Source organism: Babylonia areolata, chromosome 13 (assembly GCF_041734735.1).
Source record: "Babylonia areolata isolate BAREFJ2019XMU chromosome 13, ASM4173473v1, whole genome shotgun sequence".
Taxonomy (NCBI): domain Eukaryota; kingdom Metazoa; phylum Mollusca; class Gastropoda; order Neogastropoda; family Buccinidae; genus Babylonia; species Babylonia areolata.
Genome location: NC_134888.1, coordinates 3,693,738 through 3,751,237, shown reverse-complemented (window position 1 = coordinate 3,751,237; position 57,500 = coordinate 3,693,738). Strand labels below are relative to the sequence as shown.

The window sequence follows — 57,500 nt, the reverse complement described above, 5'->3', positions numbered from 1 at the left end:
CACTCCCGGTAGTCGTTGTCTCCTGATATGCCCCAGGTGAAGAAGCCTCCTGCGTTGCTGTGGGGATCTCAGCTGAAACAGTGACAATAGCAGAGTCTTTCTTTCTCCCTCCCTCTCTCTCCTTCCCTCTCTGTCTGTATGTCTGTCTTTCTCCCTCCCTCTCCTTCCCTCTCTGTCTGTCTGTCTCTCTTTCTCCCTCCCTCTCTCTCCTTCCCTCTCTGTCTGTCTGTCTGTCTTTCTCCCTCCCTCTCTCTCCTTCCCTCTCTGTCTGTCTGTCTGTCTTTCTCCCTCCCTCTCTCTCCTTCCCTCTCTGTCTGTCTGTCTGTCTGTCTTTCTCCCTCCCTCTCTCTCCTTCCTTCTCTGTCTGTCTGTCTCCCTCCCTCTCTCTCCTTCCCTCTCTGTCTGTCTGTCTGTCTGTCTGTCTGTCTGTCTTTCTCCCTCCCTCCCTCTCCTTCCCTCTCTGTCTGTCTGTCTGTCTGTCTGTCTGTCTGTCTGTCTTTTCCCCTCCCTCTCTCTCCTTCCCTCTCTGTCTGTCTGTCTGTCTCTCTTTCTCCCTCTGTCTCTCCTTCCCTCTGTCTGTCTGTCTGTCTTTTTCCCTCCCTTTCTCTCCTTCCCTCTCTGTCTGTCTGTCTGTCTGTCTCTCTTTCTCTCTCCCTCTCTCTCCTTCCCTCTCTGTCTGTCTGTCTGTCTGTCTTTCTCTCTCCCTCTCTCTCCTTCCCTCTCTGTCTGTCTGTCTGTCTGTCTTTCTCCCTCCCTCTCTCTCCTTCCCTCTCTGTCTGTCTGTCTGTCTTTCTCCCTCCCTCTCTCTCCTTCCCTCTCTGTCTCTCTGTCTGTCTTTCTCCCTCCCTCTCTCTCCTTCCCTCTCTGTCTCTCTTTCTCTCTCCCTCTCTCTCCTTCCCTCTCTGTCTGTCTGTCTGTCTCTCTTTCTCCCTCCCTCTCTCTCCTTCCCTCTCTGTCTGTCTGTCTGTCTCTCTTTCTCCCTCCCTCTCTCTCCTTCCCTCTGTCTGTCTGTCTGTCTTTCTCTCTCCCTCTCTCTCCTTCCCTCTCTGTCTGTCTGTCTGTCTGTCTTTCTCCCTCCCTCTCTCTCCTTCCCTCTCTGTCTGTCTGTCTGTCTCTCTTTCTCTCTCCCTCTCTCTCCTTCCCTCTCTGTCTGTCTGTCTGTCTGTCTGTCTCTCTTTCTCTCTCCCTCTCTCTCCTTCCCTCTCTGTCTGTGTGTCTGTCTGTCTGTCTTCCCCCATGAAAGGAAGCCAACAGCCCATCCATTCTATCCTTATGAAAACACTATTCGTATTCACACACACACACACACAAACGCGCGCGCGCGCGTACGCACACACACACCGGCACGCACACACACACACACACACACACACACACACACACACACAAGCACACACACGTTGCACACTTGGAAGAAACTGTTAAGAATAAGAAGGGAAAAAGTCTTCAGATCAACAATATATTACACATGGATGCATTGCGTAGTTCGTTAACCCCGCATCCGCATTCCACTCAACACACACACACACACACACACACACACACACACACACACACACACACACACACACACACACACACACACACACACTCCACTCAACACACACACACACAATCGCACGCACGCACACACACAAACACACACACACACACACACACACACACACACACACACACACACGCTCCCCTTTTCAAAAGAGTTTTAATGCTTTGACAAGAAATCAATAATGAAAAGTGCACGTAGGTCCTACATGTACGTGCCCGCGCGTGCGCGCTTCGTGTGTGTGTGTGTGTGAGAGAGAGAGAGAGAGAGAGAGAGAGAGAGAGTTTGGTTTGATTAGTTAAAGATGGGAAAATTGACGAAAGAAGCAGAAGGATTTTTTTTTTAAGGAAAAAAAAAGGAAAAGAAAAAGAAAACAAAGAAAAGAATAAATAAAAATAAGAAACGAAAGAAAGTTTTCTTTCATAAGTCAATATATATATATTTTTTTTTCTTCACTCATAATAACAACGCAACACACTGGTGCCTCCAAGAGTGTACACTGAGATCGATACAGTCGTTGCCAATGAGGACGGAGAGAGAGAGAGAGAGAGAGAGAGAGAGAGAGAGAGAGAGAGAGAGAGAGAGAGAGAACAATAACAATAACGATAACGAATTTCTGTAATGAGGGAAGTGGAATAAGCATATATGCTTTTCTTTTTCTTTCTTTCTTTCTTTCTTTCTTTTTTTATTTTTTATTTTTTTAATTTTTTTTTACATCTAGCCGTCAGGAGTGGGGTGGGGGTGTGCGGGTATGGGGTGGGGGTGGGGGGAGGAAAATTAATTGACCAAGGTAATCACAAGAGTGATGGATAAGACGATAGAAAACAAGACAGACAGGCAGAGATAGAGAATGCAAATACGAATACGAGAGAGAGACAGAGACAGAGACAGAGAGAGTGGGGAGAGACAGACACACAGACGGACAGACAGACAGAGACCGAGAGAGTGAGGAGAGAGAGAGAGAAGGAGAGAAAGAGAGAGACAGAGAGACAGACAGACAGAATGCGCGAGAGACAGACAGACACACAGACAGAGACCGAGAGAGTGAGGAGAGAGAGAGAGAGAGGGGTGAGAAAGAGAGAGACAGAGACAGAGAGACAGACAGACAGACAGACAGACACAGAATGCGCGCGCGCGAGAGGGAGACAGACAGACAGAGACCGAGAGAGTGAGGAGAGAGAGAGAGGGGTGAGAAAGAGAGAGACAGAGAGAACAGATGACAACAAACAACAGAAACAAAAGGGGATATATATATGAGAGAGAGATGAACAATATGTGTACTCTAAAGAGAGACCAAGACAAATATAGAGGGAGAGTGAGAGACAGATAGACAGACAGACACACAGTAGATAGACTGGGGGTCAAAGCTGAGTCGTGCTTGTGTGGACGTACGTTTGAAAGGCAGACAGACGTAAACCAGACACAAAAGATAAATAAAACAAAACACACACACACACACACACACACACACACACACACCACTAACACCACACATATATGTGTGTGTGTGTGTGTGTGTGATGCGTGTGTATGTGTGTGTCTGTACAATATCATATTATATTATCATATTGTATATTATTACAATATTGTATTATATATAAACGCACGCACGCGCGCACACACACACACACACACACACACACATACATACATACATACATACACGCACGCACACACACACACACACACACACACACGTGCGCGCGCGCAACCTAGTACCTTCTGTGGAAAGAAGCAGAAGACAGAGCAGAAGCACCAGAGCACACAGCCACATCTTCTGCTCCATAGTATGACGCTGACCAGTGGTCATCAGAGGTGACACAAACGCTGACAGACTGCAACAAACCATGTCCTGAGAATCATCTGGCTCCAGCTGAAGACTATATATATATATATATATATATATCGGCAGGAATTTTACAAATACTTGTCACAAGCTATGTCTTGAGAATCATCTGGCTCAAACTGGTATAAGACTGTATATATATCGGCAAAAATTTTACAAATACTTGTCACAAGCTGTGTCTTGAGAATCATCTGGCTCAAACTGAAAACTATATATATATATATATATATATATATATATATATATATATATATATATATCGGCAAGAATTTTTACAAATACTTGTCACAAGCTATGTCTTGAGAATCATCTGGCTCAAACTGAAAACTATATATATATATATCGGCAAGAATTTTTACAAATACTTATCACAAGCTATGTCTTGAGAATCATCTGGCTCAAACTGAAAACTATATATATATATATCGGCAAGAATTTTTACAAATACTTATCACAAGCCATGTCTTGAAAATCATCTGGCTCAAACTGAAAACTATATATATATATATATATATATATATATATCGGCAAGAATTTTTACAAATACTTGTCACAAGCTGTGTCTTGAGAATCATCTGGCTCAAACTGAAGATTATATATCGGCAAAAATTTTACAAATACTTGTCACAAGCCATGTCTTGAGAATCATCTGGATAGGATGTCTTGGTCTTCAAGATGAGATTTGGCCACAAACGTCAAACGTCTCGTGACATATTTATCATAGACACACATGCACACAAACACGGACAGACACACACACACACACACACACACACACACACACACACACACACACACACACAATCACACACACACTTCTCCGCAACACGAACCGTATGAAGATATTTGTCAGAAATGGACAAACGCGCGTAGTCCCCTAAGATATTTGTCACAAGCTGACAATCAAAAAAAAAAATCTCACAAAAATCTGAATAGTGGACAGCGACCCAAAATATTCATCACAAGTGAATATATATATATATATATATATATATATATATATATACATGTATGTATGTATGTATGTATTTGTATTTCTTTTTATCACAACAGATTTCTCTGTGTGAAATTCGAGCTGCTCTCCCCAGGGAGAGCGCGTCGCTACACTACAGCGCCACCCATTTTTGTGTGTGTATTTTTTCCTGCGTGTAGTTTTATTTGTTTTTCCTATCGAAGTGGATTTTTCTACAGAATTTTGCCAGGAACAACCCTTTTGTTGCCGTGGATTCTTTTACGTGCGCTAAGTGCATGCAGCACACGGGACATCGGTTTATCGTCTCATCCGAATGACTAGCGCCCAGACCACCACTCAAGGTTTAGTGGAGGGGGAGAAAATATCGGCGGCTGAGCCGTGATTGGAACCAGCGCGCTCAGATTCTCTCGCTTCCTAGGCGGACGCGTTACCTCTAGGCCATCACTCCACTTGTATAACACGAAGTATCCCAAGATATTTGTCACAGGCTGGCAAGAGGTATCCATTATATTTGTCACACGTGGATAAATACACGAAGTCTCCCAATTTCTAATTTGTCACAAAAATTAACAGGCAAATACTCAAAGTCTCATAATGGACAAATACACAAAGTCTCCGAATACATTTGTCGCACGCAGCCAAACACATACTCTCACAAGATATTTTTTTCATAAATGGTTAAGTACACTAAGTCTCTCAAGATATTTGTCGCAAATGAACAAACACATACTCTCACAAGATTTTTTTTTCATGAATGGCTACATACACCAAGTATTTATACTTGTCGCAAGTGAACAAACACATACTCTCACAATATATTTGTCATGAAGGGATAATTAGACCTACACGAAGCCTGTAGAGGTATTTGTCACAAGCCTATGTCCATATGAAGCGATGGCCTAGAGGTAACGCGTCCGCCTAGGAAGCGAGAGAATCTGAGCGCGCTGGTTTGAATCACGGCTCAGCCGCCGATATTTTCTCCCCATCCACTAGACCTAGAGTGGTGGTCTGGACGATAGTCATTCGAATGAGACAATAAACCGAGGTCAAACCGAGGTCCCGTGTGCAGCACTTAGCGCACGTAAAAGAACCCACGGCAACAAAAGGGTTGTTCCTGGCAAAATTCTGTAGAAAAATCCACTTCGATAGGAAAAACAAATTATTTTAAAAAAATGCACGCAGGAAAAAAAAAAAAAAAAAAAATGGTGGTGTGTAGTGTAACGACGCGCTCTCCCTGTGGAGTGCAGCCCGAATTTCACACAGAGAAATCTGTTGTGATAAAAACAAATACAAATACAAATATATAACAGAGAATTCCCATTATTGCACTCTGATATATAAACTTTATAAACAGACCACGACCAATAGGTATGTCCAGCTGTGTCGTCGTCCGGGAAATCGACAAGTGCGGCCGTTTCGATTTTCTTTTATATAAGCTATCAGGTGTGCCCACGCGACTCCAGATACGTTCAGATCCACTCTTCCGTTCGCTACATTGTCAACAACCTACACACACACACACACACACACACACACACACACACACACACACACACACACACACACACACACACACACACACACTTTTCTGTTTTACTTACATGACAGAACGCAATCTTATGTGACTAACTAATCTGCGTATCGGACAGTTTCGAAGAAACTTAGGCCTATATTGTATTGTAGTTCGTCCGTCGGGATCGACGAGGACCATCTAGTCATCCTGGGGGTGGGTGGGTTGGGCTCTGTGGGTGCGCAGATGACTGGCCAGGCCAATTCGCGCCCGGAAGGTTCTGACGCAGTGTGGACAGGGGATGGTGGCGGCTGTCGGGGACTTGCTGGCCCTGCTTTTCCTGGCCTGTCTGCGTTGCTCTGCTGCAGCGATTCTGTTGGCCTCACAGGATTTGGCGCCTTTGTGGACAGCTGAACGCCACTTTGGTCTGTCCATTGCATTCAGCTCCCATGTGTCGTGGCTGATGTTGAAGGCCTTCAGAGAAGCTTTCAGGTACACTTGGAAGTTAAGACATATTGTAGTAGTGTAGTGTAGTGTAGTGTAGTGTAGTGTAGTGTGGCATCCTGATAACTTGTCTCTTTGTCCTGTTCCGCCTACTCGTCATTCCCGTTTTGCCTATTCAGACTCTCCCACTCACGCACACACACACACACACAGACACACACACACACACACACTAACACACACACATACATACGTACAAACGCACACATACACACACATATACACACGTACACACACACACATACTGACACACACAAACATACACACTGATGCACGCGCACACACACACACACACACACACACACACACACACACACACACACTGACACATACACACATACACACTGACGCACGCGCGGGTGGAGATTTTTCCGTTCTGCCAGGTCAACGTATGTGCAGACCTGCTTGTGCCTGAACCCCCTTCTTGTGTATACGCACGCATAAGATCAAATACGCACGTTAAAAATTCTGTAATCCATGTCAGCGTTCGGTGGGTTATGGAAACAAAAGAATACCCCGCATACACCCCCCGAAAACGGAGTATGGCTACCTACATGGCAGAGTAAATAAGCAATCTGATTGAATGACACAGGAAACAAATGATGAGCGCCTAATGGCAGCCGTCAGTCGGCTCTACCCAGGTAGGCAGCCTGTTGTGCAAAATTAAATGTCCCCGTGTTTGTAAAGCGCTTAGAGCTTGGTCTCCGACCGAGGATGGGCGCTATATAAGTACCGATATCATACCAAGATCATTGAACGACACATACTGCATCGTCTTAGGACTATGATGAACTACCAAGATTATTGACTGAAGAGAATCCTCTTCGCACCGTGTTTTCCGAGCCACACAAAGCCGAAAGGAATTCTCCTACCATTTGCGTCACACTGATATGAGGAGAATTCTCCAATCACATGATCTGTTCACCCAGTGATGGCAGGGAATTCTCCTATACCATCCGCATTACACACACTGAGGCCGGAATTCTCTCCAATCACACAACCCGTTCACAGTGATTGAAAGGAACCGTCTTATCATTTATTTCACACTAATTGATGAGAATTATCCTGCCGTCTGCATCCCACGGACTGAGGAGAATTCTCCTACCACTTGCGTCACACTGATATGAGGAGAATTCTCCAATCACATGATCTGTTCACCCAGTGATGGAAGGGAATTCTCCTATACCGTCTGCATTACACACACTGAGGAGAATTCTCCCACCACGTCTGCGTCGCATTGACTGAGGAGAATTCTCCTACCATCTGCATAAACACTGACAGGACAATTCTCCTATCACCTGTGTCACACTGAGGACAATTCTCCTACAATTTGCGTCACGCTGACTGAGGAGAATTCTCCTACCATCAGTGTCACACTGTTTGAGGAGAATTCTCCGATCATTCGCACCACGCTGGTTGACGAGAATTCTACGCTGACTGAGGACAATTCTCCTACCATTTGCGTCACGCTGACTGAGGAGAATTCTCCTACCATTTGGGTCACACTGGTTGACGATGAATTCTCCTACCTTCTGCGTCCCGTCGCTCGAGGAGAATGCTCCTACCACCGTGAGTCGGTTCCTACGAGTGTACCAAAGAGAACTGATTTCCCTCCCACCGTTATTTGCGAATCGTCTGCGTGACACTGATCGAAGAGAATTCTCCTACCATCCACGCTACACTGATTGAAGAGAATTCTCCCACTATCTGCATCACACCCTCACGCACAGCGCACAATCTGCGTCACATCCGTTGAAGCGAATTCTCCTACCATCTGCATTGATTGATTGGTTTTTGATATGGACACTTATGTAGCGCCAGTCCTCGGTCGGAGACCAAGCTCTAAGCGCTTTACGCTTTACACGGGGTCATTTTACACAGCAGGCTGCCAACCTGGGTAGAGCATCATATTCTGTGGAAGAGAATTCTCCAACCATTTGCGTCACATCCGGTGAAGAGAGATTTCCAACCATATGCGTCACATCCGGTGAAGAGAGTTTTCCTACCATATGCGTCACATCCGGTGAAGAGAGTTTTCCTACCATATGCGTCACATCCGGTGAAGAGAATTCTTCTGACCACCTGCATCATATTCGGTGCAGAGAATTCTCCAACCATTTGCGTCACATCCGGTGAGGAGAGTTTTCCTTATCATCTGCGTCACATCCGGTGAAGAGAGTTTTCCTACGATCTACGTCACATCCGGTGAAGAGAATTCTCCAACCATTTGCGTCACAGCATGCCTTCTTCATTAGCCAAAAAAAAAAAAAAAAAAAAAAAAAAACAAAAACAACCCCAAAACACTCATTTCTCTCCTTTTTTTTCTTTTTATATATCACTTTTGGTTTCTGGTTTGTTTTTCACATCTTTTTTTTTCCCATGAATCCTCATTTTCAGTAGTTTCAGCAGCAGTTAAGTATGCATTACCAGAAATATGTACTGAATCCACTGAGAGAGAAAAAAAGAAGAAGAAGAAGGAGAAAAAAAGAATCAAATCAGAGAATAATAAACTGAAACAATCCACGCATAAAATGTTGCAGACTGGAGAGAATCTGCCACCGAATGTGATGGCCCCTCTGCAGGACGAACTTTCGACAGCTTCCCCTCAGCTCGTCACTATCCTCATGAAAATAATTATAAAACAATATTCAGAGCTGTTCTCATTGCCAACGAGCAACATCACACTCAAACTTCCAGACCGTAAGATAGATATCCATATTTACGGTAAACAATTTTCTTTTTCAATCAATACCCAATGACGTGGAACAGACTCCCTGACAATCTCCGACACCGTGGCTCCTTCAAATCTGGCATCAAAACTCGCCTCTTCTCTCAGGAATAACTTTAGTCGCGGCATCCCCACCAAAACAGTTTATACTCCTCCTGCACTCCTATGGTATGCTCGACTATGCGTGTATTTGTATTTGTTTGTATTTGTTTATTTCTTTTTTTTATCACAACAGGTTTGTCTGCGTGAAATTCGGGCTGCTCTCCCCAGGGAGAGACCGTCGCTATACTACAGCGCCACCCATTTCTTTGTATTTTCCTGCGTGCAGTTTTATTTGTTTTTCCTATCGAAGTGGATTTTTCTTCAGAATTTTGCCAGGAACAACCCTTTTGTTGCCGTGGGTTGTTTTACGTGCGCTAAGTGTATGCTGCACACAGGACCTCGGTTTATCGTCTCATCCGAATGACTAGCGCCCAGACCACCACTCAAGGTCTAGTGGAGGGGGAGAAAATATTGGCGGCTGAGCCGTGATTCGAACCAGCGCGCTCAGATTCTCTCGCTTCCTAGGCGGACGCGTTACCTCTAGGCTATCACCACATCCACATATATATGTGTATACATGTGCACTGATGTATGTGCGAACGTGTGTGTGTGTGTGCGTGTGTGCGTGCGTGTGTGCGCGCATGTATATTGCTAGTGTCTTTTTGATGTGTTATGTAACACTGATGTGATAAGTTATGTATAAAACCACGTATTTTGTAAAGCACATAGAGCGAGCTTCTGAGTAGTGTGCTACATTGGTATCCACTAGCAGCAGCAGCAGCAGCAGTAGCAGTAGTAGCAGTAGTATAGTTGTCAGTGAGAATTCTCCTATCATCGCCATCTACTTGCCGTTTGCATTAAGCTGATGAGAAAAATATATATATATATTATGTCTTCTCCTAACATGGCCACGTTCTTGCCGCGTACATTGCGCTGCATCAAAGACACACACACACACACACAAAAGATGTCGTCCGGCCATGGCGTATCAACTGCAGTGATTGGAGAGATTCTCGTCCCATCGTGTTATTCTCCTTACCCGCACCACACTGACAGAAGAGAATTCTCCTATCACCGCGGCAAGCACGTGACAGCATTTGCGGCACACCGATTGGTCGGTGACCTTTCTCCTACCTCTGGTGATTTTGCCTACCATCTGTATCACAGCGACAGGCGAGAATTCTCCTGACCTCCGTGATCTGGCAACCCGTCTGAAAATCACTTCCGATGGAAGAATTCTCCTGTCGTTTGCATACCATCTGCATCGCGCTAGCTTAATAGGGTTCTTATGCCATCGTGATTTACATACCATTTGCATAACACAAGCTGGAGAGGGTTTTCATACCATCTGCATCGCATTAGCTGAATAGAGTTCCTATATCATCGTGATTTGCATACCATTTGCATCACACTAACTGAAGACGATTCTTGTACCATCGTGATTTGCATACCATTTGCATCACACAAGCTGAAGACGATTCTTGCACCATCGTGATTTGCATACCATTTGCATCACACTAGCTGAAGAGGATTCTTGCACCACGATAATATGCGTCAGTGCCATCTCCATTACATTAGCTGTTAGGATTCTCATACCATCGTGATTTGCATATAATCTGCATCATGCTGGTTGAAGAGAATTCTCCTGTCCTGGTAATCTATGCCTGCATTTAGATTATAGTTTAACGATTTTTTGTTCGTTTTACATATATAGATATATAGATACATTTCTTAAAGCATTGTTCGATGTTATCTTCCATTAAAGAGCGGTCTCCTGCCATGATGACAATTCGTATCATTCTGCACCGCATTGGTTCAAGTGAATTATCCTGCCATCGCGATTAAAATGCTATGGATCTGCTTCACACTGGAGGGCAGAATTCTAACAACTACCCCTCCACTTCTGTGCTTGGGGTGAGTCCTGTCAATGTCTTCAGTGTCGGCAGATTCATGAGGGGCTGTTGTTGGAGGGACGTGGTGGCGGTCTCCACTCTGGGAGGGACGCTCACTCAGTCTGGCTCCGCGACTAAGCCATTATTGTCGTTAGCAGGGGGCTTAGTAGGTGGTGTCCTAAGTACGTTGAATCAGAACAGGCACCACTGAACACCACCACAGTGACTCAGCAGCAGTGCAGGGTCTCCTCTGGTGTGTGGCCTCCTGGCGACCTAACATCGATGATTCCCTGCGGACTGCCGACGCTGGAACTGTGACGGACGAACCCGGGTGTGGTCAGTCGTGTAGGGGGGAATCTAAATGAGCGGCGTGGGAGTAATGCCACTGAAATGGTGCGGATGATGGGGCAGCAAAAAAAAAAAAAAAAAAAAAATCTAACAACTGATTTGTAAGCTATCTACATCTCATTTGACTGAAGTAAATTCTTCGAAACAAGTGATTTGCCAGCCATCTGATTCACACCGGGGCACCAACAGAGAAATACTCCATTCACTGTCCTTTTCCAATCATCCGCATCGCAGTTGAAGAGAATGGAAGATGATGATTGAGGAGAATTCTCCTGCGCTGGTACTTTATACCCATATCTGCATCACTGTCAAAGTTCTCTTGCCATCGTGTGTGTGCGCGCATGCGCGGTTGTGCGTGTGGTGTGTGTTTGTGTCTTTTTACCGAAAGGTGTTCACCTGACATGGAGAATGGCGAACCATTTGCATCACACGCATCGAAGAGGATTCTTCCACTGTTGTGAACTGCGAATCATCGTCTTCAACACACAGATCACATCATCTCCTGTCACTGTGATTTACCTTCCGGACTGTACTGTTTCAGGAGAATTGAATTATCCTTCCATTGTTCAGGTTAGTTCACGATGATATGTGATGAAGAGGTTTCAGTCTTCTTCCATTGCGATTTTCAGTTTGACCAACCACATCACACTGACTGGAGAGAAATCCCTACTTTCACAGCTTACGAACAGCCCGCATCACACTGGTTGAGGAGAATTCTCCTGCCATCTGCATCATCGCACTGTGTTAGGAGAATTCTTCAAAACTCCCTGCTTTGACAACAAGTGAAGAGAATTCTCATAATATCATCGTAATTTGTTTCGTTTGAACCACAGCGATGTAAATGGAACTGCCCCTAACAATCACCAACGATATATATATTTTCGGTGGACCTTACAATCGGGTGAAGAAAATTCTCCTGCTACCGAAGTTTCCGTGCCACAATTTGGGACTCACATGGTTTGAAAAGCAGTCTTCTGTCGGTATGGTTTTTCGACCTAGCCTGAAGCGCCATGCACAGAGTGAAGAGAATACTCCAACCATTGTGAACTGTATTCTTCACAAAGGTGGAAGAGGATCCTCCTCCCAACGTGACTGGCGTGCTGTCTGTATTGTATTGTATTGTATTGTATTGTGTTGTGTTGTGTTGTGTTGCATTGTATTGTGTTGTGTTGTATTGTATTGTGTTGTGTTGCATTGTGTTGTGTTGTGTTGTGTTGTACTGTGTTGGTTTGTATTGTATTGTATTGTATTTTACTGTAGGCATTTTGTACTGCACTTTATTGTATTGTACTGTATTGTGTTGTATGTATTGCATTGCATTGTATTCTATTGCATTCTATTGTGTTTGTATTGTACCGTATTGTACTGTAGGCATTCTGTATTGTATTGTATTGCATTGCATTGCATTGCATTGTATTGTATTGTACTACGCTGTGTTGTGTTGTGTTGTACCTATTGTATCGTGTTGTTTTGTATTGTATTGCATTCTATTGTGTTTGTACTGTACCGTATTGTACTGTAGGCATTCTGTGCTGTACTTTACTCTGTTGTATTGTATTGCATTGCATTGCATTGTATTGTATTGTATTGTGTTGTGTTGTATCGTATTGTATTGTGTAGCACTCTTTAGTATTGTATTGCATTGTATTGTGTTTGTTTTGTACCATATTGTACTGCAGGCATTCTGTACTGCACTTCACTCTATTGTATTGTATTGTGTTGCGTTGCGTTGCGTTGTGTTGTATCATTCGTTAGCTGCATCACATACCTTAGGGCGTAACGGGCAGAAAGTGATAAAGTGAGGGATTTCTCTGTGTGAAATTCGAGCTGCTGTCCCCTGGGAGAGCACGATGCTGCATTTATATCATCATTTTCTTCTTCTTCTTCTTCTTCTTCTTCTTTCTTCTTCTTCGTTTTCCTCCTCTTTCTACACGGAATCTCATTGTATTGTCCCATCCGTAGGACAAGCATCCAGACCACCAGTCAAGACCTACAGAAGAGCAAGGGAGGGGGAGGGGTGCAAGGGAGAAGGAGGGAAAGCTAGTTTAGTCGCGTAAAAAAAACCCGGTTCGTGTACTACGGAATTTGAACCAGTCACCATGGCGGTATAACCTCTAGGCCATCCCTTCACCTTCTGCATGGCACGCGACGAAAAGAATAGTAATTAGTTACTTTACCGTCCGATTTGACTGAGCATGTGCAACACGTTGATTGCAGATATTTCTCCTGAAATCTTTGATTTTCCTGCCGTCTGCATTTCACTGATCGAGAAGAAATGCCCTGCATATGATCTTGGTAGGACTGCACTTGTCAATCAAGTCAAGTATAGCGAAGTTTAAACTAACCTCGAAATCGCTATAGGGTGGGGGTGTGGGAGATGGGGGAGATGGGGGGGAGTGTACATGAACGCATGGCAATTTCCGTTTTATATGGACCTGTACTCAACATCGCAGAATTCTCGGTTTCAGTTGCGGTCACGATTTGTTTTCTATATGCATCACACTAATTGAAGGTTGTTGTTGTTGTGTGTGTGTGTGTGTGTGTGTGTGTGTGTGTTTTGTTTTGTTTTTGTGGGGGTTTTTTTAATGGTCGTGGTCTGTTTATATAAAGTTTGTATATCACAGTGCATTAATGGGAATTCTCTGTTATATATTTGTATTTGTATTTCTTTTTATCACAACAGATTTCTCGCTATACTACAGCGCCACCCACTTTTGTTTTGTTTTTTTCCTGCATGTAGTTTTATTTGTTTTTCCTATCAAAGTGTATTTTTTCTACAGAATTTTGCCAGGAACAACCCTTTTGTTGCAGTGGGTTCTTTTACGTGCGCGAAGTGCATGCTGCACACGGGACCTCGGTTTATCGTCTCATCCGAATGACTAGCGTCCAGACCACCACTCAAGGTCTAGTGGAGGGGGAGAAAATATCGGCGGCTGAGCTGTGATTCGAATCAGCGTGCTCAGATTCTCTCGCATTCTAGGCGGACGCGTTACCTCTAGGCCATCACTCCGCTATGTATCGTACTGAGAAAATTGAGGCTATTCTTCCGAGTCTACAACTATCACTTGCCATCAAATGCATTATACGTATTAAACAAAAAGAATCGTATTCTGAGACCGTCAGTGATATTGCGTGGTGACTCATGCGCCAACTGTTTTACTGAATCTTTATATGCAGGTATGTATCCTGTATTGTTTTAAAAGGCACTTAAGGTGTGTGTGTGTGTGTGTGTGTGTGCGTGCGTGTGTGCGCATGAGCGCGGTGCCTGCATATCCATATTTTATGGGCGTTTGAAGATGTATGTTTGCGTGTATACATATACATGTACGTATGTGTGTGCGCAAGGCGTGCATGTACGTGTATTAATACATACATGTGTGTTAAAGTGTCCGTGCGCGCGCGCGCGCGCGCGTGTGTGTGTGTGAAGTGCACGCGCGCTCGCGCCGTGAACAAATCAAGTAGTGATCTGTGTGCTGTGTGTATATTCGCGGCGCGGACGAGCGCGTCAGTGTGTGTACGTGTGTTTGTTTGTGTTCGTATACATATGTGAGAGAGATGGGGAGAGTGGAGATAGCTCTTTAAAACATACTAGTTCACGTTGATTTCACACACACACACACACACACACACAAAACAAAAACAAAAACAAGCACACACACACACACACACACAAAACAAAAACAAAAACTAGCAAACACACACACGCACACACACAAAACAAAAACAAGCACACACACACACACACACACACACACACACAACAAAAACAAAAACAAGCACACACACACACACACACAAAGCAAAAAAAACAAGCACACACACACAAAAAACAAACAAGCAAACACACACACACACACACACAAACACACATGCACGCACACACACACACACACATGTGGTAATTAGCATCTTTTTGTAGATCCAATTAAAGTTATCATGCACAACGCTTCAACTGTCTGTTTTGTCTCTTTCTGCCTGCCTTTGTATGCACACACACACACACACACACACACACACACACACAGATATATATATATATATATAATGTGCGTGTGTGTGTGTGTGTTAAAGAAATGTCAGTATACCTATATGGGCTATAGAGAGAGAGCGAGTGAGAGAGTGGTAGACAGGGATGTAAAGAGCAAGAGAAAGAAAAACGCGCGCGCGCAAACACACACAAATATGTATCTCTCTCTATATATCTATATATATATATGTGTGTGTGTGTGTGTGTGTAACTATATGTATTTATTATTTCATGTTACAAAATGTAGATATATGGGCGATATCTATATATATATATATATATATATATATATATATATATAGCCGAGAGAGAGTGTGACAGACAAAGATGCAGAGAGCTAGAGGAACACACACACACACACACACACACACATACACACACACACGCGCGCAGGAAAGGATGGCATGGTTTCATCAAGTCAACGTAGCTGAACAGACCCAGACAGGGAATCATCAGGCCTCTGTTGTCACGGATGCCGTTTCTGAGTACTCAGGAACCGGGGGGACTGGGTTTGAGCTTGAATAGCAGATGTGGTGTAGCGCATATGGATTTGTCCGAACGCACTGACGCCTCCTTGAGAAACTGAAAGTGAAACTGACAGTGATTCCTGCAGTTTCCTGTGTGTTTACCTTGCTAACATTGCCCAACACTCGGCTTATATCACAGATTGACGTAAGTTTACATTTGGGCCAACAGGAAATTGAGAGCTGTATTAACAGTAGTTTCTCCAGTCTCTAGTCTTTTGTGAAGGACTATGACTCTCAAACTAGGAGGCAAAATTACACTGGCTCTTAGTGCTGCAGCCTTGTGGGCTAGTTGGCCTTTGGGAACCATCCCAACGCCGACTGTCCTAAAAACCCTCTTGGCCGAGAGAGTGGGGATGTAACTTGGGGAAGGCACAGAGAGAGAGAGAGAGAGAGAGAGAGAGAGAGAGAATTAACACTTTCCACGTAAATCAGTCTCCGATTGTGGAAGAGCAATGGAAATCACCTCCCACGTAAAACCAGTTTCCGATTGCAAGAAGAACCAACTGGAATAGAAGCAGGTAAGACTGATGAAACCGCCGTAATTCGCTTGCACGGAATTCGTTAAGGCAGTTTCAGATAGTACGGTTCTATACCCACCCAAACAAATCTTGGCAAATTTGTCACGGGTAATTTAATTGTCACTCGTGCGTCACTGTGTGGTCACGCAAGTCTGTCCTCCTTACGGATATTTCCGGATGAGCTGGTCACAAAAAAAGAAAAAAAAGAAAAAAAAAGCTTGGTGCATCAGGGAGTGAAATATGTCAGTTCCCACACAATCCGCCAGTAGGCTCATCCATTAGTGTTTATTGCGTTTCTTCTGCGGTTGGGGGTGACTTGGAATCATTGAATGTCAATGCGTCAATAATGAAATGAAATCAAATGAAAACGAAAATAAAACAAATCAAAATAAGATATAATGTCACGATATATATATATATACATATCATCTTAAAAGATATGTTGTCAAGGGTACATATTTCCGCCAAGAAACATTGCAGAAATCGGTCTCAATCCAGATTTTTGTTTCTTCTTTTTTTTTTTTTTCTTTTTTTTTTAACAAGGCGATGAAAACAAAACGGCAAATAATGGAAACTTGCAATCGTCTGAGAATGATTATGAATCATTATAATACATAAATATTTTGCCACCACAACTGAACAGTATAATTTCAATACACATGTGAAATTGGCACTAAAACAACAACAATCTAAGAGATAGACAGACAGACGGACAGACAGAGACAGAGACAGAAGGAAAAAAAAATCTTCACATTGCCTTCGTTGTCTGACATTATGGAACAATATATCACAAGCTCTACAAGGAAGCGGGATCCTAGCCCTCCACAAACCAGCACAGTCCTGTAATCCATGACACCGCTAATCTCCCTTTGAACAAACAACAACAAAGAGAAAAACACAACTAATCTCCCCTTGCATAAAAAAACAAAGGACACCACTAATCTCCCCTTGAACAAACAACAACAAAGAGAAAAACACAACTAATCTCCCCTTGCATAAAAAAACAAAGGACACCACTAATCTCCCCTTGAACAAACAACAACAACAAAGAGAAAAACACACAACTAATCTCCCCTTGTATAAAAAAAACAAAAAAAACAACAAAGGACACCACTAATCTCCCCTTGAAACAAACAACAACAACAAAGAGAAAAACACTTCATTGAGCTTTGGACACCGTCAATCGGGAGGTCAGTTGTGGTTCACCTGAAAAATAAAAGGCCCTCGATCTTGGCCCGCTCTAGGACTTTAATTCATAAGTTGCTGGTGAAATATGACTATTAATGCGTCACAGTGTCTGCCTCTTTGTTTGAGTGGGCTTTTTCGTTTGACATCACTCATTATGTTTGTAGTGTGGTGTGTGTAAAAAGTGTACACGTGAATTGTTCCAATGCCTGACGGGTGCAACAGCCGAATGGTTAAAGCGTTGGACTTTCAATCTGAGGGTCCCGGGTTCGAATCACGGTGACGGCACCTGGTGGGTAAAGGGTGGAGATTTTTACGATCTCCCAGGTCAGCATATGTGCAGACCTGCCAGTGCCTGAACCCCCTTCGTGTGTATACGGCAAGCAGAAGATCAAATACGCCCGTTAAAGATCCTGTAATCCATGTCAGCATTCGGTGGGTTATGGAAACAAGAACACACCGAGCATGCACACCCGGAAAGCAGAGTATGGCTGCCTACAAGGCGGGTTAAAAAACGGTCATACACGTAAAAGCCCACTCGCGTATATACGAGTGAACGTGGGAGTTGCAGCCCAGGAACGCAGAAGAAGTTCCAATGTCTACTGTGGGTTCATGGAAAAAAAAAAGGAAAGAAACCACGGCTTACTCGTTCAGTGAAGAAGTCAGTGTCGCTAAGTTTCCAGCGCGATTTTATTGGCAAAGAATTGGAGGGAGGAAAAAAAATCCCACATTCGGCCGGATTTTCAAATGTGGATGCTGTCCATCACTGTTGGCATTTTTAATGAACCGGCAGCTGGATAGTTGAAATAATTTGTGAATTATGTTCATGAGTTATTAGTTGTGTATACGCGCACGCGAGTGTGCCCGCACTGTGTGTATGTGTGTGTGTCAGTGTGTGTGTGTGTGCGGGCGGTGTGGGCGGTCCGTGTTCGTACATACGCCGTGAAGTTTAAATTCTATTTTATTTATTTGCTTCATTTTTGCATTCATTTGGTTTTTTGTTGTTGTTCCACGCTTATTATTTGCTGCTCCCACTGTCAGTCATGTGATAATGCTCCAGTTGTCTTGTTTGCTTTAAATATAAAAAAAAATTTGCTCTTCAAATTGTTACACACAAACACATCATTACATTGTTCTATTCTTACCACATCAACATTTGTCGTTAACAAACGTGATTGATTAGAGTGTGTGTGTGTGTGTGAAAAGCCAAAGGTGAACGTACCGGTACATCAATTTATTTACCTTTCTCCAACAATCTCTGAAGGGAAGTCAGAGAATCAGGGAAATCGACATATAATGACACACAATACCCCGATCACTTTAGTTCAGAATCTCTCCCTCAAAGCCATTCATTCCGTAAAAGAGCCAGAAAGAAGTTAATCGACTCGCCCAGAACAATCTCCCCGTGGTTTGACCTATCACACTCGTGTTCTGCGTCTATCGCTCTCTGTGAAACGTATGACTTTTTTTTCTTTCTTTTTTTTGTCGATTTGTGTGGCGATTTCTCTGGTGACCAGTGCCGCAAATGAGTCTGTGTGTATCGCAGCGAGCATGCAATCTGAATCCAATTTTGTTTCGTTGGGGCGGGGTTTTTTTTTTTTTTTTCTCTCATCTCTCTGCTCCCACTCTCTACCCTTTCTATCTCCCTCCGCTGCAACCGATACTGGACAAACCCGTTCAGGGTTGTCAGGTCTGACAGTTGGGATTCATCAGTGGCGGTAATGGAGGTTTTATTTATTTTTCTTTATCTTGCCTTCTTTCTTTCTCGAATTCCCCGTGAGTGGAATGGTGGTCGTAGAAAGTGATGGGGGGATGGGTGGTCAAAGGAAAAAAAGAAGACCCCCCCCCCCAAAAAAAAAAAAAAAAAACAACAACACACAGTATGTTAGTATTACCTGAGCGAGTGCGTCACAGAAGCTAAAACATCGCTGGTACCCTCCGTTTTCTTCGTCACGAGTTTTCTAGTTAGGATTGCCATTGACTTCGTTGACAAATTATAATTATTATTCATTTATTTATTTATTTATGTAAGCTTATCTATTATTTATTCCCCCATTGTTTTTTTTCTCTCAAGGCCTGACTAAGCGCGTTGGGTTACGCTGCTGGTCAGGCATCTGCTTGGCAGATGTGGTGTAGCGTATATGGTTTGTCCGAACGCAGTGACGCCTCCTTGAGCAACTGAAACTGAAAAAGAACTTAGGGGAAGAAGGGAGGGGGGGGGGGGGGCTGCGACTGATCTCGCGCGTACGTGTTGAACGGCACGTGCATGCGTGACTTAAATGAGTGCAGCTGCACTGTGTCTTTGCAACCCCCCCCCCCTCCCCTCCCCCTTCCAAATCCGATCCCCGTTATCAAAGAGACTCAACACTGGATCATCAAGAGTGACCCAGTTACGGACACACTGAGACAGCGATGTGGGTCACTTGACTTCATCCATTTTCGGTCACACGTGACTTTGGTCGGTCAGTGAACCCTGACTGTTATCAGTCACAGTGAAAACTATGACAAACCTATGATCAGTCACTGTGAAGGCTATGATCTGTCACTGTGAAGGCTATTATCAGTCAGTCACAGTAAAGGCTATTATCAGTCAGTCATAGTGGAGGCTACTACGAGTCGTAGTGAAGGCTATTATCAGTCGGTCATAGTGAAGGCTATTATCAGTCGGTCATAGTGAAGGCTATTATCAGTCATAGTGAAGGCTATTATCAGTCAGTCATAGTGGAGGCTACTATCAGTCGTAGTGAAGGCTATTATCAGTCATAGTGAAGGCTATTATCAGTCGGTCGTAGTGAAGACTATTATCAGTCATAGTGAAGACTATTATCAGTCATAGCGAAGACTATTATCAGTCGGTCATTGTGAAGACTATTATCAGTTGGTCATAGTGAAGGCTAGTATCAGTCAGTCACAGTGGAGGCTACTATTAGTCGTAGTGAAGGCTGTTATGTCAGTCACAGTGGAGGCTACTATCAGTCATAGTGGAGGCTACTATCAGTCATAGTGAAGGCTATTATCAGTCAGTTATAGTGGAGGCTAATATAGGTCATAGTGAAGGCTATTATCAGTCATAGTGAAGGCTTTTATCAGTCAGTCACAGTGAAGGCTTTTATCAATAGTAGTGAAGGTTTTTATCAGTCATAGTGAAGGCTATTATCAGTCAGTCATAATGGAGGCTATTATCAGTCAAAGAGAAGCCTATGATCACAGTGATGGCTATGAACAGTCATAATGAAGGCTATGAACAGTCACTAACATCAGTCACAGTGAAGGTTATGAACAGTCACTATGATCAGTCACAGTGAAGGCTATGATCAGTCACAGTGAAGGCCATGAACAGTCACAGTGAAGGCCATGAACAGTCACTATGGCCAGTCACAGTGAAGGCTACCAACAGTCACAGTGAAGGATATGAACAGTCACTATGATCAATCACAGTGAAGGCTATCAACAGTCACTATGATCAGTCAATGAAGGCTATGAACAGTCACAGTGACAGCTATGAACAGTCACTATGATCAGTCACAGTGAAGGCTATCAACAGTCATAGTGAAGGGTATCAACAGTCACTATGGCGTTTATGAACAGTCATGGCTATGATAGTCACAGTGAAGGCTATGAACAGTCACTATGATCAGACACAGTGAAGGCTACGAACAGTCACAGTGAAGGCTATGAACAGTCACTATGATCAGACACAGTGAAGGCTACGAACAGTCACTATGATCAGTCACAGTGAAGGCTATGAACAGTCACAGTGAAGGCTGTGAACAGTCACGGCAATGAACAGTCACTAATAACAGTCACAATGAAAGCTATGAACATTCACTATGATCAGTCACAGTGAAGGCTATGAACAGTCACAGTGATGGCTATAAACAGTCACGGCTATGAACAGTCACTATGATCAGTCACAGTGAAGGCTATGACCAGTCACAGTGATGACTATGAACAGTCACTTCGACCAGTTACAATGACGGCTATGACCAGTCACAGTGACGGCTATGAACAGTCACTATGACCAGTCACAGTGAAGGATATGAACAGTCACAGTGAAGGCTATGGACAATCACAATAAAGGCTACGATCAGTCACAATGAAGGCTATAAACAGTCACTATGATTAGTCACAGTGAAGGCTATGATCAGTCCCAGTGAAGGCTATGAACAGTCACTATGATTAGTCACAGTGAAGGCTACAATCAGTCACAATGAAGGCTATGAACAGCCACTATGATTAGTCATAGTGAAGGCTATGAACAGTCACAGTGAAGGCTATGAACAGTCACAGTGAAGGCTATTAACAGTCACAGTGAAGGCTATGAACAGTCACAGTGAAGGCTACAATCAGTCACAATGAAGGCTATGAACAGTCACAATGAAGGCTATTAACAGTCACAATGAAGGCTATTAACAGTCACAGTGAAGGCTACAATCAGTCACAATGAAGGCTATGAACAGCCACTATGATTAGTCATAGTGAAGGCTATGAACAGTCACAGTGAAGGCTATGAACAGTCACAATGAAGGCTATTAACAGTCACTATGATCAGTCACAGTGAAAGCTATGAAGTCACAGTGACGGCTATAAACAGTCACAGCTATGAACAGTCTCCATGATCAGTCACAGTGCAGGCTATGAACAATGAACAGTCACAGTGAAGGCTATGAAGCCACTATGATCAGTCACAGTGAAGGCTATGAACAGTCACAGTGAAGGTTATGAGCAGTCACAGTGAAGACTATGAACAGTCACAGTGAAATGTGACCTCAGCCAAACTGAAGTCTGATCTTGAGATGTTTTCTTGACGGGTATAGACCCACCTGTGGGTATATGTACCCATCACATGCTTGACTGATCATTGAAAAAAAGTGCGACTACCTGGCAGACAATTGCTCTGATTTACCAAGAGGCCTACTCATTGCACACTTGACTAATCATTTAAGAATTTTTACTCATTCGGATGAGACGATAAACCGAGGTCCCGTGTGCAGCATGCACTTTGCGCACGTCAAAGAACCCAGGGCAACAAAAGGGTTGTTCCTGGCAAAATTCTGTAGAGAAATCCACTTCGATAGGAACAACAAATAAAACAGCACGCAGGGAAAATTTTTTTTTATTTAAAAAAAAAAAGGGCGACACTGTTGTGTAGCAACGCGCTCTCCCTGGGGAGAGCAGTCCGAATTTCACACAGAGAAATCTGTTGTGATAAAAAAATATATATATACAAATACAAATACAAGAAGCATGACTACGAGGCAGACAATCGTAATGATACACATACAAACAAGAGAGGCAAGGCCTTCAAGACTCACTTGTGATGCACTGAAAAAAAAAAAATCCAAGCTTTTTATGTATTGTGTATAATTTCAAGATGTAATGTTTAAGATGATTAAGATCAGTTTAAAGCGAATTAAGTCCCCTAGCATTAATTACAGAGTAATTTCCCTTTTTTACTATCTGCACCAAAACGTTTGCAAAATAAAAAAAACTTCCATGCTTAGCAAAAGAATTTCCTGTTTGAACAAAAAATGATAATGACTGCTCTTGTTGTTGGGTCAGAATATCAGATCAAAGTGCCAAGTTTAGAGAATACAAAAACTATAAACAGTAAATGCAGTTTGCATATAATTAGGCTTCATTTTTTTGTGCCCATCCCAGAGGGCTTTGTTTACACAAGTGAGTCAAAAAAGCAGGGAGATCATGATGATAGATAACAGACGAAATCCACACACACCCACACCCATGAAAACAGAACTATAAGCAAACAAACATGGTCCTGATATACAATCTAATCTGAAGTAACCGTTGTCCTTGGTCTGTTATACTTTGTCACATGTGCCATGTGGTCACGTGACTAAATATAATGCACTGGAAAAATAAAACCGCTAACACTTTTCCTTTTCCACAATACTCTCCTTTAATAACAGGGGAAGAAAAATTAAACAAAACAAAGAAAAGAACAGGCAAGAACGAATCATCCTGTTTCATGGTTAATACATGATTTTACAACTTTTTGATGGTTAAACGTTTTGAGGCTTGACCTAAATGTAAAAAAAATATTTCACATAGCAGCGCTGTTTATGTATCTCAAATTGCACGAGTGGTACTGCATGACTCTTCAGGGTTTTTTTTCTGTGTGCGTGTGTGTGTGTGTGTGTTTTCTGATGAGTGTTTGTTTTCTGATGAAAAAACAAAAACAAACAAAAAAATCAGTATTGTCATAAATGATACACACCTTCAGAGTCACCCATTACTGAGAATAATACATGTTTACGTACATATTTCTGTTTGATGTGTGGAGAGTTCAGCCAGTTTCCTACACAGTGAAACATACAGAACATAAATAAAGCAAGAAATCTTGGGATGAACACTTTCTCCCAGTAAGAAGCAACACAAGCAACAATATCAATAAAGGAGGGGAAAATGCCAACAAATGTCACAAAAGTTGCTCAATATTCCTAACATACAATGTAACAATATCATTTTGCAAATATCACCGTTGCGCTTTTGCTGACAGATGAACTTATATCCTAGGCAGGAAAAAGCCTGCTAACTGTATAAGTTCATATCTGCTGAAAATTTTTAAAAAGTTAGACTGCACACAATAAATGAAATGTACAGAAGTTAGAAGTTACACTGCACACAATAAGTGAAATATAAAGGAGTTACACAACACACAACAAGTAAAATATAAAGAAGTTACACTGCACACAACAACTGAGATACTGTGCATGCAATGGCCATTAACATGGATTGAAAGATACAATGCATGCAATGGCCATTAACATGGATTGAAAGATACTGAGCATGCAATGGCCATTAACATGGATTGAAAGATACAATGCATGCAATGGCCATTAACATGGATTGAAAGATACTGAGCATGCAATGGCCATTAACATGGATTGAAAGATACAATGCATGCAATGGCCATTAACATGGATTGAAAGATACTGAGCATGCAATGGCCATTAACATGGATTGAAAGATACAATGCATGCAATGGTCATTAACATGGATTGAAAGATACTGAGCGTGCAATGGCCATTAACATGATTTGAAAGATACTGTGCATGCAATGACCATAAACAAGGATTGAAAAATACTGTGCAACCAATGGCCATAAACAAGGATTGAAAAATACTGTGCAACCAATGGCCATTAACATGGATTGAAAGATACTGTGCAAGCAATGGCCATTAACATGGATTGAAAGATAATGTGCATGCAATGGCCAATAACATGATTTAAAAGATACTGTGCATGCAATGGCCATTAACATGGATTGAAAGATACTGAGCATGCAATGGCCATTAACATGGACTGAAACATTACATGTCGCGGCCTGCAAAATTGGCGAAAAATGGACATGTCGGGATAACATGTGTAGCACATCTTTCTGTATAGTTTTTGACCTCCCAAGTAAAAAAAAAACGACATAAAAAGACCTGCGTCAAGTCAGTTCCGAGTTATGCACATTTGAAATTAGGCGCTATTTTTACATGTCGCGGCCTGCAAAATTGGCGAAAAATGGACATGTCGGGATAACATGTGTAGCACATCTTTCTGTATGTCACAGATTCCTAATCGATATATGTCGTCCAAATGCAAAGCCTAGTGAATAACAGAAATACAGCCAAGGTTGGCGAAATTTGTTCATGAATGTTTCTCTTCTTAATATGCTCATGTTTATGTTTCATTGTGTCTTATAAACTTTAAGGTTTTATGACAATAAAAAGTATTCTACTGAGAAATGTAACAATTTGTGGTACCGAATTCTGAATGGAATATATCTTTTCAATGTGCAGGGTAAAGAAATATGTTGTAAACATTTGGAAAAATAGAACCTTTGTTGCAGGGGGCAAAAAAAAAAGAAAAAAAAAGAGAGAAATGTTACAAAAATAAAAATGTGGCATTACTTACACCCAGTATGTACCACAAACTACAGCAATGCTCACAAAGCACAATCATTTCACATTTATATTGGCCGCCCTAAGCATGCTAGAGTGGTTCTTTTCGTCCATCCCACATTTCAAACTCATGATCAAAATATCAGTATCTTATAAACAACAGCTTTAACTCTCTCAATATGAACGGCGAAAGAGAAGACGTTAACAGCGTTTCACTCCAATTACCACCATCAAAATATTACAAGCGGAAGGCTCTTATACTGAAGAGGCGAATTTTGACAAAGAATACCACAATTCTGACAACGGAAGCGAAAGGTTGGGTCACTGAGACACCCACTGGACATCTGAGGGGTCTGTGTAGAGGACTGGCCGTACTGAGTGAGTTAAACATTTTTGTTTAAAAAGAAGTCTTCTGTAAACACTGTTTGGAGGCACATGAAACAACTGACATTCAAACCTTAATTGATATCCATATGAAAAAACGAAAACCTATAAAAACAGATATATGTCTGTCTGTCATATGTTTGTATGTATGTACATAATATCTATGTACATATGAATGTAAGAACTCAAATGACATATAATCAATATTGTGGAAGGATGCTGCTCTATATATTTTTTTGCTTCCTTTTTGATGTAACAAAATTTGGATTAAAAGGTTCATTAAAAAAAGTACATAATTATATATATATTTTTGTATATATATATATATATATAGAGAGAGAGACAGTTGTGTCCGACAATGACCATCACAACAGCAAAGGAGACAACTGCTGTCCCAACAATCTAGGCTACAATTTGAATACAGTAGAGAATGTCTTGCCCAAGTTACATCCCCACTCTCTCAGCCAAAAGGGTTTTTAGGACAGTCGGTGTTGAGATGGTTCCCAAAGGCCAACCAGCCCCCCAAGGCTGCAGCACTGAGACCCAGCGCAATCTTGCCTCCTAGTTTGAGAGTCATAGTCCTTAACAAAAGACTAAGCTGTAAATGATTTCCCATTGACTGGAGAAACCACTGATCAGAGAGCTCTCACTTTGCTGTTGGCCCAAATGTAAGCTTTTGTCAATCTGTGGCATAAATTGAGCGTTGGGCCTAAAATTAAAAAAGTTTAAAAAATACAAAAAATAATAATAATTTTTTTTTTTTTAAATACACACACACACACACACACACAACACTGATTTTAGTCATCATTCACATTTTTGTCCTTTTTGATCTGGTACCCTGCATTGCAGAGCCGAGCTGAACAATCTATAACTGGTGTTCTCCCATAATGTTGAGTTGCTCGGCGCTGCAGCCTTGGGGGTTGCATCTTCAGTACACATTAGAAATGTTCTCTGTTCAGGGATGCCTAAACACTAAAGCTGTACTCCTTTTACGTGTGTGTAAATGTATGGATATATGAATGGATATTTGCTGTGCATTAACGAGGTCATGCGCACATCTTGTCAAAGTTTGAGCGTCTGTTGAATATTTTATGCACGCATCAATTTGGTGTAATAAAATAAGTTTTATGAGAACTTAATATATCTCAACAAAATATAGTCATTCAAAACTAATATCATACACTCCAATGTTTGAAAACAGAATATCACATTTCTACTGCCTAGACTGAAAAGTATATACAAATTAAGTATGGACTGTTAGAGATACATCAGCATGATTGTTTTCCATTCTGTGCTTTTGTTGGCACATGGGAAACTGTATGTGCCTTTACACTTGAGTGTACTGATTGTGTGTGTGTGTGTGTGTGTGTGTGTGTGTGTGTGCATGTATGGTGTATGTGTGTGTTTGTGTGTGGCTTTTGTGTATGTGGCGTGTGTGTGTGTCTTTTGTGTATGGCGTGTGCGTGTGTGTTAGTACCCCATGAAAACCAGTCAAGGGGAGAAAAGCAACCACACTTATCGGCTGTTCTGCTTTAACCCTATCACCACCGGTCAGTTTAGAGTGCCACACCCCCTGACAGAAAAGGCGGCGTCTAGGAACAGCTGGTATTCCCCTGTGACACGTACAAAATGATGGCCTATCCTATGTCCGAAAATTAAAAAGCAGGAGGTTTGCAGGTAAGCAACCAATGATCTGGTCACATTTCAGGGACACTGGCGCTCTACCCGATTTGCGCTGAAATACGAACGACACTGGTGGTGAAAGGGTTAAGAACCTGCCATCTCTCTCTCTCCCTTCTTGTTAAGAACCTGCTTCACATTTGCAGAAATTTTACGCATCCACTGATTTCTCAAAAAAAACAACAACAAAAAAACAAAAAAAGAACCTGCTTCACGTTCTCTCACAGTTTTTTAGACGCTGCTGTGTCGCATCCTTTGAAAAACTCGTAATGACTGGTGAGAAGCTTGGTGATCTCTTCACACAGCACTTTCCAGGTTTTGCCGTGTTTCTCCACGTCTGCCTTGTCTGGGTGGTAGTGGATCACTGCCCTCTGGTACAGCTTCTGCAGTTCACTGAACTCTGGGGAGTCTGACACCTGGAGAGCAACGACACAAAGTACTGCTCAAGGACCTTAAGTCACTTTCAAAGCTCTTTGGAAAATTTGAACTGTACAAAATGTTATTGTTATCCTAAGAGAACTAACACGTGCACATAATAGTGGATCTACAAAAGTATTTTGTATTTGTATTTCTTTTTATCACAGCAGATTTCTCTGAGTGAAATTCGGGCTGCTTTCCCCAGGGAGAGCGAGTCGCTACATACAGCGCCACCCATTTTTTGTATTTTTCCTGCATGCAGTTTTATTTGTTTTTCCTATCAAAGTGGATTTTTCTACAGAATTTTGCCAGGAACAAGCCTTTTGTTGCCGTGGGACCTCGGTTTATCGCCTCATCCGAATGACTAGCGTCCAGACCACCACTCAAGGTCTAGTGGAGGGGGAGAAAATATTGGCGACTGAGACGTGATTCGAACCAGCGTGCTCAGATTCTCTCGCTTCCTAGGCGGACACGTTACCTCTAGACCATCACTCCAAGTACAAGGGTGGATAAAAAAAAAATCCCTCATCCTAACCCAGATGCAATGGCACTAACTGTAAAACATGAGCACAATTGCAAACTAAATCTCTCCAAAGTTTATTCACAAAGTATCTGCCTATATTTGTTTGCAGGTGAGGGTCTTTGAAAGTTACCAAGGGCAGCGAAAAAGTAGATACAGGCAAAAAGGCAGCCTGTGAGAAATTCACAGGAAAAGAGTATGACACCCGAGACCATCCATGAAGACATGGTCAAGACACCTGGCGATGACTCCCCTTCTTATTTAACAAGAAGTGGGCTGCCAACTTCAAGTGGGGCAGGGAGAGCACAGTAGATGACCCACTGTCCGGCCGCCCCAAACCCCTGAAGCCACTAACCGCGTGCTCTTGGATGACAGAGCCAACACCATGGGCATCAGCCAACACTGGGCATCAGCCAACACTGGGCATCAGCCAACACTGTGGGCATCAGCCAACACTATGGGCATCAGCCAACACTGTGGGCATCAGCCAACACTATGGGCATCAGCCAACACCATGGGCATCAGCCAACACTATGGGCATCAGCCAACACCATGGGCATCAGCCAACACTATGGGCATCAGCCAACACTGTGGGCATCAGCCAACACTATGGGCATCAGCCAACACCATGGGCATCAGCTATGGTCCAGTGCAGAAGGTTTTGACTGACATTATAGGGATGAATAAGCTGTCTGCAAGATGCCCAGAATGCTGACGCCAGATCAAAAGCTGGCCAGACTCGAAACTTCAAGGGATTTGCTGGCTTGTTTCAAGGCAGACCCAGCTAATTTCTTTTGGAGAATTGTCACCCAAGACAAAATGTCCGTTGACCACTTTAATCCTTAATCACAAAAGCCAAATAAGCAATGGAAGTACCTTGGTACTCCCCCACCAAAGAAATTCAAATAGGTGACATCTGTTGGAAAGGTCATGGCTTCACAGGATCACACCATCACAGAGACTACTGTACCTCAGAACTGTCCAACTTAAAGAAGCCATCAAAGAAAAACGCTGAGGAAAACTCCAAGCAGGGGTCATTTTACTGCAGGACAATGCACCAGTTCACACTGTGCAAGTGGCAGTGGCTGAAATATGAATGATGACACCAAGGAAATGAGTGCCCAATGGCAGCTGTCACTTGGCTCTGCCCATGTAGGCAGCCTGTTGTGCAAATGACCCCATGTTTGTAAAGCGCTTGGAGCTTCGTCTCTGACAGAGGATAGGTGCTACCTTAAGTATCCGTATCATTCATCATTCATACTACGAGGTGTGTGTGTGTGTGTGTGTGTGTGTGTGTGTGTGAGAGAGAGAGAGAGAGAGAGAGAATGTGTATGTGTGTGTGCATGCACGTGCAGACAGTACAAATTCAATGCAAAGTGTCAACAAAAAGAGAAAAAATAAAATGTGTAAGGAAAGGAAGGAGGAGGAATGTGGGGGAGGGGGGAGTAAGAATGGTTTGAATAGCAGCTGTCGTGGCGAAGTGGTTAGCGTCGCGGACTGACGGCTAGGAGAACGCGGGTTCGAATCCCAGCGGAGGTGGGTTTTTCGGCCCGTGGCCGGCTCCTACCCAGAGTTGAGTGTGCTGTGGGCTTAAATGGGGAGACTGGGGCCACACAGTCGAGTGTCATCCACTTCAAGGATGCGTCTTTGGGTGTGTTGCTCTAATTATCTGACCAACACTGCAAGTGCCTGTATCTCTCGGGCCTGGTTATCATTATGACAGAAAGCGTAGAGTACAACCTTGTCACGCAGTCCCAAACCAAAATGGAACTCCATAGCAACATCGTCATCATCATCGTCATCCTCCTCCTCCTTCATTGTCAATATAAACAAAATAGTCTCAAAGTCTGTGGCCTTTCATGCTCTGCTCTCACGGTGACCTCAGTTTCGATACCCCTCCACTTCCGTGCTTGGGTTGAGTCCTGTCAATGTCGTCAGTGTCGACAGATTCATGGGGGGCTGTTGTTGGAGGGACGTGGTGGCGGTCTCCACTCTGGGAGGGACGCTCACTCAGTCTGGCTCCGCGACTAAGCCATTATTGTCGTTAGTAGGGGGCTTAGTAGGTGGTGTCCTTAGTAGGTGGTGTCCTAAGTACATTAAAACAGAACAGGCACCACTGAACACCACTGAAGTGACTCAGCAGCAGTGCAGGGTCTCCTCTGGTGTGTGTCCTCCTGGCGACCTAACATCGATGGTTCCCTGTGGACTGCCGACTCTGGAACTGCGACGGACGAACCCGGGTGTGGCCATGTATGGGGAAATCTAAATGAGCGGCGTGGGAGTAATGCCACTGAAACGGTGCAGATGATGGGACAGCAAAAAAAGAAAAAAAAGAAAAAAAAAGAATGGTCTGAATGGTTTATCGTTTAGGCCTTTCTGCCCGTGACAACACGGGTAAGGGAGGAGGGGACTTCCGTGTTCACATCCATTATAAAGAACGTCAATATATGAAAAGCAAACAAAGGGAGGGAAAGAGAGAAAAGAGAGAGAGGATGAGAGAGAGAGGGGGGTGGTGAGAGAGAGGGGAGTAAGAGAAACAGAGTTGGGAAAGAAAGAGAATGCTCCAGCGACACTCCACCCACCCTACCTCCTTCATCTTGTGCGCGGGGTTTTTAGGCGGGTGGGTCGAGTAGACAAACTTGAGGAACTTCAGTTTGGTCATGTCCTTGTGGTTCTTCTGCAGGGTGTCCACCTCATCCTTGATCTGTTTCAGGAACTCCTCCCTCTCCTTCTGATGCTGCTGCTCCGTGGACCTCACCTGCTCCTGCTGGTAACGCTCCACAGTGCTGCGGGCAAACTCGAACCACTCTGAGGATTGGCCACACAACACTTTCACTACTCTTCTGGATGGAACACAATCACAGACAGACAGAGACAATCAGAATGTGGAGTAAGTAGAGGCTTAATAGTAACATGTCCGTCTAAGAAGCGAGAGAATCTGACCACACTGGATCGAATGCCCATGCTTGCCGGTATTTCCCCCCCCCCCTATATATATGTATGTATGTATGTATGTATGTGTGCATGTCAATGAAGCAGCTGCTGTCAGTCGGCTCTATGCAGGTGGGCAGCCTGTCGTGCAAATGACTGTAAAGTGATTAGAGTTTGGTCTCTGACCGAAGATAGGTACTATAAGTATCAGTAATGAAAAAAACATTTTTTTCTCAACAGATTTCTCATGACTAGTAACACTGTAGCACCTCCTTGCCATTCTGCTTCAAACTGTTATGCACATGTACCATTGTGCTCAGTGCCAGTGTGTACACGTACCATTTTACTCATGAACCACTCTGTACAAAGACCAGTTTGCCAGCAAACCAGTGCGGACAAACCTGAAAGTAAGGAGAAGGTGGCACTGTTAACACAGGGTCTGGGTTATAACCCCATCTCACCCTTTCTCCAAAGTTTGACAGGAAAATTCAAGCTGAGCCATCTGAATGAGATGATAAACCGAGGTCCCGTGTGCAGCGCGCGCTTGGCGCACAAAATGCGAATATGTTAACGAGATTTACTTCCTTTGGATTCTACACGATGGCACTTCACACGATTGTAAGATGGACAAACAAAAAAGCTGGTAAAATAGGTGGCACCAGATAATAGCACAGTGCTTCCCCCAGGGGAGAGAAACCCATATTTCATGCGAAGAAATCTCAAAAAAAAACTTAGCTGTATGGAAAGCACAGGAACAGGAGTCATGATGGCTGCCGGAAAAAGAGGGCGCTAGCCAGGGGGACAAAGCGGAGGTTACCTACTTCCGGGAGGTTATCGGCCATAGTACTTTTGTTTTCTCCGCATAGGCGGATAGTAGTTTGCACAGGACAGGAATGTCAGACCCCTGCCGGAGTCTGCACTAGTCGGGTCACAGTTAAGTATGTGTAATTAAACCCATATTTCATGCGAAGAAATCTCTTGTGACTGACACGTAACACAATAAACTGCAGTCAAACGAAAACTACTGACCCTCCCCAGTGAAAGCTCTGGGAATCATGGCATTGGCAAGCTCCAGGACTTTCATCAGACACGCTTTGGCACGGTCCTTCAGCTTCAGTATCTGTTGTACAGACATGTACACACAGCAGTCAGTTCATGTCAGATTCTTCAGATTTGTGTTCTACCGAGAGTCCTGTTAAAGATCATATGGTCTTTTATTGCTGCAATAATTGATGCTACATTACTTAGAAAGAGGGAAACAGAACCAGTAAGGACTAGACATTCAAAACATGTGATGTCTACATAATGAAACCCAGGAATTAAGGATTTTTTTTTTTTTTTTTTTTTTTTAAACAACAGAAAATGTGTAGATCATTTTGCAACATGCCATTTTCATCTCAGCCGTAACCCTTAACTCTAACCTCTAACCTCGACGTTTTAAATTATTTATGTTTTGGTGACAACTAAACACTGTACAAAGTTTGATGAAAAGTGGATCAAAAACCAAGCTCTATGATATTTCTACATGTTTTCTACTATTCCAAGTCATGACCTTGAACTCTGACTCTGATTATCTTTTTGGATTTTGTTCTAAACATGACCAATCATTGTGCCAAAGTTCGATGATAAATGTATGCAAAACTGTATCTTTTCTGCACCCACAAACACTTCCTATTATCATCATACACTTTGCTGTGACCTTGACCTTTCAAAAATGAAAATGCTGTCATCATGACCAGTCATAACACTTACGTTTGATGGTAACTAAATGTCAGACATGACCTCTACAGGGCTTCTCTTATTTAGCCAAATAATGACCTTCACCTTCGACTTCTCATTCTGCTCACCACATCATCACAAAGTTGATAATCAGAAAGGTCTTATTTATTCTACATTCCTCGCAATTTCCGTTCCTTTACCACTTTGCTATGAAAACACGATGTTAAAGTTCACCACAGACACACATACACACACAAACATCCAAGACTGCGTGACTGCACTGACTCACTGTTTTACAAATGTTATAAATGCGTAAACAATCTGCCCTCTTCCTATCTCTGTGACTGCCACCACCTCCACACCCCAACCTCACTCTCTTCAATCCGCTTCAGATCCACTCGGTTTTCAATGTTCTGAGACTCAAACACTCCACAGACAAACGACTGTTGTTAAGGACAGGCCTGCCCAGAGCTTCCCGTTTTGAGGAAGGGTGTGGGTTTGTTCCAACATACCTTTCATTCACCTGTGTGCTAGCTGAATTGGTAGCATAAGTAGCACTGGCTTGTAGTTGTGTACTTTGTGCACAGAGGGAGTTACCACTCTTTCAGTTTCAGTAGCTCAAGGAGGCGTCACTGCGTTCAGACAAATCCATAAACGCTACACCACATCTGCCAAGCAGATGCCTGACCAGCAGCGTAACCCAACGTGCTTAGTCAGGCCTTGAGAAAAATAAAAAAATATAAAATATAAAAAAAAGATAAATACATAAAAAAGTACTATACTACTAATAATAATATGTATAAGGTGTAAAAACTTGATGAAGTCAACTATAGGCGTACAAAAAAAAAGAAAAAGAAAAAAAAAGAATAAATAACTAAATATATAAATAACTAAATAATAATAATATTGTCTGTTACTCCACAGTCAGCCACCACACCTCTGGACCTTACTCTTGGACTGATCACCCTTTCCCTTCATCGAATCTCCACATAATTCTTTCAAATCTGTCCCTAAAACCTATTGTTTTCCAAAAATATCTCCCCCCCCCACCCTCCCAACCCCCCTCCCTCTTTCCAGTCTACTATCGCTTTCACTTTACATGCATTGATAAGTTTGGGGGTTTTTGTTGTTGTTTTTTTTGCCCCATCATCTGCACCGTTTCAGTGGCATTACTCCCACGCCGCTCATTTAGATTCCTCCATACACGGCCACACCCAGGTTCGTCCGTCACAGTTCCAGCGTCGGCAGTGCGCAGGGAACCATCGATGTTAGGTCGCTAGGAGGCCACACACCAGAGGAGACCCTGCACTGCTGCTGAGTCACTTCGGTGGTGTTCAGTGCTGCCTGTTCTGATTTAACATACTTAGGACACCACCTACTAAGCCCCCTACTAATGACAATAATAGCTTAGTCGCGGAGCCAGACTGAGTGAGCGTCCCCCCCAGAGTGGAGACCGCCACCACGTCCCTCAAACAACAGCCCCTCATGAATCTGCCGACACTGAAGACATTGACAGGACTCACCCCAAGCACGGAAGTGGAGGGGGCATTGATAAGTTTTGTCTTTCATCCTCCTGAATCAAGAGTTTTACATGTGTTTGAATGGCCAGTGTAAAAGCACTGTGGTCTGTCTCGGCACAAGGTTCACCCACCTTGTCAAACACCCTGCCCAGAGCACTCAAGGCCATAGCCTCCATCTCCAGGTCACGATCTCTCGTCAGCTGCGCAGCCAGGCGGAACGAATCCACCACCTCCCAGATCACATCGATGTTCAAGACCTCCTCGTCCCGTATCACATGACTAAGCAGCGCTTCACCTACATTCAGTGCAGAAGAAATGAAAATTATGAGGTCAACGAGTAAAGGAACGAACAAATGCATGAATATGAAGTCAGTTAAAAAGCAGAATTAACAAACATACGTGTGGTAAACCAAATAAGCATCTACAGTCCTCGTGATAATGACTATATAACTATAAAATAAAATGATAATCAAACCAACAAAACAAAGAACAGGAATTACAAAAAACCCTGAAACAAACTAACAACAACAAAAAATCTACCAAAAATCAAACCAACCCTACAGATTGAAAGAAACCCACAAAACTCATTTGTGAAAACTACAAACGATTGTCCTGAAACCAAGCTTAACACAACAAGATAATTCAAGTGAAACAATACCGATGTTCAATAACCAAAAATTGCTATCAGCTTGGACATCAAAGACAAAAACATTTATGGAGTAGGCTGTAAAAATCTTTCCCAGTCTGATAAGCATGCAACCTCTTCCCTATTTTCCTCCATTCCATTTGCAGACAATATCGCATGCACATGCGCTATTGTACGGTCAGTGTGAATAGATTCTCTCTTATCTCTTTCTTGCTCTCTTTCTGGTTAAAAAAAAACAACAGACCAGCAGGCATGAAAGGACAATGACAGAGAGACAGAGACAGGTAGAAACAAAGAAACAGAAAGACAACAAAAGACATGGCAAAGAAACAGAAAGACAACAACAAAAGACATGACAAAGAAACAGAAAGACAACAACAAAAGACATGATAAAGAAACAGAAAGACAACAACAAAAGACATGACAAAGAAACAGAAAGACAACAACAAAAGACATGACAAAGAAACAGAAAGACAACAACAAAAGACAGGACAAAGAAACAGAAAGACAACAAAAGACATGACAAAGAAACAGAAAGACAACAACAAAAGACATGACAAAGAAACAGAAAGACAACAACAAAAGACATGACAAAGAAACAGAAAGACAACAACAAAAGACATGACAAAGAAACAAAGAACAACAAAAGACATGACAAAGAAACAGAAAGACAACAACAAAAGACATGACAAAGAAACAGAAAGACAACAACAAAAGACATGGCAAAGAAACAGAAAGACAACAACAAAAGACATGGCAAAGAAACAAACAACAAAAGAGATGACAAAGAAACAGAAAGACAACAACAAAAGACATGACAAAGAAACAGAAAGACAACAACAAAAGACATGGCAAAGAAACAGAAAGACAACAAAAGACATGACAAAGAAACAGAAAGACAACAAAAGACATGGCAAAGAAACAGAAAGACAACAACAAAAGACATGGCAAAGAAACAGAAAGACAACAAAAGACATGGCAAAGGAACAGAAAGACAACAACAAAAGACATGGCAAAGAAACAGAAAGACAACAAAAGACATGACAAAGAAACAGAAAGACAACAAAAGATATGACAAAGAAACAGAAAGACAACAACAAAAGACATGACAAAGAAACAGAAAGACAACAAAAGACATGATAAAGAAACAGAAAGACAACAACAAAAGACAGGACAAAGAAACAGAAAGACAACAACAAAAGACAGGACAAAGAAACAGAAAGACAACAAAAGTCATGACAAAGAAACAGAAAGACAACAACAAAAGACAGGACAAAGAAACAAAGACAACAAAAGACATGATGAAGAAACAGAAAGACAACAACAAAAGACATGACAAAGAAACAGAAAGACAACAACAAAAGACGGGACAAACAGAAAGACAACAAAAGACATGACAAAGAAACAGAAAGACAACAACAAAAGACATTACAAAAAACCCCAGAAAGACAACAAAAGACATGACAAAGAAACAGAAAGACAACAACAAAAGACATGACAAAGAAACAGAAAGACAACAAAAGACATGACAAAGAAACAGAAAGACAAGACAAAGAAACAGAAAGACAAACACAAAAGACATGACAAACAAACAACAAAATACATGACAAAGAAACAGAAAGACAACAACAAAATACATGACAAAGAAACAGAAAGACAACAACAAAAGACAGGACAAAGAAACAGAAAGACAAGACATGACAAAGAAACAGAAAGACAACAACAAAAGACATGACAAAGAAACAGAAAGACAACAACAAAATACATGGCAAAGAAACAGAAAGACAACAAAAGACATGACAAAGAAACAGAAAGACAACAACAAAAGACATGACAAACAGAAAGACAACAAAAGACATGACAAAGAAACAGAAAGACAACAACAAAAGACATGACAAAGAAACGGAAAGACAACAAAAGACATGATAAAGAAACAGAAAGACAACAACAAAAGACATGACAAAGAAACAGAAAGACAACAAAAGACATGACAAAGAAACAGAAAGACAACAACAAAATACATGGCAAAGAAACAGAAAGACAACAACAAAAGACATGACAAAGAAACAGAAAGACAACAACAAAAGACATGACAAAGAAACAGAAAGACAACAAAAGACATGACAAAGAAACAGAAAGACAACAACAAAAGACATGACAAAGAAACAGAAAGACAACAACAAAAGACATGACAAAGAAACAGAAAGACAACAACAAAAGACATAGCAAACAAACAGAAAGACAACAAAAGACATGACAAAGAAACAGAAAGACAACAAAAGACATGACAAAGAAACAGAAAGACAACAACAAAAGACATGGCAAAGAAACAGAAAGACAACAAAAGACATGGCAAAGAAACAGAAAGACAACAACAAAAGACATGGCAAAGAAACAGAAAGACAACAAAAGACATGACAAAGAAACAGAAAGACAACAAAAGATATGACAAAGAAACAGAAAGACAACAACAAAAGACATGACAAAGAAACAGAAAGACAACAAAAGACATGATAAAGAAACAGAAAGACAACAACAAAAGACAGGACAAAGAAACAGAAAGACAACAACAAAAGACAGGACAAAGAAACAGAAAGACAACAAAAGTCATGACAAAGAAACAGAAAGACAACAACAAAAGACAGGACAAAGAAACAAAGACAACAAAAGACATGATGAAGAAACAGAAAGACAACAAAAGACATGATAAAGAAACAGAAAGACAACAACAAAAGACAGGACAAAGAAACAGAAAGACAACAACAAAAGACAGGACAAAGAAACAGAAAGACAACAAAAGTCATGACAAAGAAACAGAAAGACAACAACAAAAGACAGGACAAAGAAACAAAGACAACAAAAGACATGATGAAGAAACAGAAAGACAACAACAAAAGACATGACAAAGAAACAGAAAGACAACAACAAAAGACGGGACAAACAGAAAGACAACAAAAGACATGACAAAGAAACAGAAAGACAACAACAAAAGACATGACAAAAAACCCCAGAAAGACAACAAAAGACATGACAAAGAAACAGAAAGACAACAACAAAAGACATGACAAAGAAACAGAAAGACAACAAAAGACATGACAAAGAAACAGAAAGACAAGACATGACAAAGAAACAGAAAGACAACAACAAAAGACATGACAAAGAAACAAACAACAAAATACATGACAAAGAAACAGAAAGACAACAAAAGACATGACAAAGAAACAGAAAGACAACAACAAAAGACAGGACAAAGAAACAGAAAGACAAGACATGACAAAGAAACAGAAAGACAACAACAAAAGACATGACAAAGAAACAGAAAGACAACAACAAAATACATGGCAAAGAAACAGAAAGACAACAACAAAAGACATGACAAAGAAACAGAAAAGACAACAACAAAAGACATGACAAAGAAACAGAAAGACAACAAAAGACATGACAAAGAAACAGAAAGACAACAACAAAAGACATGACAAAGAAACAGAAAGACAACAAAAGACATGACAAAGAAACAGAAAGACAACAACAAAAGACATGACAAAGAAACAAACAACAAAATACATGACAAAGAAACAGAAAGACAACAAAATACATGACAAAGAAACAGAAAGACAACAACAAAAGACATGACAAAGAAACAGAAAGACAAGACATGACAAAGAAACAGAAAGACACCAACAAAAGACATGACAAAGAAACAGAAAGACAACAAAAGACATGACAAAGAAACAGAAAGGCAAGACATGACAAAGAAACAGAAAGACAACAACAAAAGACATGACAAAGAAACAAACAACATGGCAAAGAAACAAAGACAACAACAAAAGACATGACAAACAGAAAAACAAAAGACATGACAAAGAAACAGAAAGACAACAAAAGACATGACAAAGAAACAAACAACAAAAGAGATGACAAAGAAACAGAAAGACGACAACAAAAGACATGACAAAGAAACAAACAACAAAAGACATGACAAAGAAACAGAAAGACAACAACAAAAGACATGACAAAGAAACAGAAAGACAACAACCAAAGACATGACAAAGAAACAGAAAGACAATAAAAGACATGACAAAGAAACAGAAAGACAACAACAAAAGACATGGCAAAGAAACAGAAAGACAACAACAAAAGACATGGCAAAGAAACAGAAAGACAACAACAAAAGACATGACAAAGAAACAGAAAGACAACAACAAAAGACATGGCAAAGAAACAGAAAGACAACAACAAAAGACATGGCGGCATGGGCAGAATGAAAGAAGAATAAACTGGCTTTGCTCCAAACTCCTGGCTGACCTTTCATGCGTTCTTGAATGGACTCGGCGACACACGTCTGGGTAAAAATATCCTCCTCCAGAAAAGCGCACTCTCTGGTCAGCTGGGGGACTCTTCGCCCAAACTTCTCAGCTTCCTTGAGAGGAAAGTGGCATTCCTTGAGGAGCGTCAGAGTCTGCTTGTAGTCCCTCGCACCCAGTGCCATCACTGACCAGCTGAAATAGTGGTTGGCTACTTCCAGGTACTCTTTGGCCTGAAACAAGGAAAGGTGTGTTTCCACTCATGCATGCCAAACCCAGCTCCTCCTCCCCACCCAACACACAGGAACATGCTTGCACAATACCTCTGCCCTCTAACGGCTTTATTCTCGGGACTCTGAAGACTGGCTTTTGCAGGCATGCGTGTGTATGTGTGGTTGCAAATGTGTGATGTATGTGTGTGTGTGTGTGTGTGTGTGGTGTGTGTGTGTGGTGTGTGTGTGTTTACAATGACTAAATGAGCAAGGTTTATATACTAATACATACATACATACATACATGCTATAACAACAAAAAAACTAACTGGAGTGCTTATCCCATGAATTACCTCACCCCTAGCCCCCTCTTTTACATCTGATTTTAAAATAATAAAAATTCATGGTTTATCTCCTTTGGGTCCATATATAACTCCTTTCCTCTGCACACATTCTAAACCCAGCGTTCAATGCCCTCATTTAGACCAAAGTAAGAAAATACCTAATGTATCCCAAAAGCAGTTTAACTCTTTCCATACGAACGGCGAAAGAGACGACGTTAACAGCGTTTCAGCCCAATTACCATCATCAAAATATTGCAAGCGGAAGGCTCTTATACTGAAGAGGTGAATGTTGACAAAGAATACCACAATTCTGACGACGGAAGCTAAAGGTTGGGTCATTCAGACTTCCCCTGGACATCCAAGGGGTCTGTGTAGAGGAGAAGAGAGGACTGGCCGTACCAAGTGAGTTAAATCTTTAACAGTGAAATTATACATACCTGGACTTAAATGTTCCTGTTCCTTAATACTAAAATTGCTTCTTCCAGAGTACTTGAATCCTCTAGCTTACCACCCTCTCAAGAAACTAAATGTGACATGTCTTTCACAAACTCATTACTTCCACAGCACTCAACAGTAAACTTTTAATACATGAAGGTTCTGAGCTTCCTGCACAATGCCATTTTTTTCCTGAAATGTTTTGACTGGCTACAATCAATTCCCATGGACTTTTATATACTACCACTGGCAGAATATCAATACTGAATGAATAAGACCAATCTAATCTGATCTGGGATGTTTTAAATACTGTAATACTGGTTAAAAAAGGAAAAGAAGAAAAAAGACTTTAAACTTGTCCAAAATTAAAAAAAATTGCTTTTCAAATACTAAAATTATAGCTGAAACCTTTATTGAAATTTATTACTTTAGACTCATTCATAGACGGGCGCAATAGCCGAGTGGTTAAAGCGTTGGACTGTCAATCTGAGGGTCCCAGATTCGAATCACGGTGACGGCGCCTGGCGGGTAAAGGGTGGAGATTTTTACGATCTCCCAGGTCAACATACGTGCAGACCTGCTAGTGCCTGAACCCCCTTCGTGTGTATATGCAAGCAGAAGATCAAATACGCACGTTAAAGATCCTGTAATCCATGTCAGCGTTCGGTGGGTTATGGAAACAAGAACATACCCAGCATGCACACCCCCGAAAACGGAGTATGGCTGCCTACATGGCGGGGTAAAAACGGTCATACACGTAAAACCCCACTCGTGTGCATACGAGTGAACGCAGAAGAAGAAGAAGACTCATTCATAAAGATAATGGCGAGGTAGACTTTATCAGGATCAATCATACAACCTGCAGTCAGTTTCTCTATAACTTATGGCTGCTGAGTAAAATGCCGATGCTAAGTTTTACCACACACACAAATGAACAAAAAACCATAGTACATACACCTACTTTATTTACACACAAACACACATCTGCAAGATGACAATGTTCATGACGCTACCATCTCAATCAAAAGCAAGACAGATGTTGTTTCTCTCATTCTCTCTCACCTTGACTACTGTAACTGCCCGACTCGTCCTCAGAAAGAAAAGATCTGAGCACATCACTCCTATTTTGCAACATCTCCATTGGCTCTCTGTCTCACATAGAATAAAGTATAAGATCAGCACTCTATGTTATAAATGTATTCACAAATCTGCCTCTTCCTATCTTTGTGGCTGCCTTCACCTCTACACTCCATCTCGCTCTATACGATCGGCTTCGGATCCACTCTGTTTATGCATACCCAGATTCAAACACTCCACTGTTGGACACCATTCTTTCTCTGTCTCTGGACCTTGTATTTGGAATGAACTTCCTCTTTCGCTTCGTCAGGTCTCCACACTCAGCTTTCAAGTCTGGCCTTAAAACCCACCTCTTCTTCACAAGATAGCCTCCCTCCCCTACCTCTTCCTTGTCTTCAGTTTCTTCAGTTTTAGAGTCATGCAAGCGTGTGGATGACTGGTGTGAAAGCGCTTAGATTTGTCTCTGCACAAGATTCAGCGCTATATAAATACCATCATTATTATTACTAGATGCTGATTAAAATCAGTAACGATAAAAGAATTACCTTGGTGGCATCATCGATGATGTAGCCCACAAGCTGGTGTAACTCATGAATGCGCTCTTCAGCCTCCCACTCTTCCAGCCTCTCTGACACGTCAAACCAGCAACGTACTCCAGCATCCACCAGACTGTCCTGCCAAGCCGCATCGCGTCCACTGCCACAGTCTTTGGCATCCTTGAAGAATGCATCATAGAAATTATTCAGAGCTAATTTTTCAGCTTCACGTATCTGTCAGAAAGTGTAGAAACATCCATGCTCCGCACTGTAAGGCTACGCAAAGTTGTGTGTGTGTGTGTGTGTAGGGGGGTCCGGTTTGGGGGGGTGGGGGGGGGGGGGCGGAGGATATACACGCATGTTTGTGTTTGAGGGAAGGTAGTGATGCATGCATTGTATGGGCAATTAATTTGTGTATGTGTTCTCTTTGTTTAGATTCAACAGAATGGTAAGGAAAAACAACGATAACCCAATATATATTTTTTTTCTTTATCATTCAAAACAACCCCCCACCACCACCACCCCACAAAAAAAACACAACAGAGTATGGCTGCTTACATGGCCAGGTAAAAGTGGTCACACATGTAAAAGCCCTCTTGTAGTTGTACATAATGTGAAGTTAGCTTTGTTTTTACATATGGTTTATCACTAAACTGTTCAAACTGTATTTGTACCCTTTGAAAGAACATCCGGGCAACACGGCATACAAACACACACACACGCCCATACACAAACCACACACATACAAGTGAACATGGGGACTGCAGCCAACCAATGCAGGAGAAAAACTACTTATGACAGAAATAATCATTTTACAAATGTATTCAAGAGTTTAAAAAAAGAATATGTGCAAGCTTTGTGCAACTTCAACTGATCAAGTTAGAGGTAGCTTTTGTCCCTCGACATGGAATTTTGCTTCAGAGATAATGAATAAAAGCAGCTTTCCTGAGACATTTCACATCTCTAGGGTTTGTTTTTGACTGATGACTTTCTCTAAGTACTGTTTATTTATTCATTTTGATACTTTTATTTTTACTTATTAATTAAGCAAAAGTGAATACAAAAAATAAAACCAACACGCAGTTGTCAGATTAATCATTCACAGTACCGCAAGTTTGAAACCTTTTTCGACGGGCACCATAGCCGAATGGTTAAAGCATTGGACTTTCGATCTGAGGGTCTCGGGTTCGAATCACGGTGATGGCGCCTGGTGGGTAAGGGTGGAGATTTTTACAATCTCCCAGGTCAATATATGTGCAGACCTGCCAGTGCCTGAACCCCCTTCGTGTGTATGCGCAAGCATAAGATCAAATATGCACGTTAAAGATCCTGTAATCCATGTCAGCATTCAGTGGGTTATGGAAACAAGAACATACCCAGCGTGCACACCCCCGAAAATGGAGTATGGCTGCCTACATGGTGGGGTAAAAACGGTCATACACGTAAAAGCCCACTCACGTATATACGAGTGAACGTGGGAGTTGAAGCCCACAAACGCAGAAGAAGAAGAAGAAGAAACCTTTTTCAAATGCTGATAAACAACTAGTAACATTATAAAGAGATCTTGGTTAGAATCAAGCATTTATATTGAAATGATCCACAAATCCTAAAGTGTAGCAGCATATTTTTTTCTTTGAATTTGTGCAAAAGTTAATATTGGTGTTTACAGCCCAGCCAACAATCAGGGCTAAACACACACACACACAGAAAGGGGGTGGGGGTGGAGGAGAAGGGGGGGGGGGAGAAACTGAAAGCAAAACAACAGAACACAATACAAAAATAACAGCATGTCAGTATTTACCTGAAAATGACTGAGGGCTTCTCTGTAATAGAAGCTGATTTTGGAACTGGGACCCTCATTGGCAGACTGTGCTTTGGCCATCTTCCAATTGGCCATTGCCATGTTTTTGCAGGCTGAAGACCTGTCGTGAACCCATAAAAATATACTGCACCAGGGTAATATGATATGCAAAAGCCATTTCTGTTCCCCCTCCCTTTGAAATAGTTTTGGAAATCTTTTTCTGGCTCATCAGCACATCTAAAATTGACTGTTCTTCAAAAGCATCATCGAGCAATTCAAGAATGGGAAGCGAATATACCAGTAATCCTAAAATGTAAAAAGTTTTTAGCCAACTATCGTGTTGCTTTCGCTTGTGTCCTTAAAAATTTCTAATATCTTTTTGTTGTTGAGTCTTTGCACATTTAAATCACACCTGAAACTGAAGTTGTGAGACTTTTAGATGGATACTACAGGAGCTGCAATGGATACACTATGTCCTTGGTAAACAGCTTGAAAATGTTGTATCTGGTATGTAGCAATGTACCTATACTAACTGATTGGAAAAAATAGTTCCCTGTTTAAGTATCAACTGACCAATCAACCCGACAGAAGGCTGAAGCTAATGTTAATGGAGAAATCAAACAGATCCCTTTTTTTTTTTTTAAATATATTTCAGTATCATCCAGAAGTGCACAGAAACATTTTAACTCTTTCCATACGAACGGCGAAAGAGACGACGTTAACAGCGTTTCACCCCAGTTGCCATCATCAAAATATTGCAAGCGGAAGGCTCTTATACTGAAGAGATGAATGTTGACAAAGAATACCACAATTCTGACAATGGAAGCTAAAGGTTGGGTCATTCAGACACCCACTGGACATCCGAGGGGTCTGTGTAGAGGAGAAGAGAGGACTGGCCGTACTGAGTGAGTTAAAACACTGAGTAATTCAGCACACAAACAGCCTACAAGAGGTCAACCCCCCTTAATTTTCATACCTTTCATAATTATTGACAGCAGTGGACAGTGCTCGACCATAGCTGTTGATGGCTTCTTGCAGTCTCAACACCCGAAGAGCTGGAGATAAGTCATCTGTTGCTCGTCGGTATGAGCTGTTGCCTTTTTCACGCCATTGCTCGGATACAGACTGTTGAAAGAAACATGCACAGATAGTTACACACAAATAATGTACCATTATGCACACACGGTTAGACATTAATATAACACGTTCTGTATGTTTATGACTTTTTCTTTCTAATCTAAATCAGAACTTGTTTGGATAAAACTACTGAGTGAAACCAACAATTTCAACCCTACTTGGTGAAAACTACAAAGCAAAAACTTACAGTATGAAACTTAGTATACATCCGAGTCTGTAAGTGTGTGCAATGTTTAAATATATGTTTGGTGATGCCCTGGTGTCCTTCATGTAGGTGGTTGAGGATGTCCATTCTCATGTCACGGGGAATGACAATGCGATCATCAAAGAGTAGCAGGTCATCGACGACTGTGAAGTGCTGTCTGTTGGTCCAGTATTGCTGGAGGAGTGGAGAGTGAGGTAAGTAGACGGGCCAGCCATTGGTGCAGTACTTGCGAACTTCGGTGATTTCTGGGTCAGCTGTTTGTGACTGCTGTATTCGAAGTAACTTTTCGGCTGATGCTGGGAGGATGTTGATGCACTGTTGGGCATGTGCAGTTGTATCATCAATAAGGTTGACGTCATTTTTGTCGGGTAGCGAAACTGGTGCGCGTGACAGCGCATCTGCTGTGATCTGATTTTTTCCTGCCACATGGGTGACTTTGGTGTTATATCGCATGAGACGGAGGCGAAAATGTTGAGGGATCGATGACCATTGTTATCACTTGCCTGCTGGTTTTCTGCCATGTTTTTGGGGTCGATGAGACCGCTGCCACCATGTAATATTATGTAAAGGGACAAATGGAGTCCAGAGAGAGTGCTTCTGTGTAAGCCATGTTTATTCCGCCAAGTTTATGCTTCGTCCGGCGCAACCTCAAGATCGGCAACAAGAAGACAAAGGAAACTGCGTACAAAGCCCTTGTTCGCCCACTTCTTGAGTACACAGCCACCGTCTGGGATCCCTACACTGCAAACGAGGTTGAGGCCCTCGAGAAGATCCAACGAAGAGCAGCAAGATGGGTCTCAAATCGCCACCGCCAAACATCATGCGTGGACTCCATCCTCAATTCACTCAATTGGCCTCCCCTACAACAGCGCTGCAAGAAAGCCCGCTTGGAGATGTTCTACAAATTCCACCATGGTATCATCTCCATCAACTCCAAGTACCTGCCCAAGCCATCTAAGAGCAGGCTGAGCTGTAGAACGAACAACAGCCTGAGCTATGACATCCCCTCCTGCACAACACTGTACAGGCAGATGGCATTCTTCCCGAGGACCATACCAGAATGGAACAAGCTGCCTCAGGAAGTTGTGACAGCTGAGTCACTGGACTGCTTCAAGTCCAGACTGGCCTCTCATCTCTAAAAGTGAATCCCCCCCCACTCCCCCATTCCCCCCCTTCTCTCGCTCATTACTGCCCCCCTCACCCTCCTGAACGCTGAACGTACACTGGCTGGCCAGGTCGCAATTTTTTTTTTTCCAATCCTCACAACAGAAATATCCTCAGCAACCTCCCCAAACTACAACAGAATCATCAATATAATGATGTTGGTTGTATAAAGGAAGAAGTTCAGATTAACCATGCATGCATCATTTTTTTGTGAAGAAAAAAAAAGTGAAAAAAAGCACCTGCATACATAAAAAAAACTTTCCCTCTTTCTCAATTAAATTCCAATTGCTTCAAAAACAATCTTAAACTTACATTTACTCAAAAACAAAAAAAAAATTAAAGACGAACCAAATACGACTCACTCCCCAAAGTTGACTTGCTGCCTCAATTTCATCTTCTGCTTGCCTGCAGTTTTTGACATGCGCGGTTATCCCTTGCCCCAAAGACTTTGTTTTGCTATGATATTTTTTCTAGCTCATTTTTAATCATTTTTCAAGCTGCACGTAAGATGCACTATTTGCAAATATTTTATGACCACAAAAACTACAGTCCACAGCACGATTATGTCTAATCATGAAATAAAATGTAAGTTTGAGAGTAGGCCTACCTTTCATATCTTTTTTTTCATTCTTCGATCTAAATGCTCTCGGCATATGATTTGTACTTCCTGGGTGAACAGAAAGCAGCTTATGTAGGAGCGTATGGAAAACAAACAGGGACTAAAATACTGTAGAAACCTTTAAGACACCAGTTTTGACATTTCCCATTAAATTTCAGCCTTTCAAATCTGTCCCGGTTTCTGTATAAGCTAAGAGAGACTACAATCCAATCTGCGAATCTTAGTGTTGTGACAGGGGTTACTTCCCTTAGATCAGCTGGCCCGTTCCCCCCCTCTCTCTATCCCCATTATGTTCTCGCTTTTGTGCATGTCATGGACACTACTGTATGTTTATCATGTTTGTCTACTTTGATAAAAACTGGTCAGTAAGAACGTAGAACTGTGAACTGACGTCACCTTATCATGGAAAGACCTATCACTAAGATGGATCAAATCATGCACACAAAAATATACAGATGGTCTTTCATAATCATTTTCCTACGGAATATGTATAATAGTGTCACAAGATCGTTTGAAAATCGAATATATATATATATATATATATATGTCTTAAGTTTGCTTAAAATGGCAATGATACCCTTCTCTGAGTTTTACTGAGTCTGTGCCATTGCTCCCTGTTCGTTGTGACTGATCTGGAGGTAACTGTGCTTATGTAAATGTCTTGCCTACTGATCTAAAGCTATAGGGTATACCGACCGCCGGAGGTGGCTCCACTTCAAAAGTGCATCAGACCAGCGCTTTGCCGGGGTTTATGCGAAGGTCAGTCAGACACTGCTCTAAATCTGGTGTTGTACCGATAACACATAGATCAGACCGCACGACTTTGACACGTTTTTGAAGAAAAAAAAATGAAACAATATAAAAAATTCTGAACTCACCATTTCCGTGGCCATACCAACACTTCACAGATCAGTAGTATATCGATATCATGCAGTCCACTGAGAAGTTAGTAATGGAATGCTTTAAAAGAATTCCGAGACACGGAAGCGAACTGAAACTGAAAGAGATCCTGTTCACTGTATAAATAGAACCTAACCTGGTGTGACGTACGTGTTATGTGAACCCGGCCCCGTGAGGTGGGAAGATATCAATTGTGGGCCCACGACAAGGAAGTCCTTGGGTGGATTCAAGTTCTGCTGTGCCAGGCAAGTCAGTGTGAAACTTGAACCTGTGCGTTTGGAAAATTGGGGTTCTGCCATGGTGAGAGAGACAATTTAAGAGACAGACTCGGAGACACTGAGAATGAGCACACCGCAATGCATGCTACGAGAACATTTGAAACAACCTGGTGCCGTAGAAACAAAACTGCACACCTATAATAGTTTTAAAGTTGATCGCCTGAAACTAAAAAAAAAATGTGTTTTAGTCACAGTACAGTTTAGATCAACTGACCGGCTTCCGTAGCCATTTCACAGTTAGAACAAAGAATAACAAAGCGTACCATGACTGCAGGCGTAACCAGTGTCTTCAAGAAGGGACCCTGTCACTGTGTTCTCCTAAGTTTGACTGGAAAATCAAACTGAGCGTCTAGTCTTTCGGATGAGACGATAAACCGAGGTCCCGTGTGCAGCACGCACTTGGCGCACTGAAAAAGAACCCATGGCAACGAGAGTGTTGTCCTCTGGCGAAATTACGTAAAATGAAATCCACTTTCATAGGTACACAAATATGTAAGCATGCACTCAAGGCCTGACTAAGCGCGTTGGGTTATGCTGCTGGTCAGGCATCTGCTCAACAGATGTGGTGTAGCGTGTATGGATTTGTCCGAACGCAGTGACGCCTCCTTGAGAAAGTGAAACTGAAACTGAAAACTGTGTTCTTTGATTGATTGATGTGGATACTTCTATAGCGCCTATCCTCGGTCAGAGACCAAGCTCTAAGCGCTTTACATACACGGGGACATTTGCACCACAGGCTGCCTACCTGGGTAGAGCCGACTGACGGCTGCCACTGGGCGCCGGCTCATCATTCGTTTCCTGTGTCATTCATTGCGAAACCGTTGAAGTTGCAGCGGTGTGTGGCACGAGGAAGTATTTATCAATGCGAGGCTAAGGGAACTCGAAACCGAAAGTGAAAACAAGCTTTATCGTGAATCTATTATGTTGACAAATTCCAAGAAATATATAGATGGATGTGAAAACAGTGTATGTCCATACCGACTATACACACACACTGACGTGGCCGGCCGCTTACACATACGGCACACACTGACACACACTGACGTGCGTCTGTGTGTGTGCCGTGATGCCGCGTGTTACAGAAACTGAGCCTTCTGAGAGAGAGAGAGAGAGAGAGAGAGAGTGTGTGTGTGTGTGTGCCAGTGTGCGTGTGTTTGTGTGTGTGATGTGTGTTACTGAGCGTGCGCGCGCGCGCGGCGCGTGTACATCTGTGTGTGTGCGCGCACACACACTGACACACACACACACACACCAACGAACGTGCCCAGAACATTTTGAACATTATAAATAAAACTAAAAGTAAATGTTTTGCTGACATGTTTTATGTCAGTAACACTCTTTAACTGATGCAACAATTCGGCCATCACTCACCCTTTTAGTCGGAACGAATAACTAAAACAATAATAATTGTGGGTGTAAAGGGTTTTGTGCAACAATGTCAGTCCCCAGACACAAAACCACACTATAATTTGACTAGTAAATAGCTGTGTCAGTTTTTGCGGCCGGGGACTGATCGTGATTTGATGATGGAGTCTCCCGTCGGTCCGACGGATGAGTAGGCAGATAGGCTTATCTGTCGGTATGTGTCCTCGGCCAGTCGTGATTTATCAACAGTTCAAGACCAAGAATCAGGAATTACTTCAGTCGTGGCACAATACGCGGAAGGGAAGTTGAAACAGGAACTGAAAACAGAAATAAGGGTTGTTGTTTTTTCTTCATTAATTCAAAGGACTTTTTTTCAAAGTGAAAATGTTGTATATGCATACATATGCACGTACGCACACACACACACACACACACACATGTACACACAAACACATGTACACTCACGTGTGCGTGGATGCACATTGTCCAGGCACTGACGAGAGAGAGAGAGTGGTAGGAGGGGAGGGGGGGCAGGAGGTGGGGAGAGCAAGTTCAGGTTTTCAACTGATGTCACGTCTTTCCACTCGAAGTGATTAGACGGTTATACGGGGCGGAGGGGTGGGAGGGCGAAGGAAGTGGTGGGGAGGGGGGGGGGGGGGGGGGGACGAAAAAAGGAATAAAGGGAAATAAGCGAGAAAGTGGTGCGTCAGTATGTGCACTGTGCATTGTATTACCAATTTTTGTCACGAACAGATTTCTCTGTGTGAAATTTGGGCTGCTCTCCCAATGGGCCGCAGAGCGCGTCGCCGCACTACTCTGAGAGCGCCACCCATTTGTGTGTGTGTGTGTGTGTGTGTGTTTCCTCAGTGCACTGATTTGTTGTTGTTATCTTCTTGAAGTGGATTTTTCTACAGAATTTTGCCAGGGACAACCCTTTTGTTGCCGTGGGTTCTTTTACATGCGCTAAGTGCATGCTGCACACGGCCGGACCTCGGTTTGTCGTCTCATCCGAATGACTAGCGTCCTGACCACCACCGTGGCTCAAGGTCTAGTGGAGGGGGAGAAAATATTGGCGACTGTGCTGTGATTTGAACCAGTGCGCTCGGATTCTCTCCGCTTCCTAGGCGGACGCGTTACCTCTAGGCCATCACTCCACTACTGAACGGCCGGCTTCAAGTTGTGTGTTCACGCGTGCGAGAATGTTTGCGCGCGTGTGTGTGTGTTTATCAGTGAATGACTCGACTGAGTCAGTGTGTGTGTTTCTATGAACATGTTTGTATGTGTGTGCGCGCGCGCTCATCTGTCATGCGTATGTGTGCATGTAAACAACTCTGTGTGTGTGTGTGTGTGCGCGCGCGCCGGTGTGTGTGTGTGTGTGTGTGTGTGTGTGTGTGTGTGTGTGTGAATGTGTGAACGTGCCCGGTTAATGAACCAATCAGTCAGCAAAGTCCAACAATGCACACAGTAATAAATGAAATAAATAAATATACAAACGAATAAATACACAAATAAATAAATACAATAGAAAATAAAATAAATGAATAGATAAATAAATAAATAATATAAATAAATGAAGAGAATAGATTAGAATAGAATGTCTTTATTACCAAGTGTACCGGGATTACAGGGAATATTGGGAGGGATAGTACATAACAAGATACGAATATAAATCGAAAATCATACACAAACACAGATACAGTAAAAATTAGGATATATACAAGTGCATATCAATATAAAAACTTGTGCATACTCACACATGCACGCACTGCACACACACACACACAACACACACGTTTGAACAGAAGCTGCATATTACATGTGGATGGGGCTGATGACTAGATATTCAGGTAGATGGTTGTTGGTTGCACAATTCTATTTATCACACTGGATTTGTTCGAGAGACAGGGCATTGGGGAAAAAAGCTATTGGCGAAGCGATTGGTTTTCGTCCTTCTGTACCGTCGACCAAAGAGGACCATCTCGAAAATCCCCAAAGCTGGATGTGATTCGTCCTGGCTGATTGATTTTGCCTTTTTGAGTAGCCGCTTATTATATGTGTCTTATAGAGAAGGTAGATCAGCCCCGGTAATCTTGGTGGCAGTTTTTTACGGTTCTGTTAAGGGATGCAACTTCTGCTTTAGAAATGTTTCCGTACCAAACAGTAATAGCAAAGGTTAGCACACTTTCAATGACTGCTCGGTAAAAATCAACCATGATTTCTTTTTTAATTCCGAACTTTTTGAGGCGCCGAAGAAAGTACAGGCGCTGTTGTGCTTTCTTAACATTTTTTCCCGTATTTTTCTCCCATTTCAAATCGTTGGAAATGATCAGTCCGAGAAATTTAAAGTCGCTGATGATCTCTACTTGCTTGTCTTCAATGACAAGTGGTAAGGGGTCAGATCTGGTCTTCCTGAAATTTAGAATTAATTCTTTGGTTTTTGATACGTTGAGTTCTAAGTTGTTTTGATCACACTAGCTGACAAGCTCATGTACTTCTTCCCTATATTTTGACTCATCACTGTTCGTAATCAGCCCTTCTAGAGTAGTATCGTCGGCAAACTTGACCATGGTGTTACGTTCATGTTGAGTTGCACAGTCATGTGTGAATAGTGAGTACAACAGTGGGGATAGAACACATCCCTGTGGGGTGCCTATGTTGAGAATGCATGTGGAGGAGGTGAGGTCACCAACTTTAACAACTTGCGGTCTGCATCTTAGAAAATTTAGGATCCATGCACAAATTGATTCAGGCAGCGAGAGGTCTTTCAGTTTAAACAGTTTTGATGGCACTATTGTGTTGAACGCAGAGCTGTAGTCAATGAAAAGGATCCTGGAATAGCTGTTAGGATTTTCGAGATGTCTGAAGACATGGTAGAGACCTATGCTAATGGCATCTTCAACTGATCTGTTAGCTCTATAGGCGAACTGAAAGGGATCAAAAGATGGAGGAATACAGGTTTTTAGGAATTGTAGAATCAAGCGTTCAAATGTTTTCATTACGACTGATGTTAAGGCTACGGGACGATAATCATTAAGACAACTAGGCTATACTTTTTTTGGAACAGGAATGATTGTTGATTTCTTAAAGCAGTGTGGCACCACACAAGACTGAAGGGACATGTTAAATATGTCAGTGAAGACACTACATAGTTGGACTGCACACTTCCTCGAAAGGCCTGGTAAGATGTCAGGGCCAGCGGCTTTTCCCATTTTCAGACGACTGACTGTAGTGGCGTCTGACTTCATTCTCTTGGACTATGGAAGGGGGAGTGGGGGTGATTTTTGGTGCAGCCACGTCAAAAGCAGACAATGGTTTGTCGAATCTGGAGTAGAACGTGTTGAGTTTGTCTGGAAGAGTTCTGTCAGTGCTGTCAACTGTCTGGTGGGTCATTTCATAATCAGTGATGTTCTGCAGTCCAGTCCATACATTCCTAGAGTTGTTTGCAGACAGGTTTTCTTCTATTTTTTTCCGATATAAAAACTTTGCCTTCTTAATACATTTTTCAACACTTCTTTTTGCATTATTGTGGACTATTCTATCATCAGTTTCACGAAAAGCTCTCTCTTTTTCCTTTAGTTTTTGCCTAACAGCCCCGTTACACCAAATTTTGTCGTTTGAAAATATTTTGATATTTTTTGATGGAATGCACACACTTTCACAGAATGAAATATAATCACACACTGTGTCGGTATATTCATTTAAGTCCCTGGCAGAGTCTTTAAAAAAACATTCCAGTCTGTACATTCGAAACAGTCCTGCAAGGTCTCTATGGCAGGGGGGCCGACCATTGTTTCACAGTTTTCACGACTGGTTTTTCAGCTTTCAGTTTTTGTTTGTAGACCGGCACGGCGGATCGAGTGGTACACCTTGATGGAGGTGTAGCAGTGGTCCAGGGTCTTGTCACTACGTGTTGGACAGTCCACTTGCAGGTACAGCTTCGGCATTTCTTTCTAGAGGCTGGCTTTGTTGAAATCACCAGCAACAATGACATACACATACACGCACCATTCTTCACCCTCTGCCCAATTGTGTTTCCACCACCACCACCACCCCCCCACCCTCCCCCCCCCCTTTTTTTTATAGTCTAATATCACTTAAAGTGGAAGACGTTAAACTGAAGACTACTACTACTACTAATAACACACACACACACACACACACACATTTTCGGATGAGACAATAAACCGAGGTCCCGTGCACAGAATGCACTCGGCGCACGTTCAAGAATCCACGGCAACTAAAGGGTCAAACTTGACACAATTCAATTATTTGGTGAAAAAAAAAAAGGAGGAAAGTAAAAAAGAAAAATCCACTCTGTTTCACTCGCAGACAGAAAAAAATAGTGTCGTTGCACTCCGTCGGGCAACGCCCTCTTCCCGAGAAAAAAAACAACCTAAATTTCACACAGAGAAATCTTTTGTGGCAAAAAGTAATACAATACAACTTTTTACAAGTGACCTTGGAGAATGGAACAAAGCCCCCCCCCCTCCCCCCCCCCCCCCCCCCCCCCCCAAAAGCAACAAGTAAGTTTTCATTCACTGGGTTTCGGCTTCACAGAAACGTCGGTGTGTCCATACTGATGACAATGACAATCATTTCTCTTTTTGCAGTTATTCACGGGCATGATACGAAAGTAAATAAGAAGCTTGCAAAAAAAATACAATCAATATTCCTGCTTGTGCTTTCATTAGGCATGCGCGAGCACGTTGATTTCGGTTAAAGCTTTGTCATTAACTGCACGTTAGTTTTCTGAGAAAGCTCAATCATACAGTCCGTATTGTTGCTCTGGAAAAGCTCTGTCATAGAATCCATTCTGTTTTCTGATAAAGCTTTCTCATAGAGTCAATGTTGTGTTCTGCTAAAGCTCTAATATATATATATACAGTTCATGTTGTGTTCTGCTAAAGCTCTGTCATACAGTCCACGTTGTGTTCTGATAAAACTCTGTCATACAGTCCACGTTGTGTTCTGATAAAGCTCTGTCATACAGTCCACGTTGTGTTCTGATAAAGCTCTGTCATACAGTCCACGTTGTGTTCTGATAAAGCTCTGTCATACAGTCCACGTTGTGTTCTGATAAAGCTCTGTCATACGGTCCACGTTGTGTTCTGATAAAGCTCTGTCATACAGTCCACGTTGTGTTCTGATAAAGCTCTGTCATACGGTCCACGTTGTGTTCTGATAAAGCTCTGTCATACAGTCCACGTTGTGTTCTGATAAAGCTCTGTCATACAGTTCATGTTGTGTTCTGATAAAGCTCTGTCATACAGTCCACGTTGTGTTCTGATAAAGCTCTGTCATACAGTCCATGTTGTGTTCTGATAAAGCTCTATCATACAGTCCATGTTGTGTTCTGACAAAGCTATGTCATACAGTCCATGTTGTGTTCTGATAAAGCTCTGTCATACAGTCCATGTTGTGTTCTGACAAAGCTATGTCATACAGTCCATGTTGTGTTCTGATAAAGCTCTGTCATACAGTCCACGTTGTGTTCTGATAAAGCTGCCATACAGTCCACGTTGTGTTCTGACAAAGCTCAGTCATACAGTCCACGTTGTGTTCTGATAAAGCTCTGTCATACAGTCCACGTTGTGTTCTGACAAAGCTCTGTCATACGGTCCACGTTGTGTTCTGATAAAGCTCTGTCATACAGTCCACGTTGTGTTCTGATAAAGCTCTGTCATACAGTCCACGTTGTGTTCTGCTAAAACTCTGTCATACAGTCCACGTTGTGTTCTGATAAAGCTCTGTTATACAGTCCACGTTGTGTTCTGATAAAGCTCTGTCATACAGTCCACGTTGTGTTCTGATAAAGCTCTGTCATACGGTCCACGTTGTGTTCTGATAAAGCTCTGTCATACGGTCCACGTTGTGTTCTGATAAAGCTCTGTCATACAGTCCACGTTGTGTTCTGACAAAGCTCAGTCATACAGTCCACGTTGTGTTCTGATAAAGCTCTGTCATACAGTCCACGTTGTGTTCTGATAAAGCTCTGTCATACAGTCCACGTTGTGTTCTGATAAAGCTCTGTCATACAGTCCACGTTGTGTTCTGACAAAGCTCTGTCATACAGTCCACGTTGTGTTCTGATAAAGCTCTGTCATACGGTCCACGTTGTGTTCTGATAAAGCTCTGTCAAAAAAATATACGCTGATTCATGACAACGCTCTCGCACAGAGTCCATTCTGATTTCTGATAAAGCTCTGCCATACACTCCATGCTGTTTTCTGTTAGAACTCTATCATACAGTCCATGTCGTGTTCTACAACAGCTCTACCATACACTCCATGTTGTATTCTGATAAAGCTCTATCATACAGTTCATGATTTCTGACAATACTCAATAGAGTCTATGTTGCGTTCTGATAAAGCTCCGTCATACAGTCCATGCTTTGTTCAGGTAAAGCTCTGTCAAGAGTCCATGATGTGTTCTTGATAAAGCTCTCACATAGTCCTCTTTTTCTTTTTCTTTTTTTTTAGAAATCAGTGGATGCCTAAAAGTTCTGCAAGTGAGCAGGATAGTTTCAGCATCCCTGGAAGGTTCTTTTTTCTTCTTTTTTCTTTTTTTCTTTTTTTTTTTTTTTTGTTCCTTCCATCATCATTTTTCTCCTTTCTGTTGTCTTTTCTTTTTTTTCTTTCCTCATGTTTTTAATCTGTCTTCTTCCCAATGGCCTGTTCAAACACCTACAAGACCATGCAACATATATTACACATACATGATGGCTTCACACAAAATCACATTCCCTGAAAGAGAGGCATGGTATACACACACACACACACACACACACACACCCTCTCACTCTCTCTGTGTCTCCTTTACTCACTCAGTCCCCTCCCTCTCCACAAGCTCTACACCTAAGTACAATAATATGTATGTGCACACTGAGTACTACCCTCAGGATAAGTCCATGTTATTTTCTGACAAAACTGTCAAAGAGTCCATGTTTTATGACAAAACACTATCGTATTGTCCATGCTGTTTTCGGGTACAGCTCCACCGCACGTTCCATGCTGCGTCCTGAAAAAAAAAACTTTGACATAGCGTCTATGTTGTTTTCTTGACAGAAGCTATGTCCACTGATGCTGCATTTTGATAAAACGCTGTCACAGAGTTCATTGTTTTCTGACAAAATTGTCATACTGTCCATGCTGTGTTCTGATAACGCTCTAACATACAGTTCATGCTTTCTGACAATACTCAAGGCCTGACTAAGCGCGTTGGGTTACGCTGCTGGGCAGGCATCTGCTTGGCAGATGTGGTGTAGCGTATATTATGGATTTGCCCGAACGCAGTGACGCTTCCTTGAGCGACTGAAACTGAAACTGAAACTGACAATACTCTGTCATACAGTCCGTGCTGTGTTCTGATAACGCTCTAACATACAGTTCATGATTTCTGACAACACTCTGTCATACAGTCCATGCTGTGTTCTGACAACACTCTGTCATACTGTCCCCACTGTGTTCCAGTCTCTCACAAAGCCCACGTCATGTTCACACGCTGACGGGCGCAATAGCCGAGCGGTTAAAGCGTTGGACTGTCAATCTGAGGGTCCCGGGTTCGAATCACGGTGACGGCGCCTGGTGGGTAAAGGGTGGAGATTTTTACGATCTCCCAGGTCAACATATGTTCAGACCTGCTTAGTGCCTGAACCCCCTTTGTGTGTATATGCAAGCAGAAGATCAAATACACACGTTAAAGATCCTGTAATCCAAGTCAGCGTTCAATGGGTTATGGAAGCAAGAAC

General features: G+C 42.3%; 1 protein-coding gene across 2 annotated transcripts; it reads right to left on the bottom strand.

Annotated features, from left to right (window-relative positions):
• Positions 1–23,419: 23,419 nt before the first annotated feature.
• On the bottom strand, positions 23,420–49,270 carry LOC143288991 (uncharacterized). Of its 2 annotated transcripts, XM_076597731.1 has the most exons (10): positions 49,200–49,270; positions 48,652–48,705; positions 45,062–45,210; positions 44,086–44,206; positions 42,294–42,464; positions 39,682–39,913; positions 34,862–35,025; positions 32,521–32,611; positions 31,148–31,368; positions 23,420–28,039 (listed from the first exon to the last, which is right to left on the bottom strand). In XM_076597731.1, the coding sequence occupies exons 2-10, from the start codon at positions 48,652–48,654 to the stop codon at positions 27,845–27,847; spliced, it is 1,347 nt and encodes a 448-aa protein (XP_076453846.1). In that variant the 5' UTR covers positions 48,655–48,705; positions 49,200–49,270; the 3' UTR covers positions 23,420–27,844. The 2 variants fall into 2 exon arrangements, with proteins under 2 accessions (XP_076453846.1, XP_076453845.1); XM_076597730.1 differs by lacking the exons at positions 48,652–48,705; positions 49,200–49,270 and adding an exon at positions 48,089–48,240.
• Between the last annotated feature and the right edge of the window lie 8,230 nt (positions 49,271–57,500).

What these genes read in the sequence shown, in the direction of transcription:
- LOC143288991 (XM_076597730.1), bottom strand. An exon ending in CATTCAAGAACGCATGAAAG is followed by an intron (nt 35,026 to 39,681) that starts GTCAGCCAGGAG and finishes CACTGAATGTAG; the next exon opens with GTGAAGCGCTGCTTAGTCAT. An exon ending in TGGGCAGGGTGTTTGACAAG is followed by an intron (nt 32,612 to 34,861) that starts GTGGGTGAACCT and finishes TCTGTACAACAG; the next exon opens with ATACTGAAGCTGAAGGACCG.